Source organism: Lathyrus oleraceus, chromosome 3 (assembly GCF_024323335.1).
Source record: "Lathyrus oleraceus cultivar Zhongwan6 chromosome 3, CAAS_Psat_ZW6_1.0, whole genome shotgun sequence".
Lineage (NCBI taxonomy): Eukaryota > Viridiplantae > Streptophyta > Magnoliopsida > Fabales > Fabaceae > Lathyrus > Lathyrus oleraceus.
The window spans coordinates 521045591-521117679 of NC_066581.1; the positions used below are offsets into that span (position 1 = coordinate 521045591).

Genomic DNA, 72089 nt, shown 5'->3' on the forward strand with positions numbered 1-72089 from the left:
CCATACGCGTATGACCAGAAACCAGATTTCCAGATCTGCTATGGTTTTCTCTACCACGAGATTCCTCAGATCCAACCTCCCACAGTCCAATTTTACACAATATTCGTTCATATCATCTAACACGAATCATACCCTATTCGATTTCACAAATTCTAACATTATTACATCTAATTCCTACAGATTTCCTTCAATTATAATCCAAATTTCGTCCATCCAAAAGTTCACAATTTCATCATGCATCATTCCAATTAGAGTCAAATCAATGGTTTATCACTACCCATTACATGTTATCCCATAATACCCATTAAACGATGATAAACCCCCCTTACCTGAGTTAATCCGGCAAATCTCTGAGCTTCAAGCTTTTCCTTCCTTCAACCCTCGTTCTCTTGCTCTTCCTCCTTGCCTCTTTCTCACTTCTGTCGCTTCTCTGGTTTTCACGTGAAAAAACCCTTTTTACCAAATGGAACTCTTTATATATTTTCCAACTTATTATTCCAATAATAATAATTCCAATAATAATAATCCAATTATTTAATTAAATTAATAAATATATTATTAACTTATTTTAAATAATTATCTTATTTTTATCGGGGCGTCACAACTGGCATGACGCACAGGCTTCCTCTTGGCAGAGGGTCTTCTTGGTTTAGCATGGGATTGCACAGCATGTTCCTCCCCATCTTTCTTCTTAAATGCCCCATATCGTTTAGAAGAGCCTTCATCCTTAGTCAAACGTCCTTCCCGGACTCCTTCCTCCAATCGCATCCCCATGTTCACCATCTCGGTGAAATCAGAGGGAGCACTAGCGACCATCCGCTCATAATAAAATGAACTAAGAGTCTTCAAAAAGATCTTAGTCATCTCCTTCTCTTCCAGCGGAGGAGTAATCTGAGCTGCCAGCTCTCGCCACCTCTGGGCGTATTCCTTAAATGTCTCTTTGTCCTTCTGGGACATGGCTCTGAGTTGATAACGGTCAGAAGCCATATCAACATTATACTTATATTGCTTGACAAAGGCTTCGCCAAGATCATTGAAGGAACGGATGTTTGCGCTATCAAGGCTCATATACCAACGAAGAGCTGCACCAGACAAACTATCCTGAAAATAATGAATCAGCAGTTGATCATTATCAATCTGAGTAGACATTTTCCTGGCATACATAACCAGGTGACTGAGCGGGCAGGTGTTCCCCTTATACTTCTCGAAGTCAGGAACTTTGAATTTGACGGGTATCTTAACACCGGGAACCAAACATAGTTCAGTAGCAGACTTGCCGAACAAATCTTTCCCTCGAAGGGTCTTCAATTCCTTGTGGAGTTCAAGGAATTGGCCGTTCATAGCTTCCATCTTTTCATTAACATTTGGGCCCTCAAACAGCTCAGAATGATAGATGGTGTCGTCTACCCTGGGAATGGTATGCACGACAGGAGGAGGCATTGCAAGGACCGGGCTAGATGCCGGCATGGAAGCAAAGGTAGGAGCTGAATATCTGGCATAAAACCTGGAGGCATACCCCACGGAAACCCGGCTGGCATGGCTGACGTGAAGTGGGCACTGGCAGCTGGCACTGTTGACGCAACTACTTCAGATATAACAGTCCTCTGGGGAGGAGTTGCAGGCGATGGATATGGTTGATTCTGTGCAGCCAAGAATTGCTCCATCAGAGCGCTTAGTCTAGCGACCTCTTCTTTCAGCTCACGGTTCTCTTGTTCAAGTTGATCCATCACTCTTGCAGAATTAGCTCGGGTGTAGTACCGATGAGTCAGCTTGTCTTCAAAATAAATGAAGAGCACAGAGTTAGGCCACAGACAAGAAGACCAGAACAACACCTGCTTATGCAAATGATGCATGCAATGCTTGTGCATATGCTTTGTTTTTTATTTCAAGGAACTTTCAGGGTTCTATTTGCAATTTTTGAAATTTAAAGCATTTAATCGCGTATGGAAGAATATCTCATCAAATATATTCGAGACAAAGAAGTACAACATTATCGATTATATTACAAGGGAAAAGGAAAATAAACATCCTATGGATCCCTATAAGCTCGAGATGCTGGAAGACGAGAAACATAAAGCTTCTTGATCTCTCTCTCATATGCTGCTTCCATATCCGCTTTCTCCTTAGCAAGTCGATCATACTTCCTCTTCCAAAACTTGGAAGACTGAGGAAGCAGAGAAGTCCAGGTATCATTCGGATCATCTATCACCTGATGCTCGAGGAATTTGATCAGAGCGTCCTTTTCGTTAAGCTGTTGAAGCAACTCTTCTCTTTCACGGATCCAGGCACGTGAAAGGTCTTCTTCTATCAACTCCTCTATGCCTTGGTTAGGGAGGGTTGAAGGCCCAGCCATATCCAACGGTGTAGGTCTCGGATAATCGTATGGCATAAGATACTCTGATGCTCTCTGTCTGACCCAAGAAGTATACGGCTCCAAAGCAATGCAATTCTTCGGACCCAACTCATTTCTACCCTTCTTGTGAATCTTGCGCCAAGCGCGGACCATCCTGGCTTTCAGGCCTTGGGGATCTTTACCCTCCTGAAAGAATACACCTTCTAACAGAATGTTATGAGGTTTATTCTTTAGGGGGAACCCAAGCTGAAGACGTGCTAATATAGGGTTGTAGCTGATCCTACCACATGTACCAAGAAGAGGCACATTAGGGAATTCGCCACAATAATCAATGATCTGAACTGTATCATACACGCGATCATACCAAGAGATATCGTCATTAGTGAGAGACATAAGTCTCATAGACCACCGTAGACATCCCTTGTTCTCCTTGAAAGCGACCGTCTGCGGTAAGTGAGAAATAAACCACTTATACAACAGAGGCAAACAACACACAATAGCTCCTCCACCCTTTGCATTCCTCAGATGCAAAGAGAAATAGGTATCATCCAACAGAGTAGGAACAGGATTAAGAACAGAAAAGATCCTAATGGCGTTCACATCCACAAATTTGTCGATTTTGGGGAACTATACCAATCCATAGATGAGCAGCACAAATAAAGCCTCAAAGGCATCCTCACTCATGGCCTTCCCATAAACGGTAGATTGAGCGACGAGGAAATCAGAAGGAAGACCCCGAATTCCACCTTTAGTGGTCATATGCGCTTCAATCAGGGATTCATCTATGTGCAACAAGTCTGCAATCTCTCGAGAAGTCGGAATACTCTCTAAGCCACTGAACGGCACCTGATCCAGAATAGGAATACCCACAAGATGAGCATACTCCTCAAGCGTAGGCAACAACTGAAAGTCCGGAAAAGAGAAGCAATGATACAGAGGATCATAGAATTGCACCAAAGTACTCATCAACCCTTCATCAATCTGAGTAGTCAACAAAGGCAGAAGCTTCCCATAACGAGCTTTGAAACCCAAGGGATCTAATACATAAGATGTCAGATTCCTTAACTCTTTCACATCGGGCTGTCGAAAGCTGTACTTCTTTGTATGCCTTTTTGGTCTTTCCATGTCTGAAAATTTTGCAAATAAACCCTTTAAGTTCCTTGAAATTTTTCTGATTTTTCTGATGACATGAATACAGATGAATGCATGAATGTATGAATGCAACAATCACACTCAAGGATCAAGCAAATCACACCATACAAAGGTCATGGGAAAGCTCATAGTATCTTTAATATCAATCATCCATTTTGGTGGATTATGGTTTACACCTTATCGACATCCAAGTTCCATTGATATTAACGATACATGAACCGGCTCAATCATCATTAATATCAATCATCCATTTTGGCGGATTATGGTTTTCACCTTATCAACACCCAAGTTCCATTGATATTAAGGATGTCTGAACGACTCAACCATGAATCACGGGTTTGTTGAGAGTCACGAGCATGGAGTCTCGGTTAAGAACCACCCAAAGGGAGTGTACTAGGGTTTAAACCTGCCGAACATGTTCTACCAGAGGTTCCCATAGTCATCATCCCATCTTTCGAATATTATCGGAGGAACGAATACTTATATTCCAAAAATATTCTCAAGAGAGACTCTTATGAGTGTAGTATCGCGTAACAATCGCATCAGATCTTACATCTGAACGACCTCCACACTACGTCCTAAAAATAGGCCAAGATGGGCTTGGTAAACTAAGGTCCTTGGCTTCTAAGGCACATGATTGAAAGAATAATGCCTAACCACAAATAACTTGTGTGACATTATTAATCCAACATGACCTCCACCAAGTGAATGGACTCGCAAGTCAACTTGCTAAGGAATACTCCACACAAGTCGACGAGACTATGCCATTCTCCTATCCTAAGGTGCACTCCACACCAAGCAAACAAGTAATTATATATCAAGCAATTCAATCATTACAATCAATACAGTTATCCCAAATTGTACAAAAATATGTCATATAACAAACAAACAATATCATACAACAAAAGGTGAAAAGTAGGCAAAACCACCAAGGATTCCATCCCCAGTGGAGTCACCACTTTTCTGTAGCGGTGTATTCGTCACTTTATGATTTATTGATTAAATAAAAAGCAAAGCATACAAAGAATCGAGTCGCCACCACACTTTTATTTATCCAAAGGAATGGCTAAAAAGCGAACAAAATCCTAAGAAGTTTTACACATAGAAAACTAATGAAAAGATCAGAGATCTGGGTAAGGGGTTAATTACGCAATGGGAAGGTGTTAGGCACCCAAAACGTCCTAGGTACTCCTAGGGAGCCCTTTTCACAACTTGTTGTATGAAATGTTATTTGTTTATGAAATATTTATTGTGCAAACATGGATTGAAGGGATGAGAGAAAGAATATACAAATTTATTATTTTTGTGTTTGAACGGATGAACCCGTTGCCTACGTACCTTTCCATGGAAGGTAAGGATCAAAACGCCGTAGTTCGGCTAAAAGATTTCCAAAAGTATGTGAATTGATTTTAAAACAAAAGCCCTAAGGTCTTTCGTTATCCACGGGAAAAAACTCAACCTATACAACAACAAGTCCACCATGTGAGAAAAGCTTCAACTTGCTAGTGAGGGGTTAACCCTATAATAAGCAAGGAAGTCTTACAATTCAATCACTAAGGACAAAAGGTGAGATTAACATCAACCAACTAGGATAAATCAAACCTATGGCTAATGTATGAAAACTTATCAAGAATGGACAAAGCCACAAAACAATTGAGTGAGTGAAATTAACCAATTAGGATTATTAACAAAAGTGGTCAAGATATGATTAGAATTCAATTCAAAAGAAGTATTATGAAAATGAAGTTTGAAAAATCAGAGGCTTAAGGCCTAGGTTTTTAATTTGAAAAGAAATGAAAATGTTTGCACAATAGTTTTCAGGCTTTAGGTTAACATGCAAATGGAGGTTTAAAGAAACAAAAGGTGGGAGGGTTAAGGGAGTAACACTTCTTAGATGTTCACCTCTTGAGATCATATATAGATGATTCAAGTGATTCCTTTGGAAAAGCAACAATGCAAATAATAGATGAACAAAGTAAATGGATACCGGATGCCAATCAATGGACTTATTCCAATCTCACAAAACAAAATGGATACCAGATGCCAATCAATGGACTTATACCAATCTCCTAAAACAAAATGGATACCGGATGCCAATCAATGGACTTACACCAATCTCCTAAAACAAAGAAACAATGATACCAGATGCCAATCAATGGACTTATACTAGTCTCCTCCCATGTCATAGGAAACAACTGCCAATCAATAGACTTATGTTTGCCTCCTCCATGGACAAAACAAAATGTTACAAAGACAATGTTTATGAAATGATATACAAGTAATGATGACAAATGCACAAAGGCACACTCAAGCAAATATGCACAGATGAATCAAGTAAGCGGACAAACAAGTCAATTAGCACACACTATATACAATCAATTAGGCTCAAACAAGGTTAGGCTTTACAGCCAACTGGAATGGGGTGTTTTGAGCTCTTAACCCTAACATTGAGAGTTAGGGTGAAGCAGATGAAATGGAGATGAGGGGTGTGCCTCATAGCTCTTATCCCTGGTCAGGGAGAGCTTTGATCAATGGAAAATGTGGGAGTTCAGAAAGTTGGAACTCTTCTCCATAAATGATTGACTTTATAAGATCTTGGGTTATTATTCACAATGCATCAACACATGGTGTGAGCAAGGTGAATGACACACTGAGTAGCAGGAGATGGATTACACATCTCTTTTATCTGCCAATTGCCTCATAAGAGGACTTTTCCTACTTGGCACAAAATTAAACAAGCACAAACATTGCCTCTTAAGGAGGGCTTCAGACAGGTGCCTACCAATAACAGTAGGTCTTCCAGACTACATGAAGATTAGAGATTATACCCAAGTGGTTAAGCAACCAAGCAAAACAAAGTTCAAATGAACTTAAAGCAACTTAGGTACCTGTGGAAACAACTAAACAAATCAGCACAATACTCAGACAATCAGACAACAATCAATAAGCAACAGACAATCCCAATGTACAAAATGTGTAAGCCAAAAGGCAAACTCAAATGAGTTAGCATCAACCTACAAGACACACAAGTGTTAGTAATCAAAAACAAACATCAACACTCAAATGATGAAGCATCATCAACCATGGCATTTGGATGCTTAAACCTGAAATCAAAACTCACATGTAAGCAACAAACCACTAGGTCAAAGCCTAGGGTCAAAGATGGAGAAACAATTTAAAACAGGAGCTAAAATTTAACACAAAGCAACTTCAAACACATATTGATATATTCCAAAAGGTCTCATATCAAAATCAATCACCAAAAGCATTTCATGATCAAAAGAAGTTCAAGGCAATTTCAAAGCTCATATGTGATCAACATGAGGGAAAAATTCAAATCAAAACAGAAATGATTCAAATGAATCTGGAAAAATTCATGCACATTCAAGACATCTAAAACATCCATCACACAAAAAATCAGAGGCATTGGAGATCATTTAGCATGGCAATCACTTGGTACAAGTTGAACATCAAAAGGTTTGACACAAATTGTCACACCAAGTTAACACAAGCATAAAACAGAAATGGTAATTGAGAAAAATTCCAAACCAAAACCAAAATGTCAAGCAATGTGTCTAGATTCATCATGCAAAATTTCAAAGCCATTGGATAAGAAACAAGCATTTTACAATAAGATAAGCAAGGCAAGGTCACACATGCATATGTATCCAATCTTCCTAGCACAAAGTATTTTTCCAGCCAAGCACAACTTTGGAAATTATGATCATAAAAAACTAGACAGAATAAGGAGCATTGTGCACAAAATTGGAGTGAAATTGATGCATTTTTCAATTTTATATGATTTTTTGAAGTTGAGGAAAAAATTGAAAATCAAAATGGACATAGCATTGGAAAATAGGAGGGAAAATGTAAAAATGAGATATCATTTGAAAAAGTTCACTCGGTGAGACTCGAACCCGGCGCACATTCAAATTTGGCGCCCCAACCAAAACGACAGCGTTTTGGCTAACCCTAAGCCTGGCAACGCGTTTCCAGATTTCGTAGCTAATGCATGGAATTCGTAGCAAAACGGTAGCGAACTGGTAGCGAACCTGGAAAGCTCAAGATCTTCATAGGTTGAAGATGAAGATCATGATGATCTTCATCTGGATTTCCAGATTTTCAAAAAAATGTCCAGAAATCAACAAAATTAACACCAAACGATTCATCATGACATGTACATTCAAGATCCATAAACAATTCATGCAAAAACATCAAAACAAGTTCGGATCGAAGAGAATCATTTCAACATGTCAAATATTCAATCATCCATAACTAACTCAAAACAGCACCAAATTACACGATTCAAAGCTCAGATTCATCAGGACAACACGATCTACAACAATATCATAATGAATTCAAGAATAATTGAGATCGAATCCTGACCTCTTGAAGAACAGAAGTTGGAGTCGTGCTCCACAAAGCTCAGCAATGCCTCAAATCTTCTCTACAATGCTTAATGAAGTGATTGATGATGAATTTGAAGCTCCAGCATACACGAATCCAGCTCAATTTGCAAAATCCATGGAACCTTCAAGCTTCGAGTATGGCTCAATATGGCACCAATCGCTCCAATTCCACGTCCAAATCTCCTCAAAAACACCTCATGAGCATGAATCAATCAAGAGAAAGTGTTCTTGTGTGAAGAATTTCAAAATATTTTGAGAGAAAATTTTTGATGATTCTTGAAATTCAGATCTGAAATGAATTGTTAATGATGAAAACAATTATGATTATTCTTATATATGCCATGCTAATCATGTTTAAAACCTGTTTAAGCCAAAGCTAATTGAAATTAATCAAGTTTTAAGGTGTATGCACAAATGGGATTTTCACCCCCATGCATGAGGTAGCCACGTGAACAGTGCACGAATCTGATCCAAATCCACTTAAAATGAGTTCATGCACCCTTTGGAATTGGTTTTGTATGCATATGATTCACCAAAATGGTTTTATGAAATTTCTCTTTAAAAACTTCATGAATGAGCACATGATTATGCAAGTGGAATTCAAGCCATGTAATGAGATTTTAAGAAACTACAAGTCATGAGGAGAATATTGCAAAAAGAACCACTTATTTTGGAGCTTTGGTTCAAAAGTTATGTCCATTTGAAGTCCCAAGCACATTTTGCCATGATTGGATCATATCTCCTCAACCACACCTTAGAAATTCATGATCTTGGACTTTTTGGAAATGGGAGAGAAAGATCTACAACTTTCATGTTCAACAAAATTTCATTTGAAGCTTTCTTGATGATGTAATATTGAGTTGAAGTTGGTCAAAAACCTTTCCATTTTTGGAAAGTTCAAATTATAGGTCACCTGCTATTTTTGGAAATTCTTGACCTGACTTCAAATTCTTCAATGTGAGTGTTTGAAATGTCAAATGAGACTTGTTTGAACATGAATGAAGTATTTCTAATCACTTCCCACCTCCAAATCCACAGTTGACTTTGTAGTTGACTTTCTAGGTCTTCAAATGATCTGAGAATGTTCTGATGAGATTCAAGCCTCTACCACTTGGGATTTTGCTCCAAAATGACATCATAGCTCATATGAACTCTTGTGAATGATTGTGGGGCCCAAATCTCAAGAATGACCACCATCTATTGCTCAATGAATGTCTTTGATGTGTTGACCTATTATTGCTTCATCTGCAAGACAAAGGTTAGATGACATATTTTTGTACTTTTTGGTTAGTGATAAAAAAGAAAAAAAATGATATACAAATGCAAACATGCTTGGTGATCAAGAATCACTCTCAAAAAGATCCCCACCCACAGGGAAGGAAGCAAGGTGTCCAATGATCCTTGAGGCCATGCTATGATATGATATGATACCATGAGGGATCTTAGGGACAAAATTGGGGTCTTACAATAACATGAAATCTATCCCTAACAAGTCAAATCCCCATCTTTATTGGTCACCCTTCAAAGTCCAATGCTTGTTGGCATCCTAAATAATTGACCTCGTTTGAATCTTTATAAACCCCCTAGTTAGCATTCCCAGTAGGAATTCCCAAGGTGTCCTTTTTTCGCTTACCTTTTGTAAGTCCTCGTTGCCTTTTGCGCGAGAAAGCCATATTTATCAAAACTTTGCATCTTAATTATTTTGAAATGCCCGATGTAGGTTTAGTGAGTCCCGGGGTGGGTGGCCATATTTCGAGATCTTCATCCCCGCCGTTGTTTCTGAGGGGCATCATGAGGTTTCCGCGCCTATCACAAAATCCCCACTTGACAAAACGTGTTAAAGCCCAGTTCTTGTATGGAAAATCCATTTCAAAGCCCAGTTCCTATCGGGAAAATCCTTTTAAAGCCCAACTCCTTCCTGGCCAGTCATTCAATTAATCCCCAGCCTCAGAGTTGATGTCTATCGTCATTATGTCCAACCTCAATGTTGTTATCTCTTACCTCCAACCTTAGAGTTGATATCTATTTGTCTTACTCCCAATCTCAGAGTTGACGCCGATCATTTGTGTCTCCAACCTTAGAGTTAATGCCTACCTTTTCTAACCAACCTCAGAGTTGACGTCTATCTCTTTATTCCCAACCCCATAGTTGATATCTATCATTCTATTCTCTAGCCTCAAAGTTGATATTTATCATCCCAATCCCATCCTCAAAGTTGATGTCAATCATTTCTATTCCCAACCTCAGAGTTGATATCTATCTTCTTTATGTCCGACATCCTAGTTGATTTTTTCCTTATCTCCAGCCTCAGAGTTGACGTCTATCCTGTTATACCCATCCTCAAAATTGATGTCTAGATTCTTTACTCCCAACCTCAAATTTGACCTCACTTCCAGCCCCAGAGTTGACGTCTACCCCTTTTTTATCCCCAACCTCAGCGTTGATGATACCACTTTTTAGCCCCAACCTCAAAGTTGTTGCCAATCTTTCTTATCTCCAAACTCAAAGTTGATCCCCAACCTCAGAGTTGATGTCTACCATCTTATCATCCTTGTTTCTAGGTGTAAGACTATTCTTTTGTTGAAAATCTTGTTGTTGGACATCTACGTATAAACGGATTATTGCATTTGGAGCTTAATTCAAAGCTACATAATCTTCATATTGCATTCTTGTTCTTTTTTCACATATAATTTTTACCCCCGCTTCTTCTATTCTTGCTTCTATTTCTTTATCATATGGTGTGTACTTTTTTTCTTCTTTCTCTTTTTCAATTCCTCCTTTATCGACGACCTCACATTCCTGTTTGTTTTCTGCAGCTGATGAAGGAAAATAATACAAACTTATGGGTTACATCGACTCAAGTTGGTGTAGTGATGTCGGGGATAGAAAATCCACAGTTGACTATGTGTTTATGCTAGGTGGTTCAGTAGTTGCTTGGAACTCAAGAAAAGAACCAGTAGTAGCACCGTCTTCGTGTGAAACAAAGTACATAGTCGTTTCTCTATGTGCATGTCAAGCAACGTGGATGGTGATTTTGGTCAAAGAAATTACAGCGAAGAATCATGGAGCAATTACCATGAAGATTGATAACATGCCTGCTTCAATCTGGCGAAGAATCCAATAGCGCATCGAAATGAGGTTCCATTATCTTCGAGAGCAAGTGGTCGAAGGGAAGCTAAACTTGGAACACTGCAGAACTGAGAATCAAATTGTAGACATCATGACAAAAGAAGTGCATATCGAAGTGTTCAAGAAACTAAGATCAATGATTAATATAGATAGATTAGACACAATGAATTAGATCGTGTGTTAAGAATGTAGTTCCTTGTGTCAAAACATGTTACTCGACAAAAGCAAGGAGTTGTCAAAATGTCCTGTGTGTCGAAATTGTTATAGCTGTCGTAATGTCAAAGAAGTGTGTCTTTGACAAAACTTTAAGACTTAGCTTTATTTTGTATTTTTAGCTGAGTTAGGTTAGTAGGATATTGCTTGGCGTGCAAGCAATCTCAGTCTATAAATAGGGAGGTACCATATTATTATTTGTAATGCAATTACATAGTAAAAAGTGAATAAGTTTTCAGTTTGAAAGCAGAGAGAAACTCTGCGAAACTCTTATTCTTCTTCCTTTTCTCTAAAACCCTAACTTCTCATTTCTTCCCCAATTCATTTTTTTCTTCTCTTTTTCAATAATCATTGTACAACATAATCATCTTGCAATCAAGGTTGGTTAATTCACTTGAGTGAAGAGTGAAGAACAAGAAAAATAATCAATAAAAAGATTGATTCTTGCTCATCAAAATTGATTCATAATTCTCCAAATTTTGGTGAAATTCTACATCATAAATTAGCAAAATTCCAACAAAAAATAATTGATGCTAATATTTTTTTTAAAGCTACACATGACTTTATTGTGAGAGGAAGCAATACTCATTTCTAATATGTGTTGATCATTCGAGAACAATTTAAGTAAATCACCTCTACCTAAAATCAACCATTATCATATTCTCTAAAAACTTATATTCGTCTATCATCTCTTTGGCAATATCTTCATTTATAAATTTGTTTAAATAACCAATTTCAACATCCTCTCAAATACAAAACTCACCTTTCACATATTTCTTGTTAGCATTACAAAATCTTTTGAAATAACCACCATGGTAAAAAATAAAGTCAATAATGAAGAAATCTTTTGAAATAACCACCATGGTAAAAAACAAAGTAAATAATGAAGGAGTTAAAATAATACTAACTATCAACACTTTCAAGGACCACAACACAATTACCCTACTTTATTAACCAATATTTTAAGGGACTAATTAGCAAAATCCATGTTTTAATTTTAATTATTGTTATTGAGAGAAACAAACGCAGTGAGTGACCGAAAATTTATTGTTCCAAGTTAGTTGAACTTGAAACCTACGACTTCGATGTTTTCGTTTCATTGTTATCATCGAAGCCACATTGTCAAAAACCTCTTCTGTTCTTCTACAATGTTCCATTCCTTCTTCGTTTTCTCCATCATCTTCTAAGAACCTTCATTCCCGAAATCATCTTCGATCCAATCGCCACCCAAAACCCTTATATTCACACCGACCCCTTTCACCAAATTAACTTCCGAATCAATCAAATCCCGTTTTTGATTTGTGGGGTTGGTTCAAAATGTCTTCTTTCACCACTATCCCTTGTCCCAAATGTCTCTCTTTTCATCATTTGGGTTTGAGTTCTCAGAACCCATCACGCCGTAATGTGCAGCTGGGGTTTAACAAATCTCAGTCGTTTGGATCTCTGAGTTGTGACGTGGTGTCAAATGGGATTCAGGTTTGTGTTTTTGGAATCATATTTTGTGAATCTAGATTTTGAAGTTTGGTTTTTTAATGTTGCTTTGTTTGTTGTTTTTCCCTCTTTTAGAATTTGGATAGTGATTGATGATGATGTTATTGCACGTGATTGATTGCTTCTTATGTGTGGTTGGTTATGTGTATGATGTTTGAGATATTCATTGTTTGAAGATTCGAAATTGAGTAAACCTTCAATTTAATACCTAATTTGTCACTCTCCTATTTGATTAAACCTCCAAATGATTAATTTTTTTTTCAATCTAGCTAGTTGGTTCTAAACTGTCACCTTTTATTTTTTTTGAAAGTAATTGTGAGACTAACTAGATAGATTATTAATAATTTAGCAACTATTTTCTATAGTTCAGGGCAATAAGTAGAAGAGATTGTGATTTCTGGAAAAATGTGTGTTGTGTCCGTGTCTGTGTTGGTGTCCGAAACTGAAACTGTCACAGAGATGAGTGTTGGGTCTTAGGATCTTATGAGCATATGTGCTGAAGTCTCCTTTTAGTGCTATGATATGAGAAAAATCTTTTTTTGTGCACTTTGCGGTCAAGATCGAGTGTTGGGTCTTAAGATCTTACATGCTAAAGTTGCTTTTTATATGACTATCATGATATGATATGGAAATACATAATATCTTAGATGATTAGACTTGTTTGTTAGATTTATGTTTTTTGAGCTACTTATTTTGAAAAAAGTCTTTTGAACTTGTTAAATTGTTAAATTATGGAATGATGGACGTGTGCCAAATTATCATTTTGCCTTTCGGTAAGATCTTAAGTGCCGTGCTACGATTCTAGTTTTACGATCTTTTACGGTCCGTTTGATCCTACTTAAGATCTCGTGCTTGACTATCTTGCTTGTGATTATTTTTAATTTATTATTTTTTTCAAATTATTATCGGTGTCCGTGTTTCATAGATTGAAATTTTATTTAATTTTTTTGTCTAAATTCAAGCTTATTGGCTGAATATATTTTTGGTCCAAAGCTTTTGTACATTATGCCTTATGGTCTTCTATGGACCTATCTTGACTGATTCATCTAGCAGAACCAACTGCAAAGCACAACCGAACTCAAAGCATCCTCCATCGTTATGGTGATGAGGATGTGAATGAGTTGCAGCCAGTTGTGATGCATGCGGGAGTTTCTTTTAGGATGCGAGTTAAGTGTGCTCATAGGGGAGAGGGTGAGATGAAGGAGAAAAAAATGACATTTTGTTTGTATTGTGATTGGTATTCTGATTTCTCGTTGCAGCTATGTTTTTCTACCCGATTATTTATTTGTTCCATCGTTTTTGTTGTGTCTACAGTGCCTCAAAAGGAAGCAGTTTTCTGTCTGGAAGTCTCAAGCACATCCTAACGAGGTTAGTTTTCATTTAGTTTTACTTTGAATGAAAAATCGTCATCATCCCTTACCCTGCTATCCCGATGATTTTTGTAGGCTGCTACCATTGAAAAGTCTTCAAATTCTGCACCTGTATTGGTCAATGAACCTAATGATGTTGCTTTACCAGAGGAGAAAGATAACCATAATGGGAAACCCTCCGGTCCAACCACTTCCACGGATGAATCTTCAGTTTCCACATTTATGAATAAAGTTTCCGAGCTTGTTAAGTAAGATTAATGTTATGTTTGGCTTTTGACTTTAGAATTGATTCCAGTCCCAAAATCAGATTTACTTAAAAGCTAATATTTCTAGCTTTTGTGGTTACCAAGGTTTTAAAAAACGGTCTGTTACTGTAAAAACGGCCACAACAAAATGTTATCGGAAGGTGTTGATACCGATACCGCTATTCACCATTTTTATGATGAAAAAGAAATTGTGGTTAATTTACATGTGACGACCGCAATTAATATCACAGCACCTACCAAAATTGCGAAAGCTTTTATACTGCAATGCAAATGCGACCGTTATTTAAAACCTTGGTGGTGACGTAGAATCGATTCTCAAATTTGTTGACAAATATGCACACCAAAACAATTTTGATCCAAACTATTCAAAATAAATTATTAAAATCACTTTTTTCGTGAATCTATCCATTAAGATATGAAAAATTAGTTTGTATCATAATTTTATGTGCAGACTTGTAGATTCGAGAGATATTGTGGAGCTGGAACTTAAGCAAGCTGGGTATGAGCTCACGATAAGGAAAAAGGAAGCTTTGCAGCCTCCACCGGTGGCGGCACAACAATCGTTTTCCTATCCAGCATATCCTTATCATCAAGCACCGCCACCGCCACCGCCACCATCTGTTGCTACTTCTGCTCCTGCAAGTGCTCCACCTGCAAAAGCCACTCTGGCTTTGCCTACAAAATCTAGTGCATCATCTCATCCACAGATTAAATGTCCAATGGCAGGAACTTTCTATCGTTGTCCTGCGCCTGGTGAACCACCATTTGTCAAGGCATGTAGTTACGATCTTTTTTGAACAAATCGCTTTTATTCTGTGATGCACACTATTTAGTACAAAATATTGTCAAATAGCTGTTACAGCGGTGCTATAGGAATTTGATCAAAACGCTATTTTCCTTGTCCATGTTTCAGGTGGGAGATAAAGTTCAGAAAGGGCAGGTTGTTTGCATCATTGAGGCTATGAAATTGATGAATGAAATTGAAGTATGTGAATTGTCCTTTTGTTTTTACATGGTTTTTATATAAATTCGTTAGAAAAAAAATTCTAATTACGTGGTTTTTATTCATTGATTTGCAGGCTGATCAAACAGGAACAATAGTTGATATTCTGGTAGAAGACGGGAAACCAGTCAGTGTAGACCTGGTACTTACTCTCTCTATCTCTCTCACGCACACGCGCATGCATGCATGTTTTACGATACACACATTTTTGTCTCATTTGTCTTCTGAAACACTCATTCACACTTGTGTTTCATTTCGCGCAGCCTCTTTTTGCAATTGAACCATGAGGAGCACCAGAAGAAGGGCCCGCCCTTACATCGTAGTTCTTGGATAAACAAGACTGTGATAAATATTTGTTGCGCAATAATATTTGTTCGGGTTTAGAAGATTATTATATTTATTTAAATAGAGACGTTTCAAGACATAAATGCCATGGCATATCAGAAGGAGTGTTAGAGTTTGTAGTTCTAAACAGTTTTAATAATATTTTTGTCTCTTAAGTTTTATAACATTAGATTTCCTATTCTAGTATGATCTTCTGTCATTTGTTTTAGAATGCATTTGAGTTCCCCTTTCCTTAAATTTTTTTTTGTTAAAATCAATTCACCAACTTCTTTGAAAATTTTACCATGAACTACGGGGTTTTGATTCCTCATTTATATGTTGGTACGTAGGCATAAGACCGAAGATCTTGTCAATCACAAAAATATAATAAATGAATTCTTTTCTCATCCCCCCATTCCATTTTTATCAAACATATTTTCAACAAATACACTTGCACACAAAAAAGGGCTCCCTAGGAGTACCTAGGACATTCTGGGTGTTAATACCTTCCCTCCGTGTAACCAACCCCCTCATCTGTAATCTCTAACATTTTATTAGTTTTGATTTGAAAAACTTCTTATCTTTGGGTTTTGTTCATACTTTTCCCCTTTCCTTTAGGAACAATAAAAGCATGGTGGCAACTCTGATTTTTCAACGACGCTGGGTTTATCCATAGCTCGATGGTCACGAATGCACCGCTACACACCATCACACCACTGGAGCCCTAGCTCCGGTCGTCTTGTTTGGCCATTCCACCGAGCTGGTCAAGATCAAAACTTCACAAAAATTTATGGATCATACACTACTTTTGAAGATAATATCACGAGGATTCCAAATATCATCTCCAAATTTTCCAACTTTCACTCTATAAGAAGATACATGGAGTTGAAAATTGAGGTATGCAAACTGAATTGATTCGATTCATCCTCAAAGCAACTCACTATTAATGTCTACATTGGCAGGACTTCAGCCAACCAAAAATCAAGGAAAAAACTTAAGAAATGATTGAGAATCGACGAAGGGAAGTTTGTGAAAATTCACCTTCAAGTAGTGATGTTGAGGCTCGATCTTGATGTGATTCCACTTAGCTTTGCTTCCTCTTGCTTGCAGGAGATGATTAAGATCAAAAGGGATGTGAATCCTTGGAGTTCTAGTTCACAAACAGAAGTTGAACTAGAAGCTCGATTTCAATGAAATCTTCAAGGTATTCTATGCAATATGGCTATGGGATTGCTGGGCAGAGCTTTGGCAAGGGCCCTCCTTGAATCTGAGGCAATGCATCTCATTATATAAGCCATGGAATTGATCTTTACACCATTTCAAATTTTGGCCAAAATTAGCAAGTTTGCATGCATGAGCATATGTTTAGGCCCAAATGATCATTACAATCAGTCCAAATTTGTGCACCAATGATGCTAAGATCACAACAAGAATCCATGCAAAGGTGTTTAACATTTGAGTTCAAAAGTTGCCAAATTGGGCCATGCAAAGAAACTATGTGAAAGTCCCTCAATATTTGTCCAAATGAAATGATCTTGGACTCTTTTGAAAGCTACGATCACGGGGAACAAATTTGATGTCGGGACTTTTTACATTTGAATCTTGGAAAATGATTAATTTTGACCTTGAAGTTGGAGGAATCAAAGATTCTTGAAAATTTTCTAAGTTAAAAGTCAATTGACCACTTTTTCCACCTTGAATAACGTTTGCTATGAGCTTCAAATGACTTTGGTTCCTTCTTCAAAGTTGTAGCTCTTTCAATTATATTCAATTTTGTCACAAATTTGACACAATTTAGTGCTAGCATGATGGAGTTATGGATTTTATAAGTTGAGGAAAATTGCTTGTTCAATGGTAATGACCCAAATGGACCTATAATGTTTCCTCTTAGTACATGCCCTTGCAAGTGAAATTTGACCTTTACATCATCTCATGGGCCTAGTGCACGCCCATGCATCCATGCAAGAGAGAAATTCAAGTTTTTCCAAAATTGGAAGTACGCAAATATCAATCCCATAGCCTATAAATAGAAGTGCATTGTGATCAGAACTGGAGGAACACCTTGCCCAAGCTTTTCTAGACTGATTCAAACCCTCACTACCATAGAATTTCTGAAGGTTTCTATTGAAATCGAGCTTGAACTTCATCTTCTGTTTGGAAGTTCAAACTCCAGAAATTCACTTCCCTTTTCATCTCAATCGACTTCAGGAAGCAAGAGGAAGATAAAACAATCAAATCTAGATCAAGATCAAGTGGAATTAGATCAACTCGAAGGTGATTTTTCAGAAACTTCTTCTCTTCGATTCTCTCTCAATTCTTCACCATTCTTTGTGATTTTTGGTTGTCTGAAGTCCTATCAATGTAGGCAAGAAGATTGAGTTGCTTTGAGGCCAAATCGAAGCAACTCAGTTCATGATCCTCAAAATTCAAATCCCAGTACTTTTTATATACTTGGAATTGGACAAAATTGAGACCAGATTCGAGCTCTTGAGCATTTTTTCTTTAAATCCATGTTTTGCTTTTTCATTTTGGTGATGGTTGATGGTGGACCAGTCCGGTGAGGTCCACCAGAGAAGAAGACAGAGCTCTGGCTCTAGTGATGTGTTGTCATGCATCTCATCCATATGATTCATTTGAATTGTTTTAATCTTGGGAGTTGCTTTTGATTACCACACGTGTGTTTCAGTTGACCAAGGAACATGTGGAACGCGCGTTTCTCACCATCTGATCTGCCACCTCAATTAATGAGGGAGATCAGATGGTTCTCATTTTTTTGAATTTCTGATTATTTCATTTAATTGCTTATATTCAATTAATTTCATTATTAATCCAAAAAAATATGGGACTTTCACCAAAAATTTTCAAATATTTTCCTCTTTCATTTTCTGAATTAAAATTATTTTTTGGATTAATTTTGAAATTTTTCATGAATTAATTATTTTTGTGCATATTTTTAATTGTTTAAAAATACTTTTGACTTTTCAAAAATAATTAATTTTTTTGTCCAAGGTCCTTTGACCTTATTTGACCTATGATAAATCTCTTGACCATTTATTTGGTGTTTTGAATAGGTTTTAGGTTTTTGATCAAACATAATTTAATTTAAATGCATTTTAATTTGAGTTTTAATTGTTTAATTGTGTAGTAATTATGTTGAGCCATTTTTATTGACTTGTGAAGTTTGACTAAGTGTTTGGGCCTTGGTCAAGGTTGATTTGACTTTTATTGGATTAAAATCATTGAATTTAAAGGATTGATGAAATGTACATTTCATCTCCCAAAATGAATGAATGATTTTTAATTTGATAAAATTCCTCCTTTGACCAATTTGTGTTTGTCTCATCTCCCCTCCCTCTTCTTCTTCAATCCCATTCTATCTCATCCCTTCCATTTACCAATGAAGTCTCAATATCCTAAGGCTAATTGGTTCATCAATAACTTCATGCTAGATGAACCAATACAAGTATGGATGAGATTAGGTCATCCTTTGATCATTTTATTTTTGTGTGTGGTATGTTTTAGGAGTATGGTTCATTATACCATGTCTCTAACATGCATTAACACAAAAAAATTAATTTCCCGACCTCAGATAGTTGTGACTTCTACATAAGTCCCATTACGATTGCTTAACATAGCGCTAAATTTTGACCCGAAAGGCATAACATTCTTGTAAGTGAGATTGTAAGTCTCCCCCCTTTCATGGTATTGTATGGAAACTTGTACTTTTTTCCTTCCTTTGGAAGATGTCTTGGTTCAAGGATCCATGCTTGTGAATAGAGGGTTGCGTATTCTCCAAAGAATGACTTAATCAATTGAAAAGCAAAACTCCACTAACTTCTAATCAACTAACATTTGACTAACTTTTATTATTATTGCTTTTAATTTCAAGTCATTTACTTTATGCCATTTATTTTCAAGTCACTTACCATTTCATTTTCCATTTACATATCATTTAACCTTTTTATGTTTATGCCATTTTCACTTTGCTCACTTGAGCCATATATTGTGATTGTATATATTTGTTTGTGTATCTTGTTTGTGTTTGTGGTCTTAGGACCTTAAAATACCTGATAAACAATAAAAACCCTAAAAAATGTTTGTGTGGACTGTTGGATTTGATCTGAGCTTTGGGCTTAGAATTAGGCAACATTCCCCATGCAAAAGGACTTGGCCAATGCCAACATTTCGGAAGCCAAGTGATTGTGATTTGAGCTTTCATCTGATACAAGTATTGGGATCTACTTAAGTTCATCTACTACATGGTCTTGATGCAAATGTTACTTTGAATCTGTGTCTAATGCCTTATCCTGATCCATTCAAGGAGTATGTCATCTGATACATGGGAAGATTAAGAAGAAGACTATGAAGTTGCTAGCTTGGATGTGTCTATCTTTATTTGATGCCTTGCTCTTCATCTTGCTACTTGTTTATTTATATTGCTTGATTCTAAAATCCAAAGGAAAAATGGGTTTCTATATGACATTCTTGTCTATTGGATTGCATCCCATTGGTCAGATCTTTTCAACTCTTAACTTTTAAATTCTTATGCTTATGATTAGTCTCTTCATCTCCTCCCATTTCTTAAATTTCAAATCTCTCCCCCTTTTCAAAATCTTCTTTGCTTGTGATTTCTAAACATAGACTCTTTTGCAAATTAGAAACTTTGGCCTTATGCCGTTGCATTTTAAAAACTCTTTTCTTAATCAAACTTGTAAATGAACTTAACCATATTGACTTAAGATTTCAAAAAGACAAAAAAGAATTAACACTCATTCAAACTTTTGGGCTTTTTGTGCCTCTTTTAAACTTAACTTTTGATTAAAAGCAACCCACTCATATTGAAATTGATAGCACGAACTACGAGGTTTTGATCCCTCATTTTTATGTTGGTACGTAGGCACAAGTACGAAGGTCTTGTCAAACACAAGAATATAATTAATAAATTCTTTTCTCATCCCCACACTCTATTTGTGGCAAACATCATTTTATACCAAACACATACACACATAAAAAGGGTTCCCTAGGAGCACCTAGGACACTTTGGGTGCTAACACCTTCCCTTTGTGTAACCAACCCCCTTATCTCTAATCTATGGCATTTTATTAGTTTTGATTTGAAAACTTCTTATCTTTGGGTTTTGTTCGTACTTTTCCCTTTTCCTTTGGAAATAATAAAAGCGCGGTGGCGACTTTGGTTTTATTTACGTTAAGTTTATCCATAACTTAATGGTCATGAATTTACCACTACAATTATCTACCACCTGTTATAGGGTAGGAAGATAATATACTCGGGCAGAGGGATATCTGTTACCGATTAAGGTAAACATATCAAGGATGACTCCCTGAGGAAAAACAAGGAATATTCATTACCAGTTTCTGGGTAAGAATAACCCACTAGGAAAATGAGGCAATAGGGGTTTAAACTACCAGTTACTGGGTAGAATACCGAAGAGAGAATATCCGTCACCGGTTAAAGTGAACATATCAAGGATAGACTCAAAAGGAAGAATATCCGTCATCGGTTAAGGTGAACATACCAAGGATAAACTTATGGGGAAAATAGGATTTACAACTACCAGTTACTGGGTAGAAGACCAAAGAGAGAATATCCATCACCTTTTAAAATGAACATATCAAGGATAGACTCAGAAGGAAGAATATCCGTCACCGGTTAAGGTGAACATATTAAGGATAGATTGCCGGGGTAAATCACCAACTTCCAGTTACTGGGTAGCTTAACAAAGGTGAATGACCACAAAAGATATATGATTTATATCTACCAATTACTGGATAGAATACCGAACAGGAAGAATACCCGTTAACGGGTTACAATAAACATATCAAGGATAGACTTGCTGGGAAAGAAGGAAGAATATCCGTTACAGATTAGGGTAAACATATCATGGATATACTACCAAATAAAATAGGATTTATATCTACTAGTTACTGGATAGATGACCAAAGAGGAAGAATATCTATTACCGGTTAAGGTAAACATATCAAGGATAGACTACCTGGGGAATGAGGAAGAATATCCGTTACCGGTTAGGGTAAACATATCAAGGATAAACCATCGAAAAAGATAAGATTTATGACTACCGGTTATTGGGTAGAAGACCAAAAAAAGAATATCCATTATCGGGTTACGGTAAACATATCAAGGATAGACTTACAAAAAAGAACATGATTTATATCTACCAGTTACTCGGTAGAATACCAAAGAGAGAATATCCATTATTGGGTTAGGATAAACATATCAAGGATAAACTACCGAAAAAGATAGGATTTACAACTACCGTTTACTGGGTAGAAAACCAAACAAGGAAGAATATCAGTTATCGGTTAAGGTAAACGTATCAAGGATAAACTTGCTAGGGAAACGAAAATGAATCTACTGGAGAAATCAAAGAAGTAAATTACCTTTTACCGGTCACTGGGTAAGTTAACACAGGTAAAGTACTCAACATTGAGAAGGATATTTCTAGTTATTGGGTAATAAACTCTTGGGGGACCAAAAGATCTATCTAGGTAAGAACTAGAAAGAAACAGTCAAACAAGACTCAACCCAATGAGGACATAACTCAAGGGGAGTGGTTCCATCAAGATAGTGAACTAGGAAGGAAGCGTAAATAATAATCATCCACGAGGAAATAACTCAGTGGGGAAGAAAAAGGATAAACTCTTTCCGCTTAAGGGGCTGACGCTCTACTTTGAAGGAGAACAGACCCACCAAATCTGCATGGGAAAATAATATCACCAAAGTAGAGGATCAGAAAAAAAAAGGTCAATGCGTAAATTGCATAATGAAATATATGATGCTATGTCTATGCATGTATATGCATGAGTATGTATATGATTATGCTGCCAAAAAAGTACAAAGGATACAAACATGATGATCCAATAATCATAACTAGATACTCGGCTAATCTAACCAAGACGGGAACACCAATTGGAGAAACTGCAGGGATGAAAATAAATCATCGAGGATATAAATCCTCACTTCAAATATTCAATTCCTTGGGGACAACACACAACCATGTACTTAAGGAAGACTGGGGATATAACAATCCAAAATAAATGCTCAACTCTGGTTGGGGAAACGCATGGAGAACATGCATCCGACCAAAAACTGCTGAAGACTCATCACTCAGAGGAAATGAAGAATATATATATATATATATATATATATATATATATATATATATATATATATATATATATATATATATATATATATATATATATATATATATATATATATATCAGTTACAGTCATGGAGATCGAGACAAATCCAACTTCCATACTCGACTCTCAAGAGAGGAAGAAATAACTGCTAGGGGATAAGCAAAGATTGACAAAGATCTTGCTTAAAGATCAAACTCTCTGGTAGAGGAGAAAATATAGCTTGGCAACTCTGCGGGGGAAGAAATCATTGCTGAGGATATCAACCAATACACAAAGGATAAGACAGATCTGCTGAAGATCCACATCTTTAAACTGAGGATATATATATATATATATATATATATATATATATATATATATATATATATATATATATATATATATATATATATATATATATATATATATATATATATACTTCAAAGCAACAAGTCAACGCTGCGGAAAATTTTAGGTCAACACCATATCAGATGGGAGACAACCCTATAGGGGACGACTTCATCAAAACTGCTCAGAATCAAACGTTGTCTGAGTGAGGAGATCTTTCATCAGAAGAGGAAACTTTACGAGGAATCCACGTCACAACAATAGGTAAAACTCTGAGAGGGGAACCAGACGACTTACTAGGGATTCCATCTATCAATATCAACTCTGTGGGGACTTCACTGGGTATTAAAATCTTCTAGGAAAAATCAAGCGGCGCACGAGGATGCAATCAACAACATTTTCCTTAAGAGGAAAAAAACAAAAATCACAAGACTCTTCTTGGAGATTGTGAAATGAACCAATTCCAAGGTACTAAAAATATCAGCCTGTCAACAGAAATCGCAAAGGGGAAACACTGCCACGGCTATGCGGCAACCAAATAAAGGTGTTGGGGGATCTGACAACCAAATAAATGTTTTACTGGCGATCCAGAGTTCAATCACAATGTCAATGCAAATTGAGAATGAAATCATGAAGGCCTCATCCAAGGAAGGATGATGCACCATAAAGAGAATAACATATGAGCTCCACCAGGGATAAATGATAAATTGCTTGGGGAGCAACTATCAACCATGTTTGGGATGAACGACAGAATTTTTAGGTAGCAAACACCACCAAAAAAATGCTTGGGGAAGACAACAATGCTTCACACGTCAAGACTTGTCGTTCTAAGATTGTTGTTGACATTCCTTTTCGAATTCAATGTTGTTAATGCTTTATTATTTCAGAAAAAATGATTATTAATTGATTTATTTATTTCAAAATTATCATCATAAAAGTTCAATTTTATAAAAAATAAAAAAATAAGAATAGAAATCTATTGGATAAAAGCTCAACTTTATTTAATAGAATGGTAGTCCGTAAATGGCAGGACTCCATGGATCTTTACAAAGTTTGAAAACGGTAATTTACGTGGAAAAAGGGATACATTAAATACAATGACCACTACTCTTCCTACCAACTTTGAAATACATTGTGCTTTATCTTTGGTTGAGAATGATGAACCAGAACCAAATGATTGTTCAAAACTGCTTCAAAGATCAGGACTAGCCGGATGTAGTTACTTGCCATAATCCATAATTTTTGCCTAGATTTCCCCAAGGTAGGGTACTCAATCTACCGGGATAGTTTTCTGTTTTATGTCTCTAACTTTTTTCTAGATCTCCCTTTCAGGTTTTCAATCCACCGAGACGCTCATTTTTTCCTAAGCCCCCCTTTCGGGCTTTTAACTTAACGAGCTATTCTTTTCTTTTTTAGGCGAAGTATTTCTTGACTGCTTCGGAGTTCATAGGACGAGTGAACTCTTCACCATTCATAATTGTAAGAACTAATACACCGCCTGAGAAGTCCCTCTTGACAACTATAGCGGTAAATTCATGACTATTAAGCTATGGATAAACTTAATGTCAATAAAACCAGAGTCGCCACCTCGCTTTTATTGTTTCCAAAAGAAAAGGGAAAAGTAGGAACAAAACCCAAAGATAAGAAGTTTTCAAATCAAAACTAATAAATGCCAGAGATTACAGGTAAGGGGGTTGATTACACAGAGGGAAGGTGTTAGCACCCAAAGTTTCCAAAGGAAAAGGGAAAAGTAGGAACAAAATCCAAAGATAAGAAGTTTTCAAATCAAAACTAATAAAATGCCAGAGATTACAGGTAAGGGGGTTGGTTACACAGAGGGAAGGTGTTAGCACCCAAAGTGTCCTAGGTACTCCTAGGGAGCCCATTTTTATGTGTGTATGTGTTTTGGTATAAAATGATGTTTGCAACAAATAGAGTGTGAGGATGAGAAAAGAATTCATTAAATATATTTTTGTGTTTGATAAGACCTTCGGACTTGTGCCTACGTATCAACATAAAAATGAGGGATCAAAACCTCGTAGTTCGTGGTAACAATTTCTAAATGAGTGGATTGCTTTTAACAAAAGTTTGAATTTTAAGAGAGGCACAAAGGGCCCAAAGGTTTGAATGAGTGTTAGTTCTTTTTGTCTTTTTGAAATTTTAAGTCAATATGGTTAGATTCATTTACAAGTTTTGTTTAGGAAAAGAATTTAAAAATGCAATAGCATAAGGCCAAAGTTTCTAATTTGCAACAAAGTCTAAGTTTAGAAATCACAAGCAAAGAAGATTTTTAAAAAGGGGGAGAGGTTTTGAAATTTAAGAAATGGGAGGAGATGAAGAGACTAATCCTAAGCAAAAATTTAAAAGGTAAGAGTTGAAAAGATCTGACCAATGGGATGCAATCCAATAAACAAGAATGCCATATAGAAACCCATTTTTCCTTTGGACTTTAAATCAAGCAATATCAATAAGCAAATAGCAATATGAAGAGCAAAGCATCAAATAAAGATATCCACATCCAAGCTAGCAACTCCATAGTCTTCTTCTTTATCTTCCCATGTATCAGATGACATACTCCTTGAATGGCTCAAAATAAGGCATTAGACACAAGTTAAAAGTAACATTTGCATTAAGACCATGTAGCAGATGAACTCAAGTGGATCCCAATACTTGTATCAGATGAAAGCTCAAATCACAATCACTTGGTTTCAGAAATGTTGGTATTGGCCAAGTTCTTTTGCATAGGGAATGTTGCCTAATTCTAAGTCCAAGGCTCGGATCAAATCCAACAGTCCACATAAACATTTTTTAGGTTTTTTTTTTGTTGTTTATTAACTATTTTAAGGTCCTAAGACCACAAACACAAACAAGATACTCAAACAAATATATACAATCACAATATATGACTCAAGTGAGCAAAGTGAAAATGGCATAAACAAAAACATGTTAAATGATATGTAAAATGGCAAATGAAATGGTAAATGACTTGAATTTAAATTTTCATAAAGTAAATGACTTGAAATTAAAATCAATAATAATAAAAGTTAGTCAAGTGTTAGTTGATTAGATGTTAGTGAATCTTTGCTTTTGAATTGATTAAGTCATTCTTTGGAGAACACTCAACCCTCTATTCACAAGCATGGATCCTTGAACCAAGACATCTTCCAAAGGAAGGAAAAAAGGCCAAGTTTCCCTACAATACCATGAAAGCGGGAGACTTACAATCTCACTTACTAGAATGCAATGCCTTTTGGGTCAAAATTTAGCGCTATGTTAAGCAATCGTAATTGGACTTATGTAAAAGTCACAACTATCTGAGGTCGGGAATTAGAAACTTTGGTGTTAATGCATGTTAGAGATATGGTATAATGAATCATACTCCTAAAACATACCACACACAAAAATAAAATGATCAAAGGATGGACCTAATGTCATCCATACTTGGATTGGTTCATCTAACATGAAGTTATTGATGAACCAATTAGCCTTAGGATATTGAGACTTCATTGGTCAATGAAAGGAATAGAATAGAATGGGATTGAAGATGAAGAGGGAGGGGAGATGAGACAAACACAAATTGGTCATGGGAGGAATTTTATCAAATTAAAATCATTCATTCATTTTGGGAGATAAAATGTACATTTCATCAATCCCCTAAATCCAATGATTTTAATCCAACAAAAGTCAAATCAACTTTGCCCAAGGCCCAAACACATAGTCAAGCTTCTCTAGTCAATAAATATGACTCAACATAATTTCTACACAATTAATCAATTAAAAATCAAATTAAAATGCATTTAAATTAAATTATGTTTGATCAAAAACCTAAAACCTCTTCAAAACACCAAATAAATCCCCAAGAGATTTATCTTAGGTCAAAAAAGGTCAAAGGACCTTAGACAAAAAATTTCATTATTTTTGAAAAGTCAGAAATATTTTTAAACAATTAAAAATATGCACAAAAATAATTAATTCATGAAAAATATCAAAATTAATCCAAAAACGATTTTAATTCAGAAAATTAAAGAGGAAAATATTTGGTTTTTTTGGTGAAAGTCCCATATTTTTTGGATTAAAAATGAAATTGATATGAATTAATTAAAAATAATGAATTACATGAAATAATTAGAAATTCAAACAAAGGAGAGCCATCTGATCTCCCTCATTAATTGAGGTGGCAGATCAGATGGTTAGAAACGCGCGTTCCCTATATTCTCTAGTCAACTGTCCCACACGCGTGGTAAATAGAAGCAACACACGAGATTAAAACATTTCAGCTGGATCCTATGGTTGAGATGTGTGACAACACATCATCGGAGCTAAGGCTCTGGTCTTCTTCTCCGGTGGACCTCACCGGACTGGTCCACCATCAACCATCACCAAAATGAAAATCAATGACATGGATTTAAATAAAAATTGCTCAGGAGCTCGAATCTGACCTCAATTTTGTCCAGATCCAAGTATATAAAAAAATACAAGGATTTGAATTTTGAGGATCATGAACTGAGTTGCTTTGATTTGACCTCAAAGCAACTCAATCTTCTTTCCTACATTGATAGGACTTCAGACAACCAAAAATCAACAAGAATAGTGAAGAATTTAGGGAGAATCGAAGAGATGAAAACTCTGAAAATTCACCTTCAATGGAGCTTTAGATTGGCACGATCTTGCTTTCAATTATGCTCGGCCTTACTTCAGATGCTTGATGGAAGCGGAATGAATCAAAGAAAGGGATGGACTCTTGGAGTTTCAATCTCAAAACAAATGGAAAATTGAAACTCGATTTTCAAAGAAAATCTTCAAGTTTATCCTTCAATGGTGAGGGTTTGAGGTTGCAGGTTCAACGATTGGGCATGAGGTCTTTAATTCTGAGCAATGATGGTCTTATTTATTGGCCATGATATTGATTTCCACACACTTCAAATTTTAGCAAATTTTGAAATTCTCCTTTGCATGGTTGCATGGGCGTGTGCTAGGCCCATGAGATGATGTGATCTGATCCAAAAATGAGTGTGCATCATGCTGAAATCATGTTAGAAGTCCATGCAAATGTGTGTGAAAAATGGAAGTTGAAATTATCCAAATGGTCCCTTAACTTACACCCATGCGCAAGTACCTCATACTTTGGCCAAATGAGATGATCTTAGACTTTTGGGAAATGTGAGATCAAGGGGAACAACTTTCATGTTGAACGCTTTTTCATTTGATACTTGGATCATGATGAATTTTGAGGTGGATGTTTGGGAAATCAAACATATTTGAATTTTTTTTAAGTCCCAAGTCAAATGTTCACTTCTTTCACGTTGAATAACTTTTTCTATGGACTTCAAATAAGAAATGTTCCTTCATCAAAGTTGTAGCTATTTAAAACCTATTAAATTTGGTCACAAATTTGACCTCATTTGGATTTGTAATGAAGGAGTTATGCATTTCAGAAGTTGAGGAAAATCACTTGTTAAATGGTAGTGGCCGAAAATGACCTATAATGTTTCCTCTTGGCACATACATTTTAAAGTTGAATTTACACTTAATCAAAACTTAAAAGTTGAAGTAGACATCTTGAATTTTATCATGAAATTTGAATGGCTTCCATCTCATAAAAATTGAGCAATTTATGGTCTTGGGAGATTGACCTCCAAACTAGGGTTCAGACAAAATGACCTATAATCTTTCACCATAAAAAATGACTTTACAAGCAAAAATAGCTCTTGACCTAAACACAAAAGTTGTTTGGAATGTAATTTTGAGTAACTTTTATCTTGGAATAATTTTCATATGACAAATATTTTAGGAGATAGGGTCTAGGGAACCCCAGTTTTGACTAGTTGACTTTCTCTGTTCAACCACCATGAATCAACTTTCTAGCTTGATATTATCTTGACTTTTGGGACTCATGGTGGATCATATATGCATAATATGATGCAATGTGAAGTATCCCTTGAAATATTTGATCAATTGTTAAAGAAACGTGTTGAAGAAGTCACACAAGATACCCAGCTGAATTAGGGTTTCCAAGGCAAACAAACTCCAAACTCTTGATGATTTCTTAATCAAAATAACATGTGAAAATCATGGGGAACCATATATGATTCTTAGAGCCAATGTGAACAAATTCTTGATTGTGCTCCTTGCATTAAGGGTCTTAAACCCTAGATATGAGCTTGATAGAGCATAGGTGAGCATACACATTACCTACAAAAGCAACAAACTATACATTGACATATTTTTGGTATTTTGGTTAGTAAATAATGAAAAACAAAGTATGATACAATCAAATTGTGCTTGGTGATCTCTCCCAATGCAAACCCAATGAATGAGGGGTAAGGAGGATGCCAAGGTGTGACCCCAATGCTAATGCATATGATGAGATAACATGAGGGATCTTAGGGTCAAAATTAGGGTCTTACAGCTGCCCCTATTTAAGGACATTCTAGCTGAGGAGATGAAGGTTAAAATCTTCATATCTTTTCAGTAGGATGGACTTAAATAACAATAATATAAATAAATTTTGGTCCCTAAGAGACCTCATGATGCACATGATATGAAATGTTAAAAATAATCTCTATGGAAAAATGTTTCCACAAAGGAAAAGAATCCGGAGAGATTGAAAGTCCGCAGGAGCTCAATGCTTTCAATAAGGAAAACTCACTAGGGAGACAGACACTCCGGGGGATAACAAAAGTTGTGTGTATGCCATGCTACGACTTTAAACTGCTGGGGGACACAAGGGATTCCATAAAAACAAATCAATGGAAGGACTCAACCGAGGATAACAGGGAAACTCTACAGGGGAAACAAGTAAATCAGGGCAAAACTCAAATACTCGATCCAAACAGGAATTGGTGATTTCACAGAGGAAATACGCACTCAAACTCAACTGGGGAAGAAATAAACTTCAACACATGAGTGACAGAAGTATATTATCAATTACCTGTTACTAGGTAAGGAGATAACATAATCTGACAGAGAGGACATCCATTACCGATTAGGGTAAACACAACAAGGATGACTTGCTGAGGGCAACAGAAGGTGCATTCATTACCAGTTACTGGGTAAGAATAACCAGCTGAGGAAAAGCCAAATAAGATTTACAACTACCGGTTACTGGGCAGAAGACCACAAAGAAAGAGAATACCCGTCACTGGTTAAAGTGAACATATCAAGGATAAACTTAAGGGGAAGAATATTTGTCATCGGTTAAGATGAACATATCCAGGATAGACTGCCGGGAAAAAAATTAGGAATTACATCTATCAGTTACTAGATAGAATACTGAAAAGAGAATATCCATCATCGGTTAGGATGAATATATCATGGATAGACTTTGAGGGGAGAAATAGGATTTACAACTACTAGTTACTGGGCAGAAAACCACAAAGAGAAGGAAACCTGTCATCGGTTAGGATGAACATATCAAGGATTAACCCTCTGGGGAATGAAATAGGGATTACAACTACCTTTATTGGGTAGAATACCAAAAAGAGGATATCCATCATCATTTAAGATGAACATATCAAGGATAGATTCAAAGGGAAGAATATCCGTTATCGGTTAAGATGAACATATCAAGGATAGACTTCCTGTGAAACGTGAAAACGGATCCGCTGGGGAAAATAAAGGAAGTATATTACTTTTACCGGGTACTGGGAAAAAGTAAAGTACTCACAAATCAAGAAGAATATTACCATTTACTTGGTAACAAACTCTCGGGGGATCATGGTATCTATCTAGGCAAGATCTAGAAAGAAAAAGTCAATCAAAGTCTCAACCCAATGAGGATATAACTCAGGGGGAATGGTTCCATCCAGATAATCAACTAGGGAGGAAGCTGAAATCATGATCATCCAAGAGGAAATAACTCAGTGGGGAATGAGAAAGGTTAAATTCTTTCTGCCTAAGGGGGCTGACACTCTACAATTGAAAGAGGACAGACACACCAAATCTGCGCGGGGGAGAGGATACCACCGTTTGAGTGGTTTCCTTGAGTGACTAGGTTTTGAGCAGATAGACTCAAGAAGACAAAGACTGTTTGTCTTTGTGGTGTCTGTAATCAATTTCAGTTATAATGGATTAAGTCCTTGTTAAGAAGGTAAAATCACCTTGGTAGGGTGGACTGGAGGTAGCATCGTTAACAATGAACATGTAAGAACAAAACTGGTTCTACAATAAAATTCTAAGATTTTGATGATAACAAATGATGAAACCAAAAATGGCACTCTAATGAGATTTTTTCTAAGTATGCAAGACTCTGAACATTCATGCAGGACTCTGAACATTCATGCAGGACTCTAAACACTTACGGAGGATTCTGACCATATATCAGATGCAAACGTATGTCAGATACAAAGTATTAGATGATCAGACGCTGCTAAGAAAGGAGTACGTCCAGAACACTCTGATTCTGATGAAAGACAGCAAAGTTAAAAGTTAGAAGCTCCAACAAACTACTGACCTTAGACTCTGATACTTAAGAAGACCAGTACACTGAGAAGCTCTGATGAATTCAGACGTAATCATCCTCTGAAGAATGACTCTGGTACATCAAGACTCTGATGAAAATTCACAAGTCAAGAAAGCATAACGGAAAGAAATCTCACTATGGAAAGGAAGTATTTTAAGAAAGATTTTAAAAGGCGGACAAAATGGTTATAGAAAGAAACAACAAAAGTAATGACATTAAATACTCATCATTGACCAAGATTCTGTCATCATTCCAACGGTCCTTCTCAACTACTATATAAAGGATGGATTACTTCTTTAGAGAGACACACCTGAGACGCACAGAAACATCAATCACATTCTCTCTCAATTTTCACGAGCTGCTGCTCCTTGCGTGAAAGACTCTTGCTCTAATACTTTTATGTAATACTTGCTTACTGTTAGAAGCTCTTTATATTACAACTCTATTTTCTGCCTGAATTATTTTTTCTCAAGTGACTCTGCGCAGTCTGTATACTTGAGAGGGCTAAGAGATTATTCTCTTAGACGATTGGTTGTGTAATCCTTCAAGATTAGTGGATTAAGTCCTTTTTGAAGGCGAAATCACCTTGGCCGGGTGGACTGGAGTAGCTTTGTTTTTCAAGCGAACCAGTATAAAAATTTTGTGTGTTCTTATTTTCTTGAAAAAGCTTTTATTTCCAAAATAATTCAAACCCCCCTTTCTTGTTTTTCTCACCTTCAGAACCAGTATAAAAATAACATTGTTATTTTTTCTTGTTCGTGTTATTGTTTGATTAAATTGGTTTTGAAAAAGCTTTTGATTTTAGAAACCCAATTCAAACCCCATTTCTTGTGTTTCTTACCACCTTCAAAATGCACGTGACAATCCACTAAGTGAGAATATCATTGATAAACTCCTTAGTGATGATACATGTTAAAACAAACTTCTGCATGATACCTCTATTGAAGTTGACCCAAGTGTCATTTCTAAAAATGTTGTCCATGTTGTTAACAAGAACTTTTCTAAAGTTGTGATTGATGATGAAATTACTAGTGAGGACGAGTTAGAATCCAGTCAAGATGATACAGAGATGTCATTAAAGTTGTTAGTAACAATAAGGATTAAATTCCTGAAATTGAACAAAGTGTGTTAGAAGAAGATAGTAATGGAAATGTGTCAGAAGAAGTTAATGATGGTTATAACGAAAGTGAGGAAGATAAGGAAGTCGAAAATAAAGTTACTGATGATGTTGAAGGAATTAAGGATGATCTCGTAACGGTGTGAGTAAAGATGTTAGTGAAATTGTGGGTGTCACTAAGAAGGTTAATGTGATAGCTAATAAGGATGTCACTCGTGATGTTAATAACATTGATGAGAATGTTTTAGAAACTAATGTGCGTACTACTATTAGTCATCATAATAATATGGAGAATGATGTTAGTGACCTTCCTGAAAATCCAATTGATTATGGAGATATTTTAAGTGATGATGTTCATAATCATGTTAGTCCCGACGTCAATGACAATGTTGAAAAACATATTTATGCTGCTGAAGAAGTTGCGGCTTCTTAAAAGACTCCTAAAAAGTCCAAGAGGTCAGGTGTATAGAAAATGTCTGTTCTGAAACCTAAAAGGTCCACCACCACCAAATCGTCTATTGTGTCAAGCAAGAATAAAAGTAGTTCCAAGAAAAATCCGTAAGCTTTGAAGAAGAATAAATCCTCATAAAAAGGGAAGAAGGCTACAGTCAAAGAAAAATACAAATGCAGAAAAGAAGAATGTTGTAGTAAGAATAAATAAACCTTCTGAAAAGCATGTTGTTGAAGATAAGTTTGTAGGAATTCTAGATGGAATTTTAGAACTTTCTACAAAAAGAAGTAAGAGAGTGGTGGGCAGAAAGAAGCCTCCATAAAATGTTCTTGTTGTTCCATTAGACAATGTCTCATTTCATTTTGAGGATAAAATCTTAAAATGTAAATATGTGTTCCATAAATACATAGCCCTTGAGGGAGAGTTATTAGAAGAAGCCAAGAAATGTAGTAGAGTAATAGAGATGTAGAGTGATGCACAAATCCTGAAGACTATGGTCAATGTTAGCCCCTTCTATCCAAGACTGATGAAAGAGTTCATTGTAAACATTCCAAAAGGTTTCAAGGTTACTGGAAGTAACGAATAAAAAAAGTTCATGTCTATGGACACAACTTTTGATTCTCTCCGACCATCATTAATGAATACCTAGGAAGAGGAAAAATTATTAGTGTTGATTGTTTTCCTCCATTAAAGATCATTGCTCAATATATTGTAGGAAACATCCATGACGATTGGCCCTCCAAAGGTTTGGAGACTTCCTCAAACTTGAGTGTCAAATATGCTATCCTGCACAAGATTGGTATTTAATACCAGACACCCTCAAATATGTTGAACATGTGACCCTATACACAAGAGGGGAATGAATTATGGGGTTTTTTAAATCGTTGGTTTAAAACAAAATCATTTTCAAAATCAAAGTTGAAAGCATTTTATCAAAAAAGTTTGAATAAGCAGCGGAAATTAGAAGTAAAGAAATTAAGTGGAAAATAGAAGAGATAATGGAAGGGAGAATGATACTAGAAAGTTATAGAGGTTCGATCTAAAAAAATGACTTACTCCTCTCCCCAAGGATTGACCTTTAGAGTATCCACTATCTTCTTGAGAGCTTTTATAAGGTTAAGCCCAAGAACCACATTATACAAGGAAATAAAATTTTAGGCTAACTTCCAATCAAACAACAAAATAAGGCTTGGAATGGTTAGTCTTCAAACAAAATAACAAACAAATTTTTGAGCGGTTAGTCTCTAAGCTAAACTGATATTTTGCACAACATGATCTTGAACCAAGATGGCATTTTGAGTTGTCTATTCTCCGAGCCAAAATATGGTTTTATACGGGCTAACCTCAAAATAAACATAGATTTTTACCGAGTTGATCTTGAACCAACTGAGTTTTTAACCAGGTTGAACTCAAAAACCATGTAAGATTTACACCAGATTGATCTTGAACCAATAAAGATTTTGATCTGTCTGAGGTCAAGAACCGTTGTGAAGATTTTTCACTAGTTATTCTTCATCAATAGAAAAAGAGAGATTTTCTTCAATGTCGGAGCTCACAAACCAAACAAAAACTTATTATAATCCTCAAAGACAAACAAAGATCTTTTATAATGGTTTAGCTCCCAACTAAGATAATCACTTCCTAAGGAAGAATGATTTACTCAAGCAAAAACTTACTCTTGATAAATTTCAAATTAAGCCCTCACCTAAAACAAAGTTTCACACTAAACAAAAGAATGCTCTCAAAGCACTATGACTAAAATATGTGAGAAAAATAGAAATGATTTAGTGAGATTATAAGAGAAGGAAAAAGTGAGGATTTTCACTTTTTCTATATGATTTGAAATGATAGAGAAGCTCTCTATTTATAGGCCATGAAATGGTGTAAATTTTTTAGAAACATTTCATGGTATAATTAATTGACCTAATTGATTAGATAATCAATTAGGCAGTGCAGATAATTGATTATTCATGCCTAAAATGAAAGTTTTTGATAGACAGTCGTTATCAATCATTAAGAGAAAATCGCAAGCGATTATAGACTCAATCATCTATCATCTAATTAATAATGGAAAACACCTAATCAATTAGATAATTACGAAAAGTCTCATAGTCAAATGAACAATTTCTTAATCAACTGGCTAGGCTCCAATAACAATTTTTTTTGTTATTTTAGTTAAAAAAGTGAGAGGCTTGTCAAAGTTTTAACTGTGTTTGTGATTTATCCATAATACTTCCAGAAACATCCTTGTGTATTTACAATACACTTATCACTCAAGCAAAGACGACCAGACGAGCTTTCACACTTATAAGATTTCACACTCTTAAGCTTCAAGTTTTAGCATTGTCTTTGACTTTACTATTACACAAGAATCTTTAGTCTTCTTGATGAGACTTGAGATATTTACATGTTAGTTTCCTTAATTTGAGATGTCTTAAATCACTAGTGATTATAAATCCTAACTCTTCACTTGAGAGTCATTGGATTAAAGAGTTCAAGATTTGTCATCATCAAAGTTACTTTAGCTTGATTTGAAAAGATAACTTGATCAATCACCTTAGGCATATTTTAATATTTGAGCTAACTTCAAGACTTCAAGATTTTTCATCATCAAAGTTACTTTAAGTATTATCGTCATCAAAACCATTTTAAGTGTTGTCATCACCAAAATTATGTCACTATTAAAGCTAAGTAGTTGCTTCTTTAATCTTGATATCACCAAGCTTTATTATCTTGAATCACTTCTTGAATATACATGAAAAAAACATATATCTACATAATCATGGTTTAGGTATTATCCCTTGCCTTGCTAGCTTGATATATCAAATAGGAACTAGGTATGCATTTGACTTTCAGGAATATGTGTTTGAGAAAGTTGTTAAGTGATCAATATATTTTAATACACCATATTAAACTTTATGCTAAACGTTTTTTAATGACTTGTTTTGAGTGTGTTTCCTAAGTTTAGCTTATTTCTGCTTTTAATTTAATTCGATTATTTATTTTCTAAATAAGCGGTAATTTGATACATTCTCTCTCTGTAGGTCATAACTTGAACTACGAAAATCAGAATGACATGTTCTTTTATGCGTAGGAAAGCTAAGAGGATAATATACAAGTTTTGTGTTGAAGTCAAAAGTTGATTTAGAGAGAAAAAAGGTCGAATAGTTCGTTTTAGTTCCAAACTTATGAAAATAGTTAGTTTTAGGCCTACTTTTATGTTTTTCGGGTCGGATGTTATTAGGGCCCAATTTATCTTTTATTATTTAAAAGTTTTTGCAGCCTTAGGGCAGACATTCAACATTCGCAAAATAAAAATAAGGATTACAAATTCTATGGAGAGTTAATTCCCAAAGAGTCGATCTGTTGTTTTGGATTCCACTTTGAGGTTTTTATAAATTTCAGTTTAATTTCGATTTCGTTTCAATTCTTCCTATAAACCCGTTTTCTTAATTCATATGTTTTCATTTGCTTAACTCTATTGTTGCTTATAGGATAAAGTTAATTAAATTCGACTTTTGTATGATCATTAAATATAATCACGTTAGCGTAGTTTATCGTGTTTGATTAAGTCATTTTTGGTTAAGTCGCAATAGCTTAAATCCATTTGGTTTATTCGAAAATTAGGAACATACATCACATAATACCAATTTCGCTTGCCAATGGGTATTGTAATCAAATAGGGTCGGATCCGCTTAGGGTACTAGAATTATAAGAATCGATGATGAGTAGGAAATTGATACAGTAAATTAGCTTATTTATACATTTTTCTTTCACCTTTAATCATCTTCGATTTAAGTTTTGAACTTAAAACCCCCCTTCTTTTCTTTTGATTGGTTAAAACATTCAAGAGTCCTTGCAATACGACTTAAGTGTCACTTTCGTTTTACTACACTTTTTAACTCATTTTCGAGCCATGTGCGTTATTGGATCATTAAGCATGACAAGTCTTATGATGATAAACTTCCATTTGGCTTTCATTCCATGATTTTTGGAATGTTTATTAATAAAAAACATGATATTATGTATGTTGAAGATGAAATATGAGTTTCTCCTAGTTTGTTAAACTTTAGTTATAAACTATTTGCTGGGAAACATATCCTAGACATTGTAATCCCTAATATTCCAAATATTAATGAGTTTGATCTGGAATTTAGTGAAAGTGTTATTATTGTCCCACCCTTGTCTATTTTGGTAGGAAGCCATCTTCTCAAAGTTCTTATGCAGGAATCTAAGGTCTTACAGGAAATAATAGCTACTTCTAATATTAGAAAGAGTGTGGTTGAATGGATTATTTAAATGATGAATCCAAAGGATGTTGGTGCATTATCTTCTCAAGTTGATGTCTTTAATGATGAGAAAGACGTTGAGAGATTAGGTGTGGATGAAGACTTGGCAAGTAGTGATGAAGACGAAGAGGTTGAGTAAAAGATTGATTGTGGTGCCTCCTCCCAATAATATGATGAGTGACTCCAATATATGTTTGTATTATTCTTTTGATGGTTTGTTCTAATGATTCTGATGTTGCATGCCATTTGTATGGCCGAATAATATGTTCTCTTTTGGTTATTTCCCCTGTGTGGGATGGATTTCATGTTCTATAGTGATGCTTATTTCCCCTGTGTGGGATGGACATTGTGTTTCTTCATTTGTATACCCTTGTGGGCCCGACAAGTCTCCTTCCTTTGTCCCTTTTAGGAAAATAGAGGAGTAAGAACATTCCTTTTGTTATACTATGAAATTTGGTTTTTCATACATGCTGTGATCTCTAATTAGCATGTTCCATTTATGCTCTGGTTTGATCTGATGTAAGCTGCCATGCTATGTTCGTTATCTTTATTTTTTCCTTGAAGTTGATGTGACCTAGAGAAATAACCTAGAAGGTTGTTTGTAAGGATGTGCATAACATATTGCATCTTGTTAATTTGACTAAAACTTGGCCAAAGGGGGAGTTTGTTACTACTATGATTGACAAAATTTCATAGAAAACAGGTTAAGTAAGATGTTCTAACGTTATGCGAGACATTCTGTCTTGAGGTACTTCATGATGCAGTTTCTTATTGGAGATATGCGAATCTAGATGTTATAACTTTATACGAGACATTCTGTCTCGAGCTACTTACTTGGCACACAAGTTTTAATGGCATGAATCTTGCACTTATAGGATTTGTTTCCTTTTTTGTTCAATCAAATATCAGAATTAAAACTCGTCCTCATTTGGAAAAGATTTATTCTAAATCCATTTCTAGAAATATTAAAGTTCTTATTCATATCATATTCAAATATAATTATATTTTTTTAATCAAGATTCATAATCATTGTTATAAAGATTAATATTTTGTGCGCTTTTTGGAATCCAGCCGCGTTCGCGCCAAAACATTACAGGACTTTTTGCCGTGCAATTGTTGCTCTTTAAGGAGGAATTCTACCTGATGTGAAGATTTAGACCTCCCATTTTAAGGAGGCATTCTACCTCATGTGAAGATTTACAATTGTTTCTTTTTGCTGAATCTAAGGCCATTTGTGCTTGGGTTGTTATACTCTATTTATGGGGTTATTTTTATAAGTTAGGAGAATATAGTATTTATGTTGTAATTATGATTCACGACTTCGTATAATTTTGTAATTATACAAACACTTGGGAGAGTGTTTATGAGACAGTGAAAAGGTTCTTACATTCAGGGGGAGCCTAGATCAAAGTTCATGGGAAAAATTAAGAAAAAGGTTATGAGCTGGGAGAGTTTACATGAGATCGTCATGTAATATTGACTACTAAAAGTTAATTTCCTTTCATAGTGATGATGCCCTCTAGATGTAGGTGACTTTGCGCCAAACTGGGTTAACAATTACTTCTGTTATTTATTTTACGCTTTTATTACCTTTGTTACAAAATATTGTTGTCATACACATTGTTCCAATATTGTGTCTCACATTTTATCATTGGTAGACCAAAGTTCCACTATTAACAAGGTACAAATCACTTTGGACATATTTAAAATAATTGAGGGATAAATGAGAGCTAGTAGAGGAACTCAGATTAGTAGGCATATACATATCAGTGCTAGTGTGTTAGATGGAAACATAAGCTTGGGAATCAGAAGGAGGGTCATCAAATATGGGGAAGAAATTTTGAGATTTACAAGTAGAATGGGATGAAGAATTAACTTTGAATGGAAAAATTATGTCATAGAAAATGACATTTCTAGACACAAACACAATATGATTTTGTATATGGTATAGAATATAACTTTTGGTGCCCTTTGTATAACCAAGAAATATTGTTTTTCTAACTCTAAAATCAAATTTTCTTCTATGTGTCTGCAATGTTGTTGCAAAACAAAAACAAACAAAGACCTTTAAATGTATCAGAGATGGAAAACTATTGAATAAGATCTCAGATATAGAAATTCGACATGTATAAAGGAATGCTAGAATAGAAAAATAAGGATCTAGTAAAATTTAGGATATGATGATGTTTCCTCTCTACCATCCCATTTTGTTGGAGTGTCTCAACACATTATTTTTAATGTAAATTACATTTTTAAAAAATAAATTTAGACAAGGAAAAAAACTATGTGCCATTATCAGACCTTAGGCATCCGAGGGATGTTTGAAACTAATTCTCTATGCATGGCACATTAAACAAGACTCTTTTTAGTTTGATCTTTTGTTTTGAGAAAAATTACCCAAGTGTGTCTTGTGTAGTCATCTACCAATATTAAAATATATTTGTGTCCTAGCATATAAATAGTAGAGAAAGGTCCCTACAAATCAACATGCAAGATATCAAAAGGAGCACAAGAACGAGTAATGCTACTAGGAAACATAAACTTTCTTTGTTTAGCACAATAACAAAATTCATAAGGTTCTACATGATTTTACAAGTAATGAATATTTTTGAAACAATTGGTAATCCTATACCACAAATATATCCTAGTCTTAAATGCCAAATGTTACAAGAACTATTTCAACATAATTATAAGTTAAAGAATAATATGCATAGTCAAGAACATATATACTATCCTTTTTGCAACTTAGCTATACTAGTAATTTCCTTGGAATGGTTATGGAGGATTTTAAATGTATTAAAATTGAATTGCAAATAAAAATAGTTGCTACTAACAAGTTAGCAAACATAAATCAAGTTTATATGGAAACTATGAATGTAAAGAATATTATGTAGAGTCAAAGAAGAAGAAATAACAACACTACCTGATATGAAGCAATGATTTGAGAACCATCAGATATAATAACAAGAATAAGAACTATGTTTTTATACTCAATAAAACATGAAAAGGAAATATGGTCAAAAGCACCAATGTCTAAGATCTAAAGATAGGGATTCTTATCATTTTGTCATACCCCAAAATTTACCCTCCTATTTTTTCAATGTTTATCTGGATTATTGCTACATCTCTTTGCATACATAGTTCTCTCATTAGTCAGTCATTTAGGTATTATCATTCACTCATCAATACATTCATTCCATATTCATTTATATTATTTATGCACATTAACATTTTCAAAACAAACATCATGGATTCAAAGGTTTGAGTTACTTATGACTGACAGAGAGTTAAGGTTTCTCTGGGAGTCAAACTTATGCATTTTGGTGGTGCACTCAAGTTGAGAGGCTTATCTTTTGGACCAAGTTTCATGAAACCCTATTCTTGGACTATTGGTTTTGATTAAAATGAATTGCATTTTGGGCATTGGATTGATTTCAAGAGGTTGACTCTTGTTGACCTAATTTTTTTATGGGCCTATTCATTACACTAGTCCTTTAGATGCTTAAGCTGGATGCAAGATAAGGCACTGAGATGCATACAAGGTTCAAGGTTCATGTTCAATTTTAAAAGTTCAGGGTTATTTTGCAAAGATCAACACAAAGACAAATGTTCAAACACAATTTTGGAGGGGAATCATTCTTCTTAAGAATCAAGCCATATACACAAATTCATTTGAAGAAGATCATATTTATTACAAGTCATCAAGGTCCATATTACATCACAAAAGATACAAAATCAAAACTTTACACAAAAAATTACACTTTTGATCTAATAGTTGACCACTTTGGTCAACTGTTGACGTTTTGATCAATCAGTTGACCAAAGTCAACTTCCTAAACCCTAACTCATTTCTTTCTTCATCCATAAGATATTCCCAAGTCTTGCAAAAACTTCCATGACTTAGTCCATATGCCATCCCTGGAAATTCACACAATGCATATTCAAATGATTATCAAGACAATGAAAACAATATACAAAACAATTGATGAGATACTTGGAATGGAGGTAGCATTTTCTCTTCATCATTTCGGGAGAGTATTTTCCACCGAGTTTTATTTACAACTTTCGATCATGTGAAACATGCTGAAAAAGAAGGTTGTGTTTATGGTGATGATGATTGGTTTCGTGAAGCAAGCATACATTCTCTTTAGTTGTTGGGCAATATTTTCAATATATGTTATGAGGAGGCTTGTTTTCTGTGGCCACCGTTTATGAATTCACTATTAAGTTGTGCCAAAAAGAAAGATAAAATGGTGATCTCAACTTCACTTGGTGTGCTGGTGCATCTTATAGAAGCCAGGGGATGGCGATTGGGATATTCTATTTAAAAGCATAAGTGATGCATCATACACATCTCAACATCAAAACAAATTCACATGCATAAAAGTAAACATGAAGCTCCTCCAAATGCTAAAGCAGACCATGGCTAATTGAAGCGCATATGGACCCTTTCTTAATAGCTCCTATAAAAACTAATTTCAAAATCCACATTAATTTCTAATAGCCACATTAGAATTCACAAACCAATTCCATTAACATTTTAACAACTAACTCTAAACAACTCTACTAACTAAATCTAGCAAGTGGCTTTCTATCCAAAATCAACTCAATTTTTACTAATTGAACATGACATTCAATACACTAATTTATAACTAAAAAAAAATCCTACAAACAAGCTGACACTAATAGCAGGGCACAACCATTATAATTTCCCATGGCAACTAACCTGTCCAATAACTTCTAACTCTACATTCCATCTACAACATCTAACATCAATTTTAACAAAATTCAATACTAACATTTCTAACTAACTCAAAACTAACGTAACTGTTTTAACAGAGAAGTAATAATTCAACTGACTCTAACTGTTTTACACATTCAGACGTCTTCAATAACTTCAATTAAAAACAAACACGCCTCCAAACCACCACATTGTCAAAAAGTTTCTCGATAAAAGTGAGAGAGACACCACATATTTATCCAAAACCTTAAGGTGATAGGTGTATGGATCCTCTCATTTATAAAGTGCTCAACCTCCGCTTTTTTAAGCTGTGCGTGTGTGTGTGCGCGTGTGTGTGTTTGCCATGCCTAAGTCTGACATATTAAAAATATCAAAGCCTAAGCATGGCCTAGAGTCTGTCATATGCTTATTTTAAAGTCTGAGTCTGACCTTTTCGAATACATGATTGACACGTAAGCCTATTTTATTTAAATATATGTAAATAAAAAATTCAATTAGTATTTATATAGAATAAAAGTCTAAACGATCGATGATACTAAAAGTGTGTTTCCAATGACTTATTTGAGTTACCTAGTATCAGAAGTTTTGTGAAACTATTTGTTTAAGAAAACTTATGAAACCAACTTATGGCATTGTTTATAATTTGTTTCCAGCCTATTTTCATTCGTTCTTCGGATAACTTAGTTTTATTTTTGTATTTTAGTTCAAAATGTAATATATCATATAATAATAATATTAATAATATTATTCATGTTTATTTAAATAGATCGGTCTAATAGATTTAAAATATTTTTTTATGACGTGAGGTCAAATAATTTTAACTAAATAAACTTATAAGAATAAAATTTAACTTTTTTTATTTAAAAAAAATATGACCTGATTTAAACCTACGAAGATTAGACCATATACCACTGTTAATTGGTCTGTGTTATTCTCACCCCTGTAACATCTAATATAACTAACTAAAAACTACTCTAAAAATAATAACTGCACAACTATAATTAAGCATCATAACACAAATGAATCTATACAATAATGGACTTAAACTAATACCAAAGACAATGGCTTAGCTTGCCTTCCTCTTGGCCAACCCTGTCCATAACAAAACTATTAGCACATTTATTTTATATATTGTCTCACATAAGTTGATACTCATTTAAATTATCTCTCCTAATTTTATTGATCAATTACACACATTTAAATTCATCTATATAAGTTGTCTTGCACAATATAATATATAAGAAATAATAAATATTTTTAAAAATAATTATATATATATATATATATATATATATATATATATATATATATATATATATATATATATATATATATCAATTTTTGTAATGATATAAATGATTTTTTAATAAAAGCAAAGTATTGAATAATGAAAAATAAAGCACATGAGACATAAAATTTAACTTATCAAACAACCAGAAGAAAAACATGTTTAATTTATCTTTCAATTATTTTTTAAAAGCACTCATAGAGAGTAAATCTCATCAAATATCATATAAATAAAAAAATATATTGACTAATCTATCTCGGCATGCATTTCTCTATTTAAAATGTGAGATTATTGAATCCAACTGAACCATATTATACGTAAAATATTCTTTCATTTGATTAAAAGAGTTAATGGATAATATTCACATTAAAAATAATTTAATTTAAGAAAAATATCATTTAAAATAAACTCAAAACTTTTTTTAATTAATTATAGTTTGAATAAATATTAAATATATTTGTGTGTGATAATAATTATATGATTCATTTTCATTTATACTACTTTAATTTAGCAATATTATTTATCATATTGTAAATAAGATATGACTTTAATTTTTAAAAAATTAATGAATTCATTAAATGTGCTGAGATGAATTTATATAATAAGAATTGTTTTTGTATAAAAAACAATTATTTTTTTTTGTCAAAACAATTAATGTAATTTAGATTTTAGTTTCTAAGACAAATATATTTAATACATGACAACTATAAATTTGGAGAAGGAAATATTAATTACATCAGCATTTCCTTTATGCATAATTTGTGGTTGTTGCTTTTCCTTTGTTTATTTAGTTTTGACTTCTTTAATTTTTAATTTTTAATTTTTGAATAGTGTCAGTGTCTGTTTCTATTTTTTTAATCTTTTGCATGTCTTTTCTTATTTATTATTTTTATTTGTCATTTTAAAAAAATATTTTACTTCACCTGTCTCAAATTATAAATTATTTTTAAAAAAATAATTGTTTAAAAATTTAAGACTCTATAATATTATCGAAACATTAATATTATTTACTATATTTTAAATCTTTCAATTTTTTTATTTCACTTTTTATATTATTAATGAAAAATAATATATGAATTTTTCGTGTATGGGATAAGAACAATACGTGTTAAATGAAACATAATTTATAATTTAAAAAAAAAATAGTAAGACTTAATTGAGATAAATCCCTTCTATACTAAGTTTTATTTAATTAATGGTATATTTCCATGTCTTTAAATACCACCTTTTTCAATTCATGTATTGATCACTCAAACCTACAGTTCCATCCTTTGTTGTGTTTTTGCCTTAGTCATAGCTATGTCTCACTCTTTGGTTCCTTTGTTTTTTTTTATGATGCTCCTCGTACAAGCTATGTCTGGTGGCATTGATCCAACTTGGTACGATGCTCGAGCAACCTTTTATGGTGATGCTTCGGGTGGTGAAACTATGAGTAAGTTATAAAATTAAACTTCTCTTCTTCTTTATATGTAAATTTACACAATTGATCTTATATGTATTTTAATTATTTTTTGTGTGATATAATATATGATATTACGAAGATGGAGCTTGTGGTTACGGTGATCTCTTCAAACAAGGGTATGGACTTGCGACCACAGCATTAAGCACTGCTCTATTCAACAATGGATTGACTTGTGGTGCATGTTTTCAGATAATATGTGTTAACGACCCTCAATGGTGTATAAAAGGTGCAACACCAATCAGAGTAACAACAACAAATTTTTGTCCTCCAAATTATACAAAACCCACAGATATTTGGTGCAATCCTCCACAAAAACACTTTGATTTGAGTTATAAAATGTTCACATCTATTGCCGATTATAAAGCTGGTGTCATCCCTGTTAAATATCGACGTGTTCTATGTGGAAAAAGTGGAGGTGTTAGGTTTGAACTAAAAGGAAACCCTTATTTTTTGATGGTTTTGGTTTACAATGTTGCCAATGCTGGTGATGTTACTAACGTGAGTATTCAAGGATCTAACACGCGATGGATTACCATGTCACACAATTGGGGACAAAATTGGGATGCCAAAGTGAATTTTGTAGGGCAAAGTTTGTCATTTCTTGTTACTACAAGTGATGGAAAAAGTTTGAATTTTCCCTTGGTAGCACCTTCCAATTGGCAATTTGGACAAACTTACGAGGGCAAGCAAAATTTTTAAAGGTGTATGGTTTTGTTAAGAAATATGTATATGGTCGCAAAATTACTAGACATGTATAATGTAATACCAATTAGAGTGTCTTGATCAATAAAAAAGTTCTCTATTTTTAGAAATGTTTGAAGAAATAAATACAACAACACAAAGGCACAAAGTTAAGTAATAAAAACCATATGTGATCCGCAGAAAAAATCTATAATAAGAAACTATAAAAAAATCCCCTAGAAGAGAAGAACAAACACCCTCATTGAAAAATTTGAAAACAAAAGATCTAAGAAAAGAAATAACCAACAAGCCTCTAAAATAGGATAACCGCCATCAAAAAGTGGAATTTCGCTCCCATAAAACCCTAAATGAAGGATGCACAAAACAATGTTATCCTTCCACTTGAATAAGGGTCAAGAAGCTCATGAGGTTTCCAAATACCATTTTCAAGAAACCATTTCCAAGATCAAATAAATTTTATGTCCAATAATTTCTTTTTGGTTGATATCAATCTTCGAAAGATACTCATTTCGAGATTTCCAGATAACATACATCATAAAATTCTAAACTAGAGATAAATTATATCTAACCCTAAATGTAAACCCAAGAGACTCGTCTATCACTATAATTAACCCTAAATTCCTAGGAAAAATCAAATCACACCCAATCCGCCTAAAGACATTTTGTCACATGGAAGACGCCAAATCACACGAGAGAAAAAGATGATAAGAATACTCCATAGAAGAGGTGGGAAGCCAACTAGGTTAACAATCACACTATGCCTAAAGAGATTATTGATGGTGGGAAGTCTATCTCTAAGTAAATCCTAAGAGAAAACTAAAACTTTAGAAGGGGTCCAATTCTTCCAGACCAAAGCATGACCTGAGAAATATCACGAGAGAAAGAATCGTTAGACATAAGGGGTCAAGACATAGAAGAGATGGGTCGATTTTACCGAGTAGATACCATTCTTATCAAGCCCTGGCCACCAAAAATCCTTTTAGAAGAGGCGCAAAGAACCTCGATGGAGGCCAATAAATTCACCACCAGTTCATATTCCCAAACAAACAGTCCCCTCCATCGGAGGTTCTAAGATAAAACCTCATTGGAATATGCATATAAATTTCCATTAGGCTTATTATAAACCAAATAAACCCTTAGAAAGTGATATTTCAAAAGGATAGTACCACACCACGAATCATCTCAAAAAGAAGTGGAAAGGCCACTTCTGGCCTTCCTCTTCCGACCTTCCTAGTGAGACTCTCATATAACCAATCTTAAGTTGCATAAGGTTTATAACCATTGAGGGTGATTCCTTTCCACTAAGGTGACCAGAGAAAATAAAATCTACAGACCTCCCACCAATAAAGGATCTAACTACACATGCCTCATATCTAGTTGAGAGGATATTAAACTAGACGACACCACCATGCAATAATCTCCTTCCCCACTTACCTATTAACGCCAAATTATATAAACACGAATCTATGACCTCATCCTTATTAGGCCTATGAATCTGAAACCAAAGAACTCAAACGATCTTTATGTTTAATATGCAAAACCCTTCCATCAAAATCCAAATCTTAATTTATAAAACTAGCATAATATTTAAAAAAATCAATTACATACCACTTTTTTATTCTTTCAATTTTTTTCACATTATTAATGAAAAATAATTTTATAAATTAACATATCTTTTAATTAGTTCATTCAAAATAAACAGTAAGAAGGGAGTAACACTTAGGTTAGACTATCTTTGAATGAGTTCTGTTTTTTTCTTTTTAAAATAAATTTTAAATATTTTTTTGAAAAATAAAATAAAATAAAACACGTTTAGTAATCTTATTTGAGATTAATTAGTATACACTGTCAGTGTAAAAAGTTTTACACCGTCGGTTCATCACCATCACCCGTTTGTATTACTTTATAGATTTTTAAAATAAAAATCAAACTTCTTTTAATATCCAACGTCTATAATTAAGTGATGGTGTAAAACCCTTTTACACTGACAGTGTATTTCAATTAATCTCATCTTATTTATGAAAAGAAATTTAAAGATGAAAATAAGTGAAAAGCTTTTTTGATATATTTATTTTTAAGATAAATTTTAACACATAAAAAAAGAGGAAACTTATTTTATACATATTTCATCTTTTATATGATTTTAATTTAATATATTTTATTTTTATCTCTGTATAGGTCAAAAAGTTTGTCTATGTTTGGTTTATGTTTCCGCGGACTTATCTTGTAATTTTTATTAATGTCTTATTTAGTTTTTTTTTTTAAATAATTAATGTATTTATGATATAGATTTATTATCATATATTTATTCGTACTTAAGCACGAGTTTGTTTTTCATTTTTAAATTATATTAGATAATAAAAAAATTGAGAGAAAAATAATATAGTTTTAATCGATTCAAATAAGTTTAAGAGTTAGAAGTAAAAATATTAGATCAAAGATATGAGTATATGATAAAATATTCAGAAAATCATTATTTTATTAAAATATTCTTTCACTCTTAAGTTCTCAAACTTGGTGGTAAAAAATTGAAGTCTTGACATCTTCACCTTAGAGGTTCCTTCAGGAGCAGTCTTCAAGATCTCCCAAGTATCTTTAGCAACAATACAGTTGTTATCAGTTTGAAGATGTTCTTGTCCACTCCATTGAACATGGCATTCAAGGCTTTGGAGTTTCCCTGAACTAATTTATCATCTTCATCATCCCAGTATTCCTTAGCCTTTAGCACATCAGTAATCTTACCATCTTTATCTCTAATCATTGGTGGATCCCATCCCTTGAGCATAAATTTTCAGGCCTTGCTGTCCATGGATTTAATAAAGGCCACCATATGAGTTTTCCAGTAGTCATAGTTGGTTCCATCAAGAATGGATGGTCTATTCACAAATCCTTCTTCCTTGTCCATTTTACCAGGAAGTATCTTTCCTGAATCTCACCCAGACACATAGTAGGATGCCTGCTCTGATACCAATTGAAATTTTGGTATGCAGATATCAGATGTCCTAAGAGATGTCGAGACACTGATATCTGATCATAACACAATGACAATATAACATACAAATATGAGAATAGAAATTAACAAAACACATAGAGTTGTTAACCCAATTTGGTGTACAACAACATCTGCATCTGGGGGCTACCAAGCCAGGGAGGAAATCCACTAAATAGTATCAGTTTGTAGACCTTCAGCAGACTATCTCAAGTTTACAATCTACTCCATAATCACTACCTGTGCTTAACTTCTACCTAAGACACACCTAAGTATGAGACCCTTCTCACTTCCATTAAAATTACAACAGTGATGAATCAATACAATAACAAAAGATTCAGAAGTCACACTTCACAGACACATAATCACTCAATGCTTAAAAGCTTATGAGTGACTGACAGAACTTACAACTCAATAGAGACAGTCCTACTCTTATATCAAGATGATATTAGAGAGGCTCACAATCAACAAGAACACTCAAACGCTAACAACTTAGTAAAACAATATTTGATTCGTCCTTTAACTAGGTTTGAGGCATTCTATATATAACCAAAGTTTAGACTAGATTTGGGCTTCATACACGCAGTGAGACAGCTGCACAAAGTTAGGTAAATAATCAAGAGTTTCCTAAAATGTCTCAATATTTAGAAAACAGAATAACTTTAAGTTCAAATAGAATCTTTGATTCCTCAATCTTGGACGCCACATAGGATTACTTAATATTCCTAGAATATTCAGTAATTTGTTAATCAATCAATTGTTACCAAGAGTAATATGTTAATCAACCGTTACCAATATATGCTCACTCATACAACATTGTTAATCTCCAAGATGGACCCAGACAAGCACATCTTCAAGAAACCCGCTCTAACCGGTAGATTAGCCCGTTGGCAAATGGCTTTAACCGAGTACGACATCCAACATATCACTCAGAAAGCTATCAAATAGAGTGTATTGTCTGACAATCTGGCATATCAACCCTTGGAAGACTACCAGTTTATGCGCTTTGAATTCCTCGACGAGGACATCATGCTGATAAGAGACCGCAACATCCTTGGCCCCGAGGAAGGCCCGAAACTTGGATCTCGATGGACCTTGGTATTTTATGGAGCTTCTAACGCTCATGGCAATGACATTGCGGCAATCATCACCTTCCCAACTGATTTTCATTTACCCTTCACTGCAAGGTTGTGTTTCGAATGTACCAAAAATATAGCAGAATACGAGGCCTGTATCTTTGGCATTAAAGCTGCAATTAGGATCAAAATTCTTGAAGTCTACAATGATTCAGCCTTGGTAATCAGCCAAGTCAAAGGAGATTGGGAAGCTCGAGATCATAAGATCATCCCTTACAAGGAGCATGTTCTAAAACTGATCCTCTACTTTGACAAGATTACATTCAACCACATCCCTAGAGAGAAAAATCAGCTAGGTGACGCCTTGGCAACTTTGTCATCCATGTTTAAGGTCAAATGTAAAAATGAAGCACCAACTTTCCACCTCAACTACTTGGACGAGCCTATCCACTGTTTGGCGGCAGAAGACGAAGCTAACGGTCATCCTTGGTTCTATGAAATCATGAAGTTCTTAGAGAGCCAAGAGTACCCTGAAAATTTATCCATCACCGACAAGAAGTATCTTCATAAACTATTGTCCAAGTTCTTCTTAAGTGGAGGGGTATTATACAAGAGAAATTTTGATTCAGTTTTTCTTAGACGTGTGAGCAAGCAAGAAACAAACCAGATTATAATGGAAATTGATGAGGAATCCTTTGGGACGCACACCATTGGACATACCATGGTAAAGATAAATCTTGAGGGTTGTTTATTATTGGATTACTATGGAGGTTGACTGTTACCGCCACGTCCAAACATGCCATAAATGCCAAATCTATGCCGAAAAGATCCATGTGCCACCAATGTTGCTACATGTCTTAACATCACCTTGGCTTTTTTCCATGTGGGGCATTGATGTGATCGGACGTATTGAGCCAACTTCCTCGAAAGAACATCACTTCATCTCGGTAGCCATAGACTATTTCACCAAATGGGTGGAAGCAGTCTCCTGCGCCAATGTCACAAGACAAGTAGTGGCTTGATTCATAAGGAAAGAAATCGTTTATCATTATGGGGTCCCTAACAAGATCATTATTGATAATGGATCTAACCTCAATAACAAAATGATGAAAGAAGTTTTCCAAAGCTTCAAAATTAAACACCACAACTCATCACCTTATAGGCCCAAGATGAATGGCGATGTCGAGGTAGCTAACAAGAACATCAAGAAGATCGTGCGGAAAATGGTGGAAACCTACAAAGATTGGCACAAGATGCTCCCGTTTGCATTACATGGCTACCGTACCTCAATACGTACCTCCATCGAGGAAGCTCTCTTCTCTCTAGTGTATGGCATAGATGTAGTCCTGCCTGTCGAAGTAGAGATTCCTTCCTTAAGGATTTTGACCAATGTCAAGCTTGACGAAGCTGAGTGGGTGCAAGCCATCTGCCACGACCAACTTTACCAAAAGCGCATGAAAACGACCCACGACAAGAAGTTCTTTCCTTGTATATTCAAGGTCGGAGACCTTGTGTTGAAGAAGATTCTACAAATTCACACTGATCCAAGGGGAAAATTGACTCCGAACTACGAAGGCGCATATGTTGTAAGAAAGGTTTTCTCTAGAGGAGCCTTAATCCTTGCAACTATGGATGGTGAAGATCTTCCATCCCCTGTAAACACGGATGCAATCAAAAAATACTATGCTTAGAAAAAAAAGAGCCCAATAATTTGAAAACCCAAAAGGGTGACTTATGCAAAAATGGGTATTCCGGTATACTGAAAACCCGAAAGGGCGGTCTAGGCAAAAATTAGGGATTCATAAAAGCGAGAGGATGCATCCCGCAAAGAATCTTTCTTTACTCCCCAGCGAATCAATCCAGTCACTCTCCTTTTGAAGCAAGAACAAAGGACAGTCAAGGATATAAGGACTATAGCAGAACTAGAACTTGGTGAAAATCCGAGATGTTTCAATTGCCAATTATAGTTTTTAAATTTCTTTTGCAATCACCTCTTTTAGGAATTGCTTCCTTTTCACAAATCATCCATTTTGGGGACCATTTATCAATAAAATCAATTCCTTCATATGTGCTCAATGTTTTTGCTTTCCTTACTTTGTTTGAGAAATGTGACTTTTCTTAAATTAACATCACATTGGAAATTGTTTGATAAATAACTTTTACTAAAAAAACTTTTAAGGGAAAACATTGGATTACTTCTCTTTCAAAAGTATCTAAAGGTAACCCAAAAACACTTGGTATCCCCAGAACAAAAGCACCGCAAAATCCTTCGAATTTGGACCAATTAAGAAATTCCCCGGTAGAAATCCTCAGCTATTGCACCTAGTGCCTGCTTGAATATCAGAAATCCCAGGATTCCTATGTCAGGAAGTCAGTACACTCTCTCCAAACAATCTAAGCCCAACCACCATTGGCATTCCCAACAAATAATCCCCCACAAAACCCAATCATACTTGTGTTTATTGTGGAAATTGGTAAACAACCGCTGGTCCTCCCTGAGCCTTAAAACTAAGGGTTACTTGTAGGATCGACCAGTTGATCCTAAGACATGTGCTAGTGTAACAGGGTAACTTATTCAATTCGACGGACTATTAACTTTGTGAGAAATGGCTTCTGACAAAGTATTGAACAAGCATAGGTTTTTTCCACACAAAATGATGATGCTATAGACTATGGGTGACTCGTGATCGACAACACTATAACATTCAAAAGACATACACAACGAACACGCTTTTGGTGAATTCTATTATCGTAATAGAATTAGTGTCGACAGCGTAGACGACAATGTAAAATGATAATTCAAACGTAAATGAAATTAAAATAAAGTGTTCGTCGGGAACCATTGAAAAATAAGGAAGTTGCATTGAAGTAAATGTGGTGATTCATGTACATAGCACTCTTAAAAACTCTTGCTTCCTCGCGCTGGGAATGTAAAGATTTTACAAGTGATTTTGGTACAAAGTGAACACCCCGAGTCCTCTGTGGGATCCCCTATTTATAATGAACTAAAGAAACTGTCTATAAGCAAAACTACTCAAAAATAACAGACGTCGTGCAACACGATCTAAAAACTGCTCCATATTTTGGCGCTTATTCTCCTTGTAACTGCTAGTCATTTTGAATTTCAAACTTATCCCGCTCAGGTATTTATGTCGACATCATCTCCTATGTGTTTGATACAACCAAGAATTTCTTAAGTCCCAATCTCCAGTTCAGTCGACAGAATGGATTTCGACCAAACATGATTCTTCTGTCGGTTTCATCTTCTAGTAACTTGTGGTTTTCCCAGTTCTTGCTTATCTTGGGCTCAACTTTCTTTCAAACCTCCCCTTGGTGGGGTATAATCCTTAAATCCATAAGGCGCACTTTCATTGATTACGCCTTCAACATGCCCTATCAATTTCTTGTGGTAACAAAATGCCCCCCAGAGATGCCATTTTCGAATGTCGACTTTTTGTGAGATAATGGCATCTTTGAGATGTCGACTTGTTCTTTACGGCTTCGACTTCTACCTAGTGGTACACCTGTTGGTCCCACGCTGCTGACGTTATTTAATCATGACAAATATCTCTTTTTTCCCTCGAGACACACAAAATCACGTTTCCATGACTTCACATCTTTATTACGGAAACGTGTTTCCAACCATGACTGCCTCTTCGCCGCCACGTGTCTGCAAACTTGGGAACATGGGTACATGTGTCAGAAAAGGAAAATCAAACGTCCATTTTTCCTTTTCCTAGGGTTTAACTCTTATAAAACCCTTGTTTCTTCTTCTTCTTTCCTTTTTTCGCCCTCTGCTTCAGTAAACGAAACAACCTTTCTTCTTCAAACCTTCAACTTCTTCCATGGCTAGCTCAAGCAAAAACAAAACACTTCCCTCCGCTGCGAAGCTTATGCAACCACTCACCATTGATGGCAAGGAATATGTTCCTGAACCTCCCTTTGCTGAAGAAAAAAACAAAATCTAGCGTTCCCAGGTATTAATCCCTTTCTCCCTGTTTGACAAACCTCTGGCATTCTTAGGTCCACTCCCAGAAAATCGTCATCCTGAGATAACTAAGACAAATTCCTTTTTCCCCGCCAGTCATCTTTTTGAACCTCTAGTTTCTTCTCAAAAACCTTTCTCCCTCCGTTACGTCGAAAGGAATTTTAGGACTGCTCCTCCCAAGAACTGTCCTAAGTTTTACGCTTGGATGGATCGTTTAGAAACAGAGAAAATCGACCACTGGAAACGAATAGGTATCTATACCCTTCTGCAGATTGCCCGTTGTGGCCCCCCTCAGTCTTGTGGCATGTTGCTGGTTGCCCTCCAATTTTGGGACAGTTCGACCAACTCCTTTCTGAAATTCTGGTGTAGTCAGAGTTCAGATGTTCTACTCCAAGTAATGACATCTGATCCAACATTGTTACTAATACAGCAAGACAGTTATACAAATTAAAACCCAATACTGATATGCACACATTCACAGATGTCACGACATCTGCTACTATATCACCTTAGAATGGAAGAACACCCAGTTCTGTCCATCTGGTACAAAGACACAGCAGAGATCAACATTGGATGTTATGACATCCAATTCTGCACAGACAAGAATGATGCAGAACTTAAATTTAAAGTGCAGTAAATAACACAAGGAATTGTTTACCCAGTTCGGTGTCACACACACCTATGTTTAGGGGCTACCAAGCCAGGGAGGAAATCCACTATTAGCAGTATTAATTCAGGCGTTAAACCACCTGTTTAATCCTATCACTTAATACCTACCCTGAGTTCTGAAAGAAGGATTGCCATCCTTTTATATTGCAGCACTTGGGCCTTGTACTTGTATTTCCTAAAATTAAGGTTAAGCAAGTTAACCTAATTTCCACATATTAGGGTGCTAACAAATAGGCTATTTGTTAGGTTCATTAATTGTAGCTCAGTTGTTAGTTTCCTGGATTTTAGCTCAGCTGTTGGATTCCTGAAAAATAGTCTGAGAAAAATACTGAAACAGAAAAACTAACCATCCTACATTTTAGCATATGCTGTCAGGAATGAATGTCACAACATTCAGCTTGACGTCCAGAACATAGGCCATATGCTAACTCTGTTATTCTCCTGAGAACCAGTCTGAAAGAAATACTGAGCTGTAATAAATACTGAACTATACCAGAAAAACTCACTGGCCTATAAGTCAGTATCTGCTGTCAGGAATGAATGTCATAACATTCAGTTTGACATCCAGACAGTAGGCTATGTGCTAGGTCTGTTATTCTCCTGAAAAACAACCTGAGATAAATACTGAACCATAACTGAAAAACCAACTAGCCTATAGTTCAGTATCTGCTGTCAGGGATGAATGTCATAACATCCAGTTTGACATTCAGTAAGTCCTATATTGAGTGACTGTCATAACAGAACAGAAAATCAGCCTGCTATTAGTTTCCTGAAAATCAGCCTGAGATAAATAACAGAAAAACTAACTGGCCTGTCAGGAATGAATGTCATAACATTCAGTTTGACATTCAGAGAATGCTGTCATGAATGACTGTCATAACAGAACAGAAAATCAGCCTGAACTAAATACTGAACTATAACAGAAAAACTGATTAGTCTATAATTCAGTATCTGCTGTCAGGGATGAATGTCATAACATCCAGTTTGACATTCAGTAAATCCTGTATTAGCTAATCCTGCAGCATACTACTTAAGCATGTCATGACATCAGTCAAGACATCAGAGTACAGTTAGTGTTTTAACACAACATGCAGCCAATCAAACATCTACAAAGCATGTCATGACATCAGTCAAGACATTAGAGTCCAGTTAGTGTTTTCACACAAAATGCAGCCAATCAAACATCTACAAACTCCCCCTTTGGCAAATTTTTGGCTAAAACAACTTGGCATCACAACAGAGTTCACAGCAGCGGAAAACACACATCCTAGCAGAGTAATACCATAGCTAATACACTCAGAACAGCAACACACTTAGCACACATAGAAGTTAAATAAAAACCTCAAACAACAGCACACATAGATGGTGAACATCAAGCTGCAGCACAACCTCTGGATTAGAGGATCTTCAATATCTGTTTAAGCACATAGCAAATCTGTTGTCCTGGGGCACACTGGGGCACAGGTGTTACTCCCCCTTTTTGTCAAAAATGTTGCCAAAGCAACACTTAAAATTACAGACCACAACAAAATAAAATGACAAGCAAATTTCAGAAACACACACTTGATTTTACTTCACAGTTTCAATCAAGAATACACACTCTTGATCTTGCTTTACAACTTTGATCAAGACTACACCCACTTGATCTTGCTTCACAGCTTTGATCAAGTAGACACACACTCTTGCTTCACAGCTTTAGAGTGACGAGTTTCAACCACAAATCAGATCTTCAATCAAACACAGATTGCCATTAAGTGTGCAATCACACAACACCAGACATTCACACTGAATGTTCTGTGTATAGGGTGTCATGACATCGGGTCTGACATCCTGGAAAATTCCTACATAATTCCATAATTCCTTTTATAACTTCCAGCAGGTACAATCATATCAGATGCCATGACCTTGTGTATGACATTCTGAAACAAATACTGCATGAACATGATTTTGAACTCCAACAGGTACATAGGATATCTTATGTTAAGACATCACACATAACATCTTGTGAACACTCTTTGTTTTACCAAAATTGCTCCCCTTTGGCAAATTTTGGCTAAAACATATATCTTTCCTTTTTGTTTACAAGGTAAACTACCAGCAGTTAAACAACATAACAGTAGTTTAAACAGCAGTAGAAGCAACACAATTACTAGCTTTATAGTTACTAGTACTACACACATGCACAAGGGTACTTCTCCTCCCCCTAAATCTGTGCAACAACAACAGAATTACTAGTTAAGGATGCAACTAGTAAGACACACACACACACAGGCTCATTCTAATATATCATAATGAGACACACCACATCCATATTTCCTTATGACTGTAAGTTTCAGAAGGAAATAACAATATTGTCCAAGGCAATGTCATGACATCCGGTCAGACATTCTTCTGCTCACTCAGCCTTGACACACACCACATCATCTCAATAACTAACAAGGTGCCATACCTTGTTATCTGAGAACACATAGACCACAAGCTTGATGATTACTTGCAGCACAAAGACAGAACTCCCCCTGTCATGAACAACCAACTCTCCTCTTGAAGCTTGGAGATCACACATGAACATATCCAACACCCCAAAGTTGGACCTTCACATACTTCCTGATTCAAAGAGAACCCAGACCACTTGATGTATGGAAAACATAAGACGCATCTTCATGTCTTCAAGAGCACACCCTCTGTTCAACCCTCTTGGCTGAACACATCCATACTCTGTGTCAATCTCTCTTCTAACCAGAACAGAAAACCACTTCACAAAATGTTCTAACATTAGTTAGGACATCCTTCACAACATAACAAAGAACACCATCTGATAATCTTCAGATATCACTGAGTCACCAACTTGATCCAAAAGAAACCAGACACAAATTGGGACATATACATTCTCATCCCATTACAAGAGATAATCTTCCATAGATAGCTCAGAACTCCTACCACAAGCTCCAAGAGATGAATAGAAAACACCTCCTTTTGTCTTCAACTTACTATTTTTCTGCTCAAAAGTAATTTGTCTCAGACTTTCCTCAAGAATAATCAGCTGCCATATGTTGATTATCTTGATTCTTCGAACTCACTTCTGAGATAGACCTAATGCCACTGGTTGATCACCTCCTTCATGAATCCTCATATGAAAAAGTCAAATGCCACTTTTTGACCTCTCCAAGTTTATCAGACTTCTCCCAAAGATATTCTGACCTTCCAAGTGAGACTTGAACTTCAAGCTACATGTTAAACAAAACTTATATTCTCTAAGACATGAACATGTAACATCTTCTCCATCCAGCAACTCCAAAGAACTGCAATGAGAACGATCTTTTTGAAGTACCCAATCTACAACTCTGTAGACCCTTCTATCTTAAGTTGATGTGCCACTTCACCAACTAAGATTCTGATGTTGAACCAAATGTCACAACATTGTGTTTTAACATCTAGCTGTTGAATTCAGCTCCTTCTTCTGCCATTTGAAAGAACTTCCTCCCTTCACAGAACAAGAGTTCAACACTCTCATAGACTTGATTGTGGAACCAAGTTTGAGTAAACAACCTCCATCCTGCAGGTTTGCAGTTAAGTCATCCAAGCTCACACCTTGATGAATCCCTGCTTCTTCTTCAAAGACATCAGACACTCTGATGCATGAGTCTTCAGAAGGACCAGTTAAAGACTAACCCTTCAGCTATACCAAGGATTCCACTTCCTAAAGCAAGGCTGTTTCCATGATGTCAAGAATGTTGCCACTTGTTCTTAACTCCACAGTATGCATTAGCCAATGCACTTCCTTACCTAGATTAGAAATAAACTGATCCAAGTAACCACCATCAAGACTATGATGTCTTCTTCTTCTTGTACACACCAAGGCTGAACATGTTTCTTGCCAGGAAACCTTTTTAGAGATCATATGCTTTTGCTGCCCCCAAGGAGATAGATCATAAACCAATGTACTATCCTTCCTGTGATTCTGCACAGGGTCTTGAAGAAGAGATGTTCCAACATCTTTAAGAACATCAGTTATCTGGAGCTCCAAGGATAATCAATTAAATACTTGTACTTGGCACAAGTAGACATTGATCTTAAATCCTTTCCCAATTATCCTTTCAGATACTTCCACCATAAGAATACTTTGAAAATACTCTTCTTGTGTCAACATCTTCTGCTTGCAAGCACCTCAATAGTTTTGAGAATATTTCCAGATTAGATTCACCCTTAGGAATGAGAGAGATGAATCCTTCCTTGCAAATGTGTTACACAACAACCAGAACCCATGTGACACAGGTCAACAGCCAACCAGACCCTAGGCTGACCAAACGTGAGGAGGTTAACCAAAACTCCCCCTCAAATTAACAATCATGGAAACTCCACACCAATATCCATGCATTGTACACAAATGTCTCAACATGACATACACCATCCCTACTAGTGGCAACTAACTCTATGAGTTATACCTATACATACTCCAATCACACCAATCAGACTCCAGCTGACCATAAGTACTAGTGAAAAAAACAGCACCAATCAATAGTAGATATGCATTGCCAGAGCATACTACCTCAACCAACCTCTGAATCTTCATATTCTCACTCCTTGAAAGAACTGCCACTTCTGAGCGTGGTGTTTGAATAACAAGATTCATGGTCCTAATCCTCTTAAATGAAATAGCAATCAGGTTACCCCATTATTGACTTCTAACATCCAGGGGACTTGTCTTCCAACACAACATAGTACTTCAGGGAACAACTATCCAACCCTGATCAATCTACAGGACTAAGACAAACAGCAGGAAATTGCACAATGTCACATCTCAACCAGCTCCACTTCTAGAGATCAGACTTCTAAAAGTGACCTTCTTAAGCACACACACAGTTGACCCTACCCTTGTCAACTTAGCACACACAGATGTCTCCTCTTCCAGGTCAGGAGTAGGTTCCAAACAAAAGTATCCCTTTGTTTGACACCTAAAAACATCTGCTCTTCAACCAGTAGCTGCATACTTGTTGAACAACATGTTCTAACATCACATAGAACATTAGTTCCACCTCCTTGGAACAAACCCTCCTTGAAAGTCTTCAAGGTTTTCATATACACTACCTAAGAGAGTAAAAGAATCAGTGATCAGGTGATTCTTACCATGATGAGTGGACTTGAGGAGACTTAAGTATCTTTGACATCTTCAGTAGATTATGATGAAATCTTGAATACAGCAACCTTTCATCCACATGAGGGGAAACTACATCAGAGTTTGAGTTTTGCCAGGTATTATGCAGCGGAAATCATAATACAACTCAACCTATGAACACACACTTCACCAGATCAGCCTCCAAGAACATACCAAGTTTGAATATGATTCAATACTAGCACAGCTGTCCCACACAAAGGCCAATTGCCAACCTCCAGAGACAGGTACACACAATTCCTGTCATGAATAGTCCATCCACCTACTTCAAGGGACCATTTAGGGAAATCACAGAACCTTCCACAGGTTCCAACATCAGTACTAACATAACTCCTTGCAAGATACCAGAAAGTATCACCCATGGATCTCATCCAGAAACAGAACAGGATGCCTGCTCTGATACCAATTGAAATTCTGGTGTAGTCAGAGTTCAGATGTTCTACTCCAAGTAATGACATCTGATCCAACATTGTTACTAATACAGCAAGACAGTTATACAAATTAAAAGCCAGTACTGATATGCACACATTCATATAGGGGTGGACAAGAAAAACCCATCCGAGAATAACCAACCGAACCGGTTGTAGGATGTTGTTTCGGGTCGGGTTAATTCGGTTTGACGGGTTGGATGGGTGTTGCAAACGGGTTCAGAGGGGTGTGTGTGGTCGGGTTCGGTTTTGATTTTTTGGCCCAACAAAATCTGAGCCCGACCGATTCCATTACATTACTATTACTATCAAGGAGAATTTTGGCACCTTGGCCCAACAAAATCAGATTGCAAAATCAAAACTTGCGCCGTCTACTCTACCCTGAACCCTAAAGCTTGCGCCGTCCACCCTGAACTCTGAAGCTTGCGCCGTCCACCCCTCTGAAGCTTGCACCGTCCACCCTGAACCCCAAAGCTTGCGCCGTCCACCCCTCTGAAGCTTGCGCCGTCCACCCCTCTGAACCCTAAAGCTTGCGCCGTCCACCTCTCCGAACCCTAAAGCTCCATCCACTCCTCTGAACCCTAAAGCTTTAGCGTCGTCACCTTGCTTCATCTCCAAAAGTAAAACAAAATCGCTATCTATGTCTCTCCTCCGCCGTCATCACTGTCCTTTCCTCCTTCATCATCACTGAGCAGAGAATCATTTGTATCCTTATCCCTCTTAATCACGTTCTTTTGTGTTTGTATTTGCTTTCTAAACACTAAGTCTTTCTTTGTTCTTGATTTCAGATTTTGTATTTTCAGGTTTTGTAATTTCAAGAGTTCTTTGAGTTAATGGTAGGTTAGATCATTGTTTCTATTTTTAAGAGCTTTAATCTTTTATATACTGTATTTAATAACTCCATTTGTTTAATTTTTATCGAGATATGGAAGAGGCTGTAGAAATGCAAGGAGCTGGAGAAATGCAAGGAGCTGGAGAAATGCAAGGAGCTGGAGAAATACAAGGAGCTGGAAATTTGCATAATAACAGTAAGTTTAATTTATTTTATGTATGTTTTGTATGTCTATGTCGATATATCATGTTGAATATTTTGCATAATAACAGTAACTCCATTTGTTTTGTATGCCTTATTAAAAGTTTAAGGTAATAGGTCCTTTAAGATTAAGACATATGACTACATAAAAATAAGATTAACAAACTTTGAAACTAAGCCTATAAACACTTAACAAGTTGATGATGTTGGTTGTGTGTTGATTATAATCTTCATTAATTTTCAGTAATGGAGAATGTTACTCAAAACCAACCTTCTTCATTAACATCTGGTGTTGGTGCAACTGATGTTGCTGCCAATGAAATTCATGTTGTTGGACTTCCTCCACTTGGAAAGAAGAGAAAACAAAATGCTAATGGTCCTAGGAAATCCTCTCCTACTTGGGACCATTTTATTAAATTGCCTAATGAAATTGAAGCAGTAGCTGCTTGCAAACACTGTCATAAGAAATATTTGTGTGATCCAAAAACCCATGGGACATCTAACATGCTTGCTCATACAAAAGTATGTACCAAGATGCCACAAAATGATCCTACTCAAACTGCCCTCTCCTTTGCCGGTGGAGAGGGTGGTGGCTTGGTTGCCGCAAGCCAACGATTTAATTTGGCAGCTTGTAGGAAGGCTATTGCTCTCTTTGTGATCCTAGATGAACATGCTTTTAGGGTAGTTGAAGGGGAAGGCTTTAAGTTGTTATGCAAACAATTACAACCCCAATTAACTATTCCATCAAGGAGAACTGTGGCGAGGGATTGTTTTCAACTTTTTGTTGATGAAAAAGCAAGATTGAAAGGTTATTTCAAATCTGATTGCAATAGGGTAGCCTTAACCACTGATTGTTGGACATCCATTCAGAATCTTAGTTATATGACCCTAACTGCACACTTCATTAACAATGATTGGAAGTATGAAAATAGGATTCTAAGTTTTTGTTTAGTTCTTAATCATAAGGGTGAGACAATTGGTAGAAAAGTTGAAGAGATTTTAAGGGAATGGGGAATAAGGAATGTGTCCACAATCACTGTGGACAACGCAACATCTAATGATGTAGCTGTTGCTTATTTGAAGAAGAGGATTGATAATATGGGCGGTTTAATGAGTGATGGATCTTTCTTTCATCTTCGTTGTTGTGCACACATTTTAAATCTGGTGGTTCGTGATGGTTTAAAACAGAATGATTTATCCATTTCTGCCATTAGAAATGCTGTTAGATTTGTTAGGTCATCACCCCAAAGATCTACAAAGTTCAAAGAATGTATTGAGTTTGCTAGAATTAATTGCAAGAAACTTCTCTGTCTAGATGTTCCGACAAGGTGGAACTCATGTTATTTGATGCTAGATGCTGCTGAAAAGTATCAAGCCGCATTTGAGAAAATGGAAGGTGAAGATTTTAGCTATTTGGAATTTTTTGGATTAGTTGGCCCCCCTACTCTTAATGATTGGGAGAATGTTAGGTGTCTAGTAAGTTTTTTCAAAATTTTCTATGATGCTACTATGGAATTTTCTTCGTCAAAACAAGTATCCCTTCATAAGTCATTCCACCAACTAGCTTCAATACATTGTGAGCTTAAAAGATCATCCATGAACTTGAACACAAATTTAGCCTCAATGGGATATGAAATGAAGAAGAAGTATGACAAATATTGGGGGGAAATTGAAAACATCAACAAGTTTATTTATTTTGGCGTGATTCTTGACCCTAGATACAAGTTAGGATATGTAGAGTGGTGTTTTAATGATATGTATAATGGCGAGTCGGTGCCTTTTACTAATATGATTAATGTGATAAAAAAGGAGTTGTTTAAACTATTCAATTGGTACAAGGGTATACATGAAAAGCAACATGGACCCTCTACTAGTCCTAATGAGGGTGGTTCATTTGGTGATGGTGTTCCTAATGTTGAAGTTCCATCTCATTTTGCAAGGGTTGAAGCTTTTAAAGAGCACCTTAAACAAAAAGATTCAATAGATAAAAAAAATGATCTTGAGAGGTATCTAGATGATAATTGTGCCGATGATTTTAACTTTGACATCCTTATGTGGTGGAAACAAAACTCTTGTAGATACCCTATTTTATCAAAAATGGTGAAGGATGTTTTAGCTAGTCCAGTATCCACTGTCGCTTCTGAAAGCACGTTTAGTACCGGGGGCAGAATTCTAGACACATATAGAAGTTCACTAACCCCTGAAATGGCAGAGGCTTTGATTTGTGCACAGGACTGGTTGAAACCTACACTTAGTCAATTCAAGGACTTGAATATAAATGAAGAATTTGAGTTGTCTGCCACTATTGTTTCAGGTATGTAAGTATTTGAGTATGAGTATTTAGTGTATTAATGTATTGGCTTTGGTTTTGATTTAATTATTTGGTTTCTGTTTAATTTTATGCAGAATTTGGTGGTCCCTCTACTAGTGGATCAACATCTGGTGATGGATCTAATGCTGTTGGAAATAGAAATGAACCAGTTGCTGGTTCATCTCAATCACATACTTGATGATGGTTGTGGTTTTTGTATTTTTTCATTTGATTTACTTATATCTATGTTTTTTACATGTATTAATATATTTTTGTGTTTCATTTCAGTTTGTTTTTTGGAGTCATTTGTGAAAATGACCTTATTTTGGGCTACTGATTATTTTGATGATGGTTGTGGTTTTTGTATTTTTTTCATTTGATTTACTTATATCTATGTTTTTTACATGTATTAATATATTTTTGTGTTTCGTTTCAGTTTGTTTTTTGGAGTCATTTGTGAAAATGACCTTATTTTGGGCTACTGATTATTATGGATAATCAGCTTATCTATCAGCTAATATCCTCAACAGTTATTTTTTTTGTGATAATATATCAACCAATAGTCCTGAAGAGGTTTTTGATGCTTTGAAGAATCAGACTGTGGATCTGGTTTTAACTGCTCATCCTACGCAGTCGGTTCGTCGATCTTTGCTGCAAAAGCATGGAAGGTTTGTACTGTTTATGGAATTGTGGATTACTGCATATTATGCTGAAAATGATCACAATGAATTTGAAAACAGGTTATCACAGAAGAGCGCGGCATAGCTCTCAACAAAGTCACGCCAGAACTCCGCGAGAAACTGTAAGAGATCACTGCACCACTCTCTCACTATATGAATCGGAAATTTTGTTTGTTACTTCTATTTTAAGATACTGTTTGTATTGATTCCTTCTCTGTTTTTGTAACTTACAGACACAAGACCAGACTCCACATTGGACAATTGGTGAAGGATACGTCGGATAAACTTAAACAAGCTAGTGAAATTGATCATCATGTTGATGTTAATGTGAGTTTGAAGTTCTATTATCTATTTCGATTGCATGCGCAAACAAATCAGTTTATTGGTATTTTATGATCTATTTTTAAAAACCATGAGTTTCTTTAAATGAATCTTATGATCGAGTTTTTTATTTACTGTTACAGTAGTAGTCTTATTTACTGTTACAGTAGTGGTTTCTTGATACACAGCTTTTAACCATGATAACTTCATTGCTCAAAATGTTTTCTTCATTTTCTTATTTGTATATTCATTTGATTCCTTGTATTTGTAGCCTGTATTCAGTGCTTCTGTTTTAGTTGAGATGATGGAACCTGACGGGTCTTCAACAATTTCGGTGATGAGTGGAGAAGGAGAATCTTTGTCAGCTCAATTGGCTCATGAGGTTATGGCTATTCAGGTAAACAGTGACTCCCAAACAGAGAATACTTTTCAATAAAAATATAATTCTGGGTATAAACTTCCTATCATGATCACAATTGTCCTATTTTTAACTTATTCCCGACCGATGTGTTCGATCAATTTGGGATGCTAAAAAGAATCTTTCTAGCTTGTTGTTTTTCTAGCATCCACATGTCATATTCTGTTGGTGGTGTCGGAGGGAGTCCATGATGACAAGTTGTGGCATTTGATGTCAACGGTATGTACATTGCTCTAAGTTTGCTTGTGATTCTTGCAGATGCTTCAATGTTGTGTTTAATGCCTGTGTGATGATTTCATGTTATGCTGAAGTATGCAGTCATCTGAAAAACTGTTGTGCCTATTGGTTTCATCTTTTATTATTTAATGCATTTGATGGGTATCTTCTTCTTAGCTCAATTTTGGCTTAAGGAATTGGGCTAATAGATCAAGGCCTTCTCTTACTTTCTTGCCTATATGAAATCAAGTGGTTTAAGATCCATTCATTATTCACAATGATCATTTCGGTGAATAGTTGCAAACTTTATTGGATGTATTGTGTCTTGGAAGTCATTGCATTTGTCAGTCTTAAACATCATATTTTTCTGTTAACTCGGCAATTTGATCTTGTTATTCTGTCAACTAATTTTTAAGTGCAAAAAACATCAAGTGATTCAGTATTTGTTTCCGGATCATTTTATCTTCTTGTTTTGGCACATGCATGATGTTGTTAAATGGCAACTGCTCGTAACATCTTATTATTCTCCACAATTTATCTGGAAAGCTGTTTCTGGGCACCCTTGTCTTGCACATCTTGTGCAGACAGTTAACTCATTAATAAACATCATGTTGTTAAACCTATTGATGCATTGAAAAGAAATAATCATGTTGTGCTTGTTGTAATGTAGGCTGACTTACTGAAGAATGAAATTTCAGACCCATCCTTAATGTCTTCATCCCTTTCACAAAGCTCTAGCTCAGAGCTTGAGAAAGATAGCAAAGTTTCTGAAAGGGAATACATGGCTACTCCTGTTTTTGTACACACGAAGTAAGAAATTTCTTTTTGCCCGAATATATTTACAGAAGAATTTGTGGATGGTAGTTCGGATTATTGGAAAAAGAAAATTAATTGCAAGAGAGACCCAAAAACAAAGCCACGAGAGGGAGACAACTTACACTCCTTTTGTTCCGCAAGATGCTAAGCCATCCAGGTGGCTGACCAATGTTATTGGAGTTTTAGTTGAAGGGGCATAATTGCTAATGCGCTGTTGTTATTGAATTCTATTATGCATACAACTGTACAATACTTATAGCATGGGCTTTTCTTTCTGCCCTGCAGCTATACAGTCAGTGGAGTAGGTGTCAGTTCTGATAAAAGTCAAGAACAACGTGCCCTTCTTGTGGAATCTAAAAGGTAATTTCTTGTATTTTATTTTCTAGTAAATGATTTGCAGTATTTATTTTTTGTGCTTCAAGAGGGCCAAAGCCCAAAGAGAAAACTAAACAACCAACCTACTCACAGTTTTACCTCTAATATCATCTAGAAATAAATTATACATAAAATTTGGGCACTCGTCATAGTAAAGAATTCCTCCACTAAGACTGATGCCAACCTTTGCAAGAGTGTCCGCCGCACACTTGTTTGCTCACGATAAACATTCATAAATCTGATTTCCAGAACTTGCGTGATAATGATTTTGATTTTTCGAATTATGCTCAGCCCCGTCCCTTTTCTGAAGTTTGTATTCATTATCGCATCAACTACTTCTTTATTTTGCGTCATAATGATTTGCAGTATTTATATACTCGTATAAGTTATATTAAACTGGAATGGAATTGATCCAAAAGGCGTGTCTTCTTCTTTGTAAGTTTTCTGGGTGGTGCAAAAGATTTGTGAAATGATCACTAGCGACATTCTTCCATGGGAAATTAAATTGTTGAAAAATTTAACTTGCATCTATATTATCCTAAGGCTACTTTTTCAAATTTAGCCATTTGCATCTTTTTTGTTGCTTAGCTCTTAAATTGTTCATGCTGCAGACAGGAGGTAATATCCTTAGATAATGAGATTTCCTTCAATGAGGCTATCATCGAGGAAAGAGAACAAGGTATTCAAGAAGTCCAGCAGCAGATTGGGGAAGTAAATGAGATCTTCAAAGATCTTGCCGTGCTTGTTCATGAGCAAGGAGCAATGATTGGTAACTAGTTCCCCCCAACCCCCACCCTTCATTTACTTTTGTTATTTATGCATCCTCTATCAAGTCGTTTTATATGTCTAGACTGGTTTATAGTAGTTGATGTTGAGAATTTCCATTTTGCAGATGATATTGGATCCAACATTGAGCATTCCCATGAAGCCACTGCCCAAGCAAAATCAGAACTTGTGAAAGCTTCTAAGACACAACGATCAAGTTCATCTTTGGCTATCAAAACTCTCCGGCGGTGTTGCTGTTTTCAAAGTTTGTCATTCATTCTTAAAAACCGGCGGTGTTGCTGTTTACAATAGCTGCAAATGCTGGTTTTGATGGTTCTTTAATTTACAGCAAATGGTTGGAACAAGATAATCTTAATTTGGGTTTCGATGCTGCTAAAGGTTAGTAACAGTGAAGGTTGTGATGCTGTATCGTTTATGATACCTTAACATTAAAAATGATTCTGTAGTAAAAAGAAGGTTGTTTAACTATGGTGCTTATTCTGCTAAAACAGGAACTTATGTTGATATGGTGAAGGCTGGGATTATAGATCCTGTTAAAGTTGTTAGAACAGCTTGTTGGTGTAAGCCCTAGAGGCCAATATTTTTGGTACTTGTATCAAATTATTTATTAATAATAAAAGGCATTTTCTTTATTATGGTTGATTAATAAAGTCCCTAGAATAGATAGTCCGTTTAATGTATTAAGTTTGACTTAATCATGAGAACACATTAAACATAAGGACACTATTCTCAAAGTATCCGTAGTCGAGCTTTAATGTGAAGTGGGATAACATTAAAGCATTAAGACTATTATGTTTGTAGACTGATGATCACATCTCATGGATCATGGATAAAGAGTTATCAAGTCTTAAACATAGGTATGAATATTAGGAGTAATATTTATACCGGATTGACCCGCTATGAGAATACTATATAGAAAGTTATGCAAAGTGTCATAAGTTATTCTCATGGTGATAATGGTGTATACCACTCTTCGACCTGAAAACACTATGGATCCTAGATGTAGAGTCGAGTGCTTTATTGCTGATCCAACGTTGTCCGTAACTGGATAACCATAAAGACAGTTGATGGGTACTCCACGAAGCATGCTGAGGGACATGAGTGTCCTAGATGGAATTTGCCAATCCTGCGTAACAGGATAAATGTCTATGGGCCCAATATTGAACTGGACAAGGGTGACACGGTCTATACCTTGTGTTCAATATAGACATAAGGGCAAAGGGGTAATTATACACATAATTATTATCACAGGAGGTTTTGTCAGATCACATGACATTTTCGTGACTTGGGTAGCAGTGATGTGTTGCTAGATACCGCTCACTGTTTATTATGTTAAATGCGTGATTTAATATAATTGCCAACGCCGCGAAAACCTATAGGGTCACACACAAAGGACGGATTGATGAGAGATAGAATAATTAAGGAACATCGTAAGGTACGGTGTACTTAAGCAGAATACGAAATATGGTAAGGTACCAAATACTTAAGTGATTTTGGCATATTATGAGATATAGGCCAAAATGCACTTAAGTGGGCTTTTTGGCTTGAAGCCTACACAAGTGGTTCTATAAATAGAGCTCTTGTGCAGAAGCTTTGTATGGGAATACAACACAACTGAAGAGTTGGAATTTCGTATCTCTCTCTCACTCAAAGCCTTCATTCATAACAGCTAGCACTGCGATTGAAGGAATCCGTTCGTGTGGACTGAGTAGAGACGTTGTCATCGTTCAACGTTCGTGATCGCCCCATGGATCTGTATCAAAGGTTTGATCATTATCAGAGATCTGCACCAAAGGTTTGAATCGCCACAAGAGGTAACGATTCTATCACTGATCATGCCCATTCGTAAGGATCACTAAATGGAGAAATTTTTAAATTCCGCTGCGCCTTGGATGGCAATTCTCCAACAGTGGTATCAGAGCCACTTACGAAACCATGAATCTGATATCTGTTTTTGTTATGTAATAATATGATTAAAACAGAATGAATCATAAATTAAATTGAGATCGATCAAGTTACATATATGTGATATATGTAACCCTGATGCAAAATACGTTATATATGATATAATGTTCTTGTTTCGTTCATTCAAAAACCTCGATGATTGTTTTCCTTTGAGCGATCAATGGTCGTTTGCTTCTTGATCCGACATTAGTATGGTGAAGCAATGACGTGTTGATCAATCATACTGAATTAACAATCGAGACGTGTTTGACGGTCTGAAATTGGTGCATTAGGGTTAGTGACGGCACAAGGGTTGTGTTGTCAGAGAGTTATGCGATTGGGGTTTGAACGCACAAGAGTTGTGCTTCCTAAACACTTTTTGGAACAGTGTTAACCGGTTAACGCGTATGGTTAACCGGTTAACGGAATGCGAAATAAAATTTTTGAGATTTTTTAACAGTGTTAACCGGTTAACGCATATGGTTAACCGGTTAACGCAAGGCGGAAAACAGTTTTCCAAGACATTTTCAAACAGTGTTAACCGGTTAACGCATTTGGTTAACCGGTTAACGCAAGGCAGAAAACAATTTTTCAGATTTCAAAACAGTGTTAACCGGTTAACGCATATGGTTAACCGGTTAACGCAAGGAAATTTTCGCCCATTCGGCTAACTCAGTGCTTTAAAAGTGTCAAGTGTTGATACGAAAAGCGACATCGATTTTAAATGAATTGTTCATTAAAATGTGATGATCGGTCGTCGAAATTTAATTTGATTTTAATTAATTAAAGGAATTAATTATAATAATAATAAAGTGTTTATTATTGTCTTGTGGTGATCGGTTATGGCCTTAGTTTTCCTTTGTTTTGTTTTGGATTTTTAAAATACGACCTGCGTGTCGTGCCTCTCTCTTAATCTCCCAAATGTAACTTCTTTTCTCATCTCACTCCCTCGTATGTAAAACGAGTTTCTTTCATGTAATGTAATGATATGAAGAAAGCAAAGAAGTCAGTGCCAAAGGAGGACAACCTTGAAGATCTTGCTTGGAGAAGCTTAGATCGTTGTAGGTTAGCTTAGGTTCTCTCATTGGCTTGGGAGAACAATTGCGCTAGGGGCCATAACTGTTTCATTATGTATGTATGTATGTTGATGCATGTGAATGTATGTTGATGCATGTGAGAGACGGTTTATATGATAAACAAGCCGGTGAGATCAGAAAAATTGCAATTCCCTCAAAACTAAATATTAAGTTTTAAGCTTTCCAAGTTTTAACACTCATCAAGACTAGTATCGAATAATGTAGGTTTCGCCTACGCGAGGTGCATGTTCTATATTAGTAAGGTGCGATGGGATAATTGTAATATCCAACTGTTAAAACAATGGGTCAAACTTAACTAAACAAATTATAATAAGATTATATATATGTTTAGAAGCAAGAGTTGGGATAATCCATATGATGGATTGGAATAAGGAGTTATTCACCCAACTGAAATTTTCGAGAGTTGTATGAGATACAATTGGAAGGAGTTCCTACCTAAAATAACCTAGTTTTGTGTAATCCGCCTACACGGACTTAGAACGAAGTGAAATATGGATCTCGACCCACTAGAAAATCTTCCAACGGGATTTTCCGAATCAGATGATGAGGGTCATTTGTTTTGAGTAAAATAGTGGGAGCATATTTAATTAAAGGCCTAATTAAATATGTCAATGATACTTATATTTTCATTAATCCTTGTGTAGATTACCATGACAACAAACACCTCTAACAACATATTGTGATCAAACCCTGAGAAAGAAAAATTGTCTGGGACAAATTTTCTAGATTGGTACCGAGACATGAGGACTGTCCTCAAACATGATAAAGGGAAAGGCAAGGAAGTTGCCAAACCCAAACCCACTAGTGCTGCCTTGAAGCCTAGTGGAAGCATAGAAAAGGAAGGCACCTGCTTCCATTGCGGTAAGACCGCACACTGGAAGAGGAACTGCCCAAAGTACCTGGAAGATAGGAAGAAAGGAGTAGAGACTCCAACTTCAAGTATTTTTGTTATTGAAATTAATTTATCTACTTCTGCATCATGGGTATTAGATACTGGATGCGGTTCTCACATTTGTACAAATGTGCATGGACTAAAAAGGAGTAGAGATTTGGCAAAAGGTGAAGTCGACCTACGAGTTGGCAATGGAGCAAAGGTTGCTGCATTAGCCGTAGGAACTTATGAATTGACTTTACCTAGTGGTTTAATAATTCAGTTAGAGAACTGTTATTATGTACCAGCAATTAGCAGGAATATTATTTCCGTTTCTTGTTTGGACAAGTGCGGTTTTTCATTCATAATAAAGAACAATTGTTGTTCAATTTATTTGAATGATATATTCTATGCTACTGCTCAAATGAACAATATATTATATGTCCTTGATCTTGAAGTGCCAATTTATAACATTAATACTAAAAGGATGAAACCTAATGAGTTAAATCCAACTTACCTTTGGCATTGTCGATTAGGCCACATAAATGAGAAACGCATTTCCAAACTCCATAAAGATGGATTGTTGGACTCTTTTGATTATGAATCATATGAGACATGCAGATCTTGTTTAATTGGAAAGATGACAAAATCTCCATTCACAGGAAAAGGTGAAAGAGCTAATGATCTTTTGGCCCTCATACATACTGATGTATGTGGACCACTGAACATACCAGCCAGAGGAGGTTTTCAGTACTTCATCACATTCACTGATGATTTCAGTAGATATGGTTATGTGTATTTAATGAAACACAAATCAGAGTCCTTTGAAAAGTTCAAGGAATTCAAGAATGAAGTACAAAACCAACTGGGTAAGAATATTAAAACTCTTCGATCAGATCGAGGTGGTGAGTATTTAAGCCTAGAGTTTGATGATCATCTGAAAGAGTATGGGATCCTATCCCAACTCACTCCTCCTGGAACACCCCAATGGAATGGTGTGTCTGAGAGAAGAAATCGAACCCTGTTGGACATGGTCCGATCCATGATGAGTCAAGCCGATCTTCCAAACTCCTTTTGGGGACATGCGCTGTTGACCGCAACTTACACACTTAACCGTGTTCCATCCAAAAAGGTTGATAAGACACCATATGAGATATGGAGTGGTGAG

The 72089-nt window shown here is 35.6% G+C and overlaps 5 protein-coding genes across 5 annotated transcripts; all 5 read left to right on the forward strand.

The window, feature by feature from the left end:
* Positions 1-12254: 12254 nt before the first annotated feature.
* Positions 12255-15917, forward strand: LOC127128619 (biotin carboxyl carrier protein of acetyl-CoA carboxylase, chloroplastic). The gene is made up of 7 exons (XM_051057985.1): positions 12255-12732; positions 14062-14115; positions 14193-14365; positions 14835-15156; positions 15297-15368; positions 15463-15528; positions 15650-15917. The coding sequence occupies exons 1-7, from the start codon at positions 12574-12576 to the stop codon at positions 15671-15673; spliced, it is 870 nt and encodes a 289-aa protein (XP_050913942.1). The 5' UTR covers positions 12255-12573; the 3' UTR covers positions 15674-15917.
* A 28870-nt stretch (positions 15918-44787) lies between these two features.
* LOC127128620 (expansin-A23) lies at positions 44788-45843 on the forward strand (the record flags this gene model as incomplete). Its single annotated transcript, XM_051057986.1, has 2 exons — positions 44788-45001; positions 45111-45843. Coding segments are annotated over 2 exons (834 nt in total), but the record flags the coding sequence as incomplete, so codon positions are not given.
* A 3908-nt stretch (positions 45844-49751) lies between these two features.
* LOC127131946 (uncharacterized) lies at positions 49752-50573 on the forward strand. The gene has a single exon (XM_051060825.1). The coding sequence runs from the start codon at positions 49752-49754 to the stop codon at positions 50571-50573; it is 822 nt and encodes a 273-aa protein (XP_050916782.1).
* Positions 50574-60978: 10405 nt separating this feature from the next.
* LOC127131947 (zinc finger BED domain-containing protein RICESLEEPER 2-like) lies at positions 60979-64162 on the forward strand. Its single transcript, XM_051060826.1, has 5 exons — positions 60979-61081; positions 61331-63400; positions 63493-63573; positions 63686-63754; positions 63900-64162. The coding sequence occupies exons 1-5, from the start codon at positions 60979-60981 to the stop codon at positions 64160-64162; spliced, it is 2586 nt and encodes an 861-aa protein (XP_050916783.1).
* A 276-nt stretch (positions 64163-64438) lies between these two features.
* On the forward strand, positions 64439-67580 carry LOC127131948 (uncharacterized). Its single transcript, XM_051060827.1, has 8 exons — positions 64439-64462; positions 64670-64795; positions 65703-65831; positions 66108-66208; positions 66835-66992; positions 67116-67253; positions 67301-67387; positions 67456-67580. Exons 1-8 carry the CDS (start codon positions 64439-64441, stop codon positions 67578-67580), a joined length of 888 nt encoding a protein of 295 aa, XP_050916784.1.
* The last annotated feature ends 4509 nt before the right edge of the window (positions 67581-72089 follow it).

Coding starts and splice junctions, on each gene's coding strand:
- LOC127128619 (XM_051057985.1), top strand. CDS start 12,574: ATGTCTTCTTTCACCACTATCCCTTGTCCCAAATGTCTCTCTTTTCAT. Junction 14,116..14,192: donor CTCAAGCACATCCTAACGAG/GTTAGTTTTCAT, acceptor TGATTTTTGTAG/GCTGCTACCATTGAAAAGTC. Junction 15,529..15,649: donor AACCAGTCAGTGTAGACCTG/GTACTTACTCTC, acceptor CATTTCGCGCAG/CCTCTTTTTGCAATTGAACC.
- LOC127131946 (XM_051060825.1), top strand. CDS start 49,752: ATGCTGATAAGAGACCGCAACATCCTTGGCCCCGAGGAAGGCCCGAAA.
- LOC127131947 (XM_051060826.1), top strand. CDS start 60,979: ATGGAAGAGGCTGTAGAAATGCAAGGAGCTGGAGAAATGCAAGGAGCT. Junction 63,574..63,685: donor TAGAAATGAACCAGTTGCTG/GTTCATCTCAAT, acceptor GTTTCATTTCAG/TTTGTTTTTTGGAGTCATTT. Junction 63,755..63,899: donor TTATTTTGATGATGGTTGTG/GTTTTTGTATTT, acceptor ATGGATAATCAG/CTTATCTATCAGCTAATATC.
- LOC127131948 (XM_051060827.1), top strand. CDS start 64,439: ATGCGCAAACAAATCAGTTTATTG. Junction 64,463..64,669: donor GCAAACAAATCAGTTTATTG/GTATTTTATGAT, acceptor TTGTATTTGTAG/CCTGTATTCAGTGCTTCTGT. Junction 66,209..66,834: donor CTTCTTGTGGAATCTAAAAG/GTAATTTCTTGT, acceptor TTCATGCTGCAG/ACAGGAGGTAATATCCTTAG.